Source organism: Bos indicus x Bos taurus, chromosome 20 (genome assembly GCF_003369695.1).
Source record: "Bos indicus x Bos taurus breed Angus x Brahman F1 hybrid chromosome 20, Bos_hybrid_MaternalHap_v2.0, whole genome shotgun sequence".
NCBI lineage: Eukaryota > Metazoa > Chordata > Mammalia > Artiodactyla > Bovidae > Bos > Bos indicus x Bos taurus.
This window is the reverse complement of record NC_040095.1, coordinates 38,021,906-38,083,385: the sequence shown is the minus strand read 5'-3', so window position 1 is coordinate 38,083,385 and position 61,480 is coordinate 38,021,906. Positions and strand designations below refer to the sequence as shown.

The window sequence follows — 61,480 nt, the reverse complement described above, 5'->3', positions numbered from 1 at the left end:
TCGGATGGCATCACCAACTCAATGGACATGAGTTTGAGCAAACTCCAGGAGTTGGTGATGGACTGGAAGGCCTGCAGTCCATGGAATTGCAAAGAGTCAGACACAACTGAGTGACTGAACTGAACTGAACTGATGGGAGAAGTGGGTACTTGGGAGAATTTTAATTAGACATATGACACAATAAATATCATATATGTCAGAGTTTATGAAGGAAACTTATAGCACTTTATATTTACCCCTATAGTCACCACACTGATTTGTTTTTGCCTATCTTGTCTGATGGGCTTCCCTGATGGCTAGTAGTAAAGAATCCACCTGCCAATGCAGGAGATGTAGGTCCAATCCCTGGGTCAGGAAGATCCCCTGGAGAAGAAAATGGCGATCCACTCCAGTATTCTTGCCTAGGAAATTCCATGGACAGAGGAGCTTAGAAGGCGACAGTCCATCGGATCACAGAAGAGTTGGACGCAACTGACTGCTGCTGCTGCTGCTGCTGCTGCTGAGTCACTTCAGTCGTGTCTGACTCTGTGCGACCCCATAGACAGCAGCCCACCTTGCTTCCCCGTCCCTGGGATTCTCCAGGCAAGAACACTGGAGTGGACTGCCATTTCCTTCTGCAATGCATGAGAATGAAAAGTGAAAGTGAAGTCGCTCAGTCGTGTCCGACCCTCAGCGACCCCCATGGACTGCAGCCTAAACAATTTGTCTGATGCCCCTATGTGCTTCTGAGTACCCTGACAGGACTGTGACTTACTTGGGGTTTATGTCTGCTGCTAAACACAGTGTCTAAAATCTAGAAGGCACTCAATCATAAATCTAGAAGACACTCAGTCATAAACACATTGAATGAATCAATGTTAGTGAATGATGTTATATTAGTCAAGGTAATTCCTCATCACCATTCGAGACAGAAGAAAGCCAGGTTAGGCAGAGGCAGGCACAGCACCCCTGAGAGAACAGCCCATCTGGGCAGCCACGTGCAAGGAGTCAGTTTTCTCTTCCACAGTTACCTCCCCAGCTGCACTCTTAACCACCATAACCACAGAAGTGAAGAAACAAGAGGGTGGGTAAGGAGGGGAAGAATTTTCCAAAGCTCCCTTTCTTTGATGAATATCTACATTTAATTTTGTTTGCTCGTTTATTTAGCATATTTTAGATTCATATTTGAAGTCTAACTCAGCTTCTAAATTTTAATAACTTGTGGCATTTGTGTGGGATTTGTATATAGCTTGCAATGAGGCAGTTGTTCAGACAGAGAAAGTATGATGCGTAAAACCTGGTGGGTCCAAGAGACCTATTAACACTGTTCAAGACCCTGGTAAAATGAGATACAAACAACTTGAAAAGCCACAGAGGTTTGAAAAATAAAGTTTCAATGCCTAACACTTGAGTTTTAATCTGGTGGATTCCTAAACCGTAAATCATGAGGGCCAATGCCTTTCTACTCTGGGTAAAGATTACTCATTAAGGAGGAGAAAAGAATTTTTCTCCTCCTTAATGAGTAATAAGGAGACTTTTATTTTTTTTAATAACGAATTAGTTGCTGCAAAGTTGCTGCACTAGTCATTAGATAAAATGCAAAATCATCAGAAAACACATTGGTATGAAGCTAAAAACACTGTTACCCACTGAAAACAGTGAAATATTACTTTATATCCTATGACATAGTTTAATTAGATAGGGGTTTAATACATGCTTCAGCAAAATACTGATGAATATGATACACTGTAAAATCTATTTTTTATATAAATTTATTTATTTTAATTGGAGGCTAATTACTTTACAATATTCTATTGGTTTTGCCATACATCAACATGCATCCGCCACGGGTGTACATGTGTTCCCCATCCTGAACCCCCCCTCCCTCCTCCCTCCCCGTACCATCCCTCTGGGTCATCCCAGTGCACCAGCCCCAAGCATCCTGTGTCATGCATCGAACCTGGACTGGTGATTCATTTTATATATGATATTATACATGTTTCAATGCCATTCTCCCAAATCATCCCCCCCTCTCCCTCTCCCACAGAGTCCAAAAGACTGTTCTATACATCTGTGTCTCTTTTGCTGTCTTGCATACAGGGTTATCATTACCATCTTTCTAAATTCCATATATATGCATTAGTATACTGTATTGGTGTTTTTCTTTCTGGCTTACTTCACTCTGTATAATAGGCTCCAGTTTCATCCACCTCATTAGAACTGATTCAAATGTATTCTTTTTAATGGCTGAGTAATACTCCATTGTGTATATGTACCACAGCTTTCTTATCCATTCATCTGCTGATGGACATCTAGGTTGCTTCCATGTCCTGGCCGAAGTGAACATTGGGGTACACGTGTCTCTTTCCCTTCTGGTTTCCTCGGTGTGTATGCCCAGTAGTGGGATTGCTGGGTCATAAGGCAGTTCTATTTCCAGTTTTTTAAGGAATCTCCACACTGTTCTCCATAGTGGCTGTACTAGTTTGCATTCCCACCAACAGTGTAAGAGGGCTCCCTTTTCTCCACACCCTCTCCAGCATTTGTTGACTTTTTTCTTATTTCTTGAGGTATGCCTCTATTGCTATGAACCTTCTCCTTAGCACTGCTTTTACAGTGTCCCGTAGGTTTTGGGTTGTTGTGTTTTCATTTTCATTCGTTTCTATGCATATTTTGATTTCTTTTTTGATTTCTTCTGTGATTTGTTGGTTATTCAGCAGCGTGTTGTTCAGTCTCCATATGTTGGCATTTTTAATAGTTTTTCTCCTGCAATTGAGATCTAATCTTACTATATTGTGGTCAGAAAAGATGCTTGGAATGATTTCAATTTTTTTTGAATTTATCAAGGCTAGATTTATGGCCCAGGATGTGATCTATCCTGGAGAAGGTTCTGTGCATGCTTGAGAAAAGGGTGAAATTCATTGTTTGGGGTTGAAATGTCCTATAGATATCAATTAGGTCTAACTGGCATATTGTATCATTTAAAGTTTGTGTTTCCTTGTTAATTTTCTGTTTAGTCAATCTATCCATAGGTGTGAGTGGGGTATTGAAGTCTCCCACTATTACTGTGTTATTATTAATTTCCCCTATCATACTTGTTAGCATTTGTCTTACATATTGTGGTGCTCCTATGTTGGGTGCATATATATTTATAATTTTATGTCTTCTTCTTGATCCTTTGATCCTACATAAATTGATCCTTTGATCATTATGTAGTGTCCTTCTTTGTCTATTTTCACAGCCTTTGTTTTAAAGTCTATTTTATCTGATATGAATATTGTTACTCCTGCTTTCTTTTGGTCTCTATTGTGTGGAATATCTTTTTCCTGCCCTTCACTTTCAGTCTGTATGTTGTCCTGTTTTGAGCTGGGTCTCCTGTAGACAACATATATAGGGGTCTTGTTTTTGTATCCATTCAGCCAGTCTTTGTCTTTTAGTTGGGGCATTCAACCCATTTACATTTAAGGTAATTATTGATAAGTATGATCCCGTTGCCATTTACTTTATTGTTTGGGGTTCGAGTTTATACACCCTTTTTGTGTTTCCTGTCTAGAGAAGATCCTTTCGTATTTGTTGGAGAACTGGTTTGGTGGTGCTGAATTCTCTTAGCTTTTGCTTGTCTGTAAAGCTTTTGATTTCTCCATCATATTTGAATGAGATCCTTGCTGGGTACAGTAATCTGGGCTGTAGGTTATTTTCTTTCATCACTTTAAGTGTGTCCTGCCATTCCCTCCTGGCTTGAAGAGTTTCTATTGAAAGATCAGCTGTTATCCTTATGGGAATTCCCTTGTGTGTTATTTGTTGTTTTTCCCTTGCTGCTTTTAATATTTGTTCTTTGTGTTTGATCTTTGTTAATTTGATTAATATGTGTCTTGGGGTGTTTTGCCTTGTGTTTATCCTGTTTTGGACTCTCTGGGTTTCTTGGGCTTGGGTGATTATTTCCTTCCCCATTTTAGGGAAGTTTTCACCTATTATCTCCTCAAGTATTTTCTCATGGTCTTTCTTTTTGTCTTCTTCTTCTGGGACTCCTATGATTTGAATGTTGGGGCATTTAACATTGTCCTGGAGGGCTCTGAGATTGTCCTCATTTCTTTTAATTTGTTTTTCTTTTTTCCTCTCTGATTCATTTATTTCTACCATTCTACTTCACTAATCCTATCTTCTGCCTCTGTTATTCTACTATTTTTTCCCTCCAGAGTGTTTTGGTCTCTTTTATTGTATTGTTCATTATATACTGACTCTTTTTCATTTCTTCTAGGTCTTTGTTAAACCTTTCTTGTATATTCTTAATCCTTGTCTCCAGGCTATTTATCTGTGATTCCATTTTGATTTCAAGGTTTTGGATCATTTTCACTATCATTATTCTGAATTCTTTATCAGGTAGATTCCCTATCTCTTCCTCTTTTATTTGGTTTGGTGGGCATTTATCCTGTTCCTTTACCTGCTGGGTATTCCTCTGTCTCTTCATCCTGTTTATATTGGTTTGTTTGGGGTGGCCTTTGTGTATTCTGGCAATTTGTGGGGTTCTCTTTATTGTGGAGTTTCCTCACTGTGGGTGGGGTTGTACCAGTGGCTTATCAAGGTTTCCTGGGTAGGGAAGCTTGTGTCAGTGTTCTGGTGGTTGGAGCTGGATTTCTTCTCTCTGAAGTGCAATGAAGTGTCCAGTAATGAGTTATGAGATGTCAATGTGTTTGGAGTGACTTTGGGCAGCCTGTATATTGAAGCTCAGGGCTATGTTCCTGTGTTGCTGGAGAATTTGTGTGGTATGTCTTGCTCTGGAACTTGTTGGCCCTTGGGTGGTGCTTGGTTTCAGTGTAGGGATGGAGGTGTTTGATGAGCTCCTATTGATTAATGTTCCCTGGAGTCAGGAGTTCTCTGGTGTTCTCAGGATTTGGACTTAAGCCTCCTGCTTCTGGTTTTCAGTCTTATTTTTACAGTAGCCTCAAGACTTCTCCATCTATACAGCATGATTGATAAAACATCTAGGTTAAAGATGAAGTTTCTCCACAGTGAGGGACACCCAGAGAGGTTCACAGAGTTACATGGAGAAGAGAAGAGGGAGGAGGGAGATAGAGGTGCCCCGAATGAGATGAGGTGGAATCAAAAGAGGAGAGAGCAAGCTAGCCAGTAATCACTTCCTTATGTGTGATCCCCAGTCTGGACCACTCAGAGATGTTCACAGAGTTATACAGAGAAGCGAAGAGGGAGGGAGGAGACAGAGGTGGCCAGGAGAATAAAGGGGGAATCAAAAGGAGAGAGACAGATCCAGCCAGTAATCAGTTTCCTAAGTGTTCTCCCCCATCTGGAACACACAAAGAGATTCACAGAGTTGGGTAGAGAAGAGAAGGGGGAGGGAGGAGATAGAGGCGACCTGGTGGAGAAAAAGGAGAATCCAAAGGGGGAAAGAGCAGTCAAGCCAGTAATCTCACTCCCAAGTAAAAACGGGTTCTGAAAATTGGGTTCTTAAAGGTACAAAATTGATAACAAATACCAAAAAGCAAAGATTAAAAATCTAGAGTACAGGTTGGATTTTCAAAAATCTTCTTTTAAAGAAAAGAAAAGAAAAAGTCACAAAAATTATTTAAAAAAAAAAAAATATATATATGAAGTTTGCTTAAAAAATAGGGTCTCTTTTTTTTTTTTTTTTTTGCCAAGTAACAGGAGGTTATAAAAATGAAAATTAAAGGAGTAATAGAGGACTTAAAATTTAAAAAAAATTTTTTAACATTTTTCATCTTTTTTTTGTTTTCTTTTGTTTTGTTTTTGTTTTTAATTTTATTTTATTTTTAAACTTTACAACATTGTATTGGTTTTGCCAAATATTGAAATGAATCCGCCACAGGTATACATGTGTTCCCCATCCTGAACGCTCTTCCCTCCTCCCTCCCCATACCATCCCTCTGGGTCGTCCCAGTGCACCAGCCCCAAGCATCCAGTATCGCGCATCGAACCTGGACTGGGGACTTGTTTCATATATGATATTATACATGTTTCAACGCAATTCTCCCAAATCATCCCACCCTCTCCCTCTCCCACAGAGTCCAAAAGACTGTTCTATACATCAGTGTCTCTTTTGCTGTCTCGTATACACGGTTATTGTTACCATCTTTCTAAATTCCATATATATGCGTTAGTATACTGTATTGGTGTTTTTCTTTCTGGCTTACTTCACTCTGTATAATAGGCTCCAGTTTCATCCACCTCATTAGAACTGATTCAAATGTATTCTTTTTAATGGCTGAGTAATACTCCATTGTGTATATGTACCACAGCTTTCTTATCCATTCATCTGCTGATGGACATACAGGTTGCTTCCATGTCCTGGCTATTATAAACAGTGCTGCGATGAACATTGGGGAACACGTGTCTCTTTCCCTTCTGGTTTCCTCTGTGTGTATGCCCAGCAGTGGGATTGCTGGATCATAAGGCAGTTCTATTTACAGTTTTTTAAGGAATCTCCACACTGTTCTCCATAGTGGCTGTACTAGTATGCATTCCCACCAACAGTGTAAGAGGGTTCCCATTTCTCCACACCCTCTCCAGCATTTATTGCTTGTAGATTTTTGGATCGCAGCCATTCTGACTGGTGTGAAATAGTACCTCATAGTGGTTTTGATTTGCATTTCTCTGATAATGAGTGATGTTGAGCATCTTTTGATGTGTTTGTTAGCCATCTGTATGTCTTCTTTGGAGAAATGTCTATTTAGTTCTTTGGCCCATTTTTTGATTGGGTCATTTATTTTTCTAGAATTGAGCTGCAGGAGGTGCTTGTATATTTTTGAGATTAGTTGTTTGTCAGTTGCTTCATTTGCTATTATTTTCTCCCATTCTGAAGGCTGTCTTTTCACCTTGCTTATAGTTTCCTTTGTTGTGCAGAAGATTTTAAGTTTAATTAGGTCCCATTTGTTTATTTTTGCTTTTATTTCTAATATTCTGGAAGGTGGATCATAGAGGATCCTGCTGCGATGTATGTCAGAGAGTGTTTTGCCTATGTTTTCCTCTAGGAGTTTTATAGTTTCTGGTCTTACATTTAGATCTTTAATCCATTTTGAGTTTATTTTTCTGCATGGTGTTAGAAAGTGGTCTAGTTTCATTCTTTTACAAGTGGTTGACCAGTTTTCCCAGCACCACTTGTTAAAGAGATTGTCTTTAATCCGTTGTATATTCTTGCCTCCTTTGTCAAAGATAAGGTGTCCATATGTGCATGGATTTATCTCTGGGCTTTCTATTTTGTTCCATTGATCTATATTTCTGTCTTTGTGCCAGTACCATACTGTCTTGATAACTGTGGCTTTGTAGTAGAGCCTGAAGTCAGGTAGGTTGATTCCTCCAGTTCCATTCTTGTTTCTCAAGATAGCTTTGGCTATTCGAGGTTTTTTGTATTTCCGTACAAATTGTGAAATTATTTGTTCTAGCTCTGTGAAGAATACCATTGGTAGCTTGATAGGGATTGCATTGAACCTATAAATTGCTTTGGGTAGTATACTCATTTTCACTATATTGATTCTTCCAATCCATGAACATGGTATATTTCTCCATATATTAGTGTCCTCTTTGATTTCTTTCACCAGTGTTTTATAGTTTTCTATATATAGGTCTTTAGTTTCTTTAGGTAGATATATTCCTAAGTATTTTATTCTTTTCGTTGCAATGGTGAATGGAATTGTTTCCTTAATTTCTCTTTCTGTTTTCTCATTATTAGTGTATAAGAATGCAAGGGATTTCTGTGTGTTGATTTTATATCCTGCAACTTTACTATAGTCATTGATTAGTTCTAGTAATTTTCTGGTGGAGTCTTTAGGGTTTTCTATGTAGAGGATCATGTCATCCGCAAATAGTGAGAGTTTTACTTCTTCTTTTCCAATTTGGATTCCTTTTATTTCTTTTTCTGCTCTGATTGCTGTGGCCAAAACTTCCAAAACTATGTTGAATAGTAATGGTGAAAGTGGGCACCCTTCTCTTGTTTCTGACTTTAGAGGAAATGCTTTCAATTTTTCACCATTGAGGATCGTGTTTGCTGTGGGTTTGTCATATATAGCTTTTATTATGTTGAGGTATGTTCCTTCTATTCCTGCTTTCTGGAGAGTTTTTATCATAAATGGATGTTGAATTTTGTCAAAGACTTTCTCTGCATCTATTGAGATAATCATATGGGTTTTATTTTTCAATTTGTTAATGTGGTGTATTACATTGATTGATTTGCAGATATTGAAGAATCCTTGTATCCCTGGGATAAAGCCCACTTGGTCATGGTGTATGATCTTTTTAATGTGTTGTTGGATTCTGATTGCTAGAATTTTGTTAAGGATTTTTCCATCTATGTTCATCAGTGATATTGGCCTGTAGTTTTCTTTTTTTGTGGGATCTTTGTCAGGTTTTGGTATTAGGGTGATGGTGGCCTCATAGAATGAGTTTGGAAGTTTACCTTCCTCTGCAATTTTCTGGAAGAGTTTGAGCAGGATAGGTGTTAGCTCTTCTCTAAATTTTTGGTAGAATTCAGCTGTGAAGCCATCTGGACCTGGGCTTTTGTTTGCTGGAAGATTTCTGGTTACAGGTTCAATTTCTGTGCTTGTGATGGATCTGTTAAGATTTTCTATTTCTTCCTGGTCGAGTTTTGGAAAGTTGTACTTTTCTAAGAATTTGTCCATTTCTTCCACGTTGTCCATGTTATTGGCATATAATTGCTGATAGTAGTCTCTTATGATCCTTTGTATTTCTGTGTTGTCTGTTATGATCTCTCCATTTTCATTTCTAATATTATTGATTTGATTTTTCTCCCTTTGTTTCTTGATGAGTCTGGCTAATGGTTTGTCAATTTCATTTATCCTTTCAAAGAACCAGCTTTTGGCTTTGTTGATTTTTGCTATGGTCTCTTTTGTTTCTTTTGCATTTATTTCTGCCCTAATTTTTAAGATTTCTTTCCTTCTACTAACGCTGGGGTTCTTCATTTCTTCCTTTTCTAGTTGCTTTAGGTGTAGAATTAGGTTATTTATTTGACTTTTTTCTTGTTTCTTGAGGTATGCCTGTATTGCTATGAACTTTCCCCTTAGGACTTCTTTTACAGTGTCCTACAGGTTTTGGGTTGTTGTGTTTTCATTTTCATTCGTTTCTATGCAAATTTTTATTTCTTTTTTGATTTCTTCTGTGATTTTTTGGTTATTCAGCAGCGTGTTGTTCAGCCTCCATATGTTGGAATTTTTAATAGTTTTTCTTCTGTAATTGAGATCTAATCTTACTGCATTGTGGTCAGAGAAGATGCTTGGAATGATTTCAGTTTTTTGAATTTACCAAGGCTAGATTTATGGTCCGGGATGTGATCTATCCTGGAGAAGGTTCCATGTGTGCTTGAGAAAAAGGTGAAATTCATTGTTTTGGGGTGAAATGTCCTATGGATATCAATTAGGTCTAACTGGTCTATTGTATCATTTAAAGTTTGTGTTTCCTTGTTAATTTTCTGTTTAGTTGATCTATCCATAGGTGTGAGTGGGGTATTAAAGTCTCCCACTATTATTGTGTTATTGTTAATTTCTCCCTTCATACTTGTTAGCATTTGTCTTACATATTGTGGTGCTCCTATGTTGGGTGCATATATATTTATAATTGTTATATCTTCTTCTTGGATTAATCCTTTGATCATTATGTAATGACCATCTTTGTCTCTTTTCACAGCCTTTGTTTTAAAGTCTATTTTATCTGATATGAGTATTGCTACTCCTGCTTTCTTTTGGTCCCTATTTGCATGGAAAATCTTTTTCCAGCCCTTCACTTTCAGTCTATATGTGTCCCCTGTTTTGAGGTGGGTCTCTTGTAGACAACATATGTAGGGGTCTTGTTTTTGTATCCATTCAGCCAGTCTTTGTCTTTTAGTTGGGGCATTCAACCCATTTATGTTTAAGGTAATTACTGATAAGTATGATCCTGTTGCCATTTACTTTATTGTTTTGGGTTCGAATTTATACACCATTTTTGTGTTTCCTGTCTAGAGAAGATCCTTTAGTATTTGTTGGAGAGTTGGTTTGGTGGTGCTGAATTCTCTCAGCTTGTGCTTGTCTGTAAAGCTTTTGATTTCTCCTTCATATTTGAATGAGATCCTTGCTGGGTACAATAATCTGGGTTGTAGGTTATTTTCTTTCATCACTTTAAGTATGTCTTGCCATTCCCTCCTGGCTTGAAGAGTTTCTATTGAAAGATCAGCTGTTATCCTTATGGGAATTCCCTTGTGTGTTATTTGTTGTTTTTCCCTTGCTGCTTTTAATATTTGTTCTTTGTGTTTGATCTTTGTTAATTTGATTAATATGCATCTTGGGGTGTTTTGCCTTGGGTTTATCCTGTTTGGGACTCTCTGGGTTTCTTGGACTTGAGTGATTATTTCCTTCCACATTTTAGGGAAGTTGTCATATCCCAAGTATGATAGACAAGCTGCTGAGATTCACTCGGTATAAGAGACCCTGAAAAGAGAGACAGCAGACATCTCAGGAATAACCCATGTGATCTGAGTTACACTCTTCCCCACCACATACCAGACTGAGGAACCATAGAACAGCTTAAGGTGGGAATTCCAAGAAAGACTTAAGTTACCTCCAGCCAGAACTGTATTTGAGACAGAACTGTGTTTGAGTGTCTCCTGTGAAGGTACGGGTCAACAGTGGACTGCCACAGGGGCAGGGGCTCTGGGTGCAGCAGACTTGGGTATGGCAGAAGACCTCTTGGAGGAGGTCGCAATTAATCCCAACATGGAGCCCCCAGAACTTACACAGGACTGGGGAAACAGACTCTTGGAGGGCACAAACAGAACTTTGTGCTCACCAGGACCCATGAGAAAGGAGCAATGACTCCAGAAGACACTGACCCAGACTTGCCTGTGAGTTTCTAGGAGTCTCCAGCAGAGGCATGGGTTGGCGGTGGCCTGCTGCAGGGTTGGGGGCACTGAGTGTAGCAGTACATGCATGCGATCTTTTGAAGGAGGTACCCATTATCTTCATTACCTCCTCCATAGTTTGGTTTCAGGTCAAATAACATGGAGGGAACACAGCCCCGCCCATCAACAGAAAATTAAAGATTTACTGAGTATGGCACCGCCCATCATAACAAGACTCAGTTTGCCCCTCAGTCTCTCCCATCAGGAAGCTTCCATAAGCCTCTTATCCTTCTCCATCAGAGGGCAGAGAGACGGAAAACCACAATCACAGAAAACTAATCAGTCTGAACACCTGGACCACAGCCTTGTCTAACTCAGTGAAACAATGAGCCATGCCATGTAGGGCCACCCAAGACAGACAGGTCATGGTGGAGAGTTCTGACAAAACGTGGTCCACTGGAGAAGGGAATATCAAACCACTTCAGTATTCTTGCCTTGACAACCCCATGAAAAGTATGAAAAGGCAAAAAGATAGAACTCTGAAAGATGAACTCCCGAGGTCAGTAGGTGCCCAATATGCTACTGGAGATCTGTGGAGAAATAACTTCAGAAAGAATGAAGAGATGGCGCCAAAGCAAAAACAACACCCAGTTGTGGATGTGACTGGTGGTGAAAGTAAAGTCCATGCTATAAAGACCAATATTGCATAGGAACCTAGAAAGTGAAGTCCATGAATCTAGGCAAATTGGAAGTCATCAAACAGGAAATGACAAGAGTGAACATTGACATTTTAGAAATCAGCAAACAAAAATGGACTGGAATGAGTGAATTTAACTCAGATGACCATTATATCTACTACTGTGGGCAAGAATCCCTTAGAAGAAATGGCATAGCCCTCATAGTCAACTAAAGAGTCTGAAATGCAGTACTTGGATGCAGTCTCAAAAACAACAGAATGATCTCTGTTCATTTCCAAGGCAGACCATTCACTATCACAGTAATCCAAGTCTATGCCCCGACCAGTAATTCTGAAGAAGCTGAACGGTTCTATGAAGACCTACAAGACCTTCTAGAACTAATACCCCCAAAAGATGTCATTTTCATTATAGGGGACTGGAATGCAAAAGTAGAAGTTAAGAAATACCTGGAGTAACAGGCAAATTTGGCTTAGAGTACAGAATGAAGCACGGCAAAGTCTAATAGAGTTTTGCCAAGAGAATGCACTGGTCATAGCAAACACCCTCTTCCAACAACACAAGAGAAGACTCTACACATGGACATCACCAGATGGTCAATACCAAAATCAGATTGATTATATTCTTTGCAGCCACAGAAGCTCTATACAGTCAGCAAAAACAAGACCGGGAGCTGACTGTGGCTCAGATCGTGAACTCCTTATTGCCAAATTCAGACTTTAACTGAAGAAAGTAGGGAAAACCACTAGACCATTAAGGTATGATCTAAATCAAATCCCTTATGATTGTACAGTGGAAGTGACAAATAGATTCAGGGGATTAGATCTGATAGACAGAGTGCCTGAAGAACTATGGACAGAGGTTCCTGACATTGTACAGGAGGCAGGGATCAAGACCATCCCCAAGAAAAAAAAAATGCAAAAAAGCAATATGGTTGTCTGAGGAGGCCTTACAAATAGCTGTGAAAAGAAGAGAAGCAAAAAACAAAGAAGAAAAGGAAAGATATATCCATTTGAATGCAGAGTTCCAAAGTATAACAAGAAGAGATACGAAAGTCTTCCTAAGTGATCAATGCAAAGAAATAGAGGAAAATAATAGAACAGGAAAGACTAGATATCTCTTCAAAAAAATTAGAGATACCAAGGGAACATTTCATGCAAACATGGGCAAAATAAAGGACAGAAATGGTATGGACCTAACAGAAGCAGAAGATATTAAAAAGAGGTGGCAAGAACACAGAGAACTTTACAAAAAAGATCATCATGACCCAGATAATCACTATGGTGTGATCACTCACCTAGAGCCAGACATCCTGGAATATGAAGTCAAGTGGGCCTTAGGAACCATCGCTACAAACAAAGCTAGTGGAGGTGATGCAATTCCAGTTGAGCTATTTCAAATTCTAAAAGATGATGCTGCAAAAGTGCTGCACTCAATATGTCAGCAAATTTGGAAAACTCAGCACTGGCCACAGGACCGGAAAAGGTCAGTTTCATTCCAATCCCAAAGAAGGGCAATGCCCAAGAGTGGTCAAACTACCACACAACTGCACTCATATCACATGCTAGCAAAGTAATGGTGAAAATTCTCCAAGCCAGGTTTCAACAGTATGTAGCCATGAAATTCCAGATGTTCAAGCTGGTTTTAGAAAAGGCAGAGGAACCAGAGATCAAATTGCCAACATCCATTGGATTATCAAAAAAAAGCAAGAGAGTTCCAAAAAAACATCTACTTCTGCTTTATTGACTATGCCAAAACCTTTGACCGTGTGTATCACAGCAAACTGTGGAAAATTCTTAAAGAGATGGGAATACCAGACTGCCTGACCTGCCTCTTGAGAAATCTGTATGCAGGTCAGGAAGCAACAATTAGAACTGGACATGGAACAACAGACTGGTTCCAAATAGGAGAAGGTGTACGTCAAGGCTGTATATTGTCACCCTGCTTATTTAACTTATATGCAGAGTACATCATGAGAAATGCTGGGCTGGATGAAGCACAAGCTGAAATCAAGATTGATGGGAGAAATATCAATAACCTCAGATACACAGATGACACCACCCTTATGGCAGAAAGTGAATAAGAACTAAAGAATCTTTTGATGAAAGTGAAAGAGGAGAGTGAAAAAGTTGCCTTAAAACTCAACATTCAGAAAACTAAGATCATGGCATCTGGTCCCATCACATCATGGGAAATAGATGGGGAAACAGTGTCAGACTTTATTTTTTTGGACTCCAAAATCACTGCAGATGGTGACTGCCACCAATAAATTAAAAGATGCTTCCTCCTTGGAAGAAAAGTTATGACTAACCTAGACAGCATATTAAAAAACAGAGACATTACTTTGCCAACAAAGTGCAATCTAGTCAAAACTATGGTTTTTTCAGTAGTCATGTATGGATGTGAGAGCTGGACATAAAGAAAGCTGAGCACTGAAGAACTGATGCCTTTGAATTGTGGCATTGGAGAAGATTCTTGAGAGTCCCGTGGACAGCAAAGAGATCCAACCAGTCCATCCTAAAGGAAATCAGTCCTCAATATTCATTGGAAGGACAGATGCTGAAACTGAAACTGCAATCCTTTGGCCACCTGATGGGTAGAACTGACTCATTTGAAAAGACCCTGATGCTGGGAAAGATTGAAGGTGGGAAGAGAAAGGGATGACAGAGGATGAGATGGTTGGATGGCATCAACAACTGAATGGACCAGATGGCATGAGTTTGGGTAAACTCTGGGAGTTGATGGACAGGGAGGCCTGGCATGCTGCAGTCCATGGGTTTGAAAAGAGTCGGACAAGACTGAGTGACTGAACTGAACTCCAGCTAGCTTGAATGGGGCAGTGAACCAAGTCTGAATGAATCTCTACTAGAGAAAATTACATTTCTTATACATCCGACTAGTAGACTATGATATAAAGATACATATATCCTTTACAAAAGAGGAATAGAAAAGGAAATAGCAAGTCAATCTTGCTAGAAGATTGAGGAAAGCTTTGCAAAATTTTAAGCTTTTGAATTGAACCTTTAAATATGAGACAGTTTAGCAAATAATGACTTAGCTTGTCACTTAGATTGCAACCCCACAGGATATAGTATAATCCACTTCTGGCACTAACTACCCAGAGTTAAAGCTATACTGTGCTTAGTCACTCAGTCATATCCAACTGTTTGTGACACCATGGACTGTAGCCCACCAGGCTCCTCTGTCCATGGGGATTCTCCAGGCAAGAACACTGGAGTGGGTTGTCATGCCCTTCTCTAGGGGATCTTCTCGACCCAGGGATTGAACCTAGGTCTCCCTCATTGCAAGAGGATTCTTTACCATCTGGGCCACCAGGAAGTTAAAGCAGGTCCCAGAAATTAAAGGGCACAATCTCCAACAAGAATGTTCTTCTTTCAGATATTTTCTCATTTCAGGGATCCCCAGGCTACTTCTACTTCTGTATTAGTCAAGATTCTCCAGAGAAACAGAACTAATTGTGTGTGTGTGTGTGTGTGTGTGTGTGTGTGTGTGTGTGTGTGTGTGGAGAGAGATATACAGATAAAGAGAGAGAGAGGATTTCTTTTGAAAAATTGGTTTGCATGATTGTGAGGACCAGCACTTCTGAAACCTGTAGGGTAAGCTGGCAGGCTGCCAGCAGATGGGAGTTGATATTGCATCTTGAGTCTGAATTCTGAAGGGCAGGCCAGGTCACCTGGAAACTCAGGCAGGGTTTCTATATTACAGTCTTGAATTTATAACCATTCAGTTAGAAATGAAGGTTCCCACAGCACCCTCAGATTCACCAATTCCCTAGAATGACTCACAGAACTCAGGAAAGCACTTTGCTTACAATTAGTTTTATTATTAAAGATACAAATCAGGAGAACCAGTCAGATGAAGATACACTGGGTGAGGTCTGAGGGGAAATTCAGGGAGGGACTCTTTGCTCTTCTCCTGGAATCAAAGTTTATCATCCCCCAGCGCATCAATTTTTTCACCAACCAGGAACTGCTACCGAACCTCAGTGTTCAAAGGTTTATACTGGGACTCTTTGGGTGGGCCTGCTTGATCAAATCACTGTCCACGGAACTAAATTCAATCTCCAGAACACTTCCTCTCCTCAGAGATTGGGATGCCCCAAAGTTTCCACTCTCTAATTATGTGTTAAGTCTTTCTGGTGACCAGCCCCTCTCCTGAAACTATCTAGGTGCTCACCCTTTGTCACCTCCTCCCCTTGAAGTATCAAATCATGTCATTTGGTTATTCTGATGAAATATCTCCAGATAAAATCATTATCTTCTGATTTAATTTTTCCCTCTAAGGTGAAACAATAAAGTATCTTATTTCTATTGTCAGTTCACTGGGGCTACAGTAAGTTACACTCCAAATAATAGAAATAGAATAGCCCTGAGAGCAACATAAAATGACTGTGGTATTTTATACACAATGAATTAGAACAGAAGTATATAAAAGCAGCCTAAAGAGAAAAAATCACCCGCAAGCAGGCAAGGCAGGCCGGATCCTGAGTTACTGCATTGACATGCTTCATTAACACATCCAAAGTGAAGTGTATGTCTTTCCTATGGGCTGTTAGTCAGCTATGACAAGTCAGAAAAAAGGCAAGTCAGAGAGGGCATCTTTGTTAGCCCCTCCATAGACTGGTCTCTGGAGGGTCTCACTAGAAAATAAATGCAATAAACTGTCGATCTAACTTCATTAAATATTTTAATCTTCATGCCCTATGTTCTGATTCCAGTGACTAAATAACTTCATGATTAGGTTTCCAATTAGAAGTCTGTCTCTAGGGCAAAATTTTTCTCATTTTCCAACATGAATAACTTGGTTCCAGTATGTGTGATGGGACATAGCTGCACCTACCCACAAAAATCCCTTACATAGATAATGTAGGGGAAAATGAGATGGAAAATTCCTAGGTCTTGTATCACAGGGGCAAATAAAGGATGAGTCACCTCGATGTTGTTAGGCCATGACTATCAAAACCTGGAATGGGGCCATGAGGTACAAATGACAGGACTTGCTGATTAGAAAATGATTACTTTATATGGGGGCACCATCCTTATGGCAGAAAGTGAAGAGGAACTAAAGAGCCTCTTGATGAAAGTGAAAAAGGAGAGTGAAAAAGCTAGCTTAAAACTCAACCTTCAAAAACCTAAGATCATGGCATCCGGTTGCATCACTTCATGGAAAATAGATGAGCAAACAATTGAAACAAAAACAGACTTCATTTTCTTGGGTTCCAAAATCACTGCAGATGGTAACTATAGCCATGAAATTAAAAGACACTTGCTCCTTGGAAGAAAAGCTATGACCAACCTAGACAGCCTATTAAAGAGCAGAGACATTACCTGGCCAACAAAGGTTTGTCTAGTCAAAACTATGGTTTTTCCAGTGGTCATGTATGGATGTGAGAGTTGGACTATAAAGAAAGCTGAGTGCTGAAGAACTGATGCTTTTGAACTGTGGTATTGGAGAAGACTCTTGAGAGTCCCTTGGACTGCAAGGATATTAAACCAGTCAATCCTAAAGGAAATCAGTTCTGAATGTTCATTGGAAGGACTGATGCTAAAGCTGAAACTCCAAAACTTTGGCCACCTGATGCGAAGAGCTGACTCATTTGAAAAGACCCTGATACTGGGAAAGATTGAAGGCAGGAGGAGAAGAGGACGACAGAGGATGAGATGGTTGGCTGGCATCATCAACTCACTGGATATGAGTTTGAGTAAGCTCTGGGAGTTGTTGATGGACAGGGAAGCCTGCAGTACTGCAGTCCATGGGTTCGCAAAGAATCAGACATGACTGAGCAACTGAACTGAACCTTATATGGTTATAGAGGTTGTTTTCTTCGTTGCCATTATGCCTAAGGATAGAGAGACCTCCATTCTACCTCCACCCTGGGAGATATCTTACTCCATGTTGGTTCCCAGACCATGAAGCATGCCTCCTTAAGGAAATGGAAGGCAATGAGGGTGCTATTTCAAAAGTCACTCAAAAATCTAGTTGTCCACCAGAATTTGTACTTTTCTGAAATTAGATATATTTTCACTGGTGGGACTGCCTGGGACTACACTTCCCAGCCTCCTTCGCATTTAGATGTAATTGCGTGACTCTTTGCCATCAAATGGAGTGCAAGCAGAAGTGACATGTGTCACTTCCAGACCAAAGCTTTTCAGAAAGCTCTTCAGCCTCCTCCATACCTCTTTCCCTTTAGCAGCATGGGTATCATTGATGATGAAACTCTAGAGAGCAAGAAAACCACAACACGGAGGACTCCTGCAACCCAAAATCCCTGCACGGAGGAGAGCTGATCACCGACTGTGAACAGCAGATACATACTACTTCAGGAATGAAAAATAATTATATATTTTATATTTGAGCTTTTGTATTTTGTTTTGTTATATTTTTAGTTAATTCTTATTGGAGTATAGTTGCTTTGCAAAGTTGTATTAGTTTCTGCTGTACAAAAAAGTGAATCTGGTATACATAGACATACATCCTCTCCTTTTTAGATTTTTTCCCATATATGTCATTACAGAATATTGAGTAGAGTTCCCTACAGCAATAGAGTAGGTCCTTATTAGCTATCTGTTTTAAATATAGTAGTGTGTGTATATCAAACCCAATCTCATATTTTATCCCTCCTCACTTCCCCCTTGGTAACCATAAGGTTTTTTTTTTTTTTTTCCCCTATATCAGTGACTGTATTTACTTCTTATAAATAAGTTCATCTGAGCTTTTGAAAATGTGTAGGTTTATTTATTGTAGCAGCTAAATATTTATTGTAGCAAATAACTATTTATTTGTTTATGTGGTAAGCTAACATACCACATAAATATCCTCTTGCACTTCTTTGTCATATCGAGAATAAACTGCTAAAGGCAACCTTGAACTGAGAGCAAAGCTATCATTCTCTAATCCTCAAACCCAGATGAGGTCTTCTGATCTGGTCTAAGCAAACATGAGAACTGCATTCTCCATAGTCGATGAAGGATTTGGATTCCAGTTTTAGCATCAGTTGCTATGAGCTTGCTCAGTGGAGGTCTCTCTTAAGAGGTAAACCTTGGTGGCCTGGCACCCTCCAATCTTTGAGGCTGGAAGGCTGCAGGACTAGGTCTTGGACTATGAGAAATTATCCAATTGAAATGCCACCCCACAAGTGCTACTTCTCTTCTACACATAACCGGGAAGCACTTGCTTTCTTTGGCACTTTCTTCAGATTTTCACACCTTTAAAGTCGTGAAAGAGGATGGCCCAGCAGTCAAAAACCATAAATTAGCTTGGCCAACAAAGTGGGAAAATAATAAGCCAAATGCACTGGAAGTAACCAAGCTGCTATCTCTTTACCCTCACTGCTGAAAGTTTTACCCAGAGACCAGAGGCATCAACATCACAGGGAAGCTTGTTAGAAAACCTGAATTTCAGTCCTCACCTCAGACTTCTGAATCTGAACTAGTGTATTAACAAGATCCAGGTGATGTGTAGGTTCATTAAGGCTTGAGAAGCCCAGCTTTAGCCTTCTGTCTCTTCTTCCACCTGCACTTCTTTTCCAAGATGAAGGACCTATGGGTATGCCCAGCTGTTTTTGTTCCCTGAGAAGCAGTCATTAGAGTCAGAAAAATGAGTCAGAAAATCTGACATCACATGCCTTGGGGAGTAGCCTAGAAGCATGAGTTCAAAAGATGAATTCTAGGGACTTCCTTGGTGGTCCAGTGGCTAAGATTCCATACTCCCAATGCAGGAGGCCTGGGTTCAATCCTTGGTCACGGAACTAGATCCCACATGCCATAACAGAGTTTGCATGCTGCAACAAATGTTGATGATCCCACATGCAGCAACTAAAACCCACCACAGCCAAATAAATAAATAAATATTTAACAATAACACCAAAAAAGATGAATTCCCAAAACAGTTTCAAAGTCCTCCCTCCCCAGTTTGCCCCAAAGTCCCAGAAAGCCTGCCTGGCTTCTAAAAGGCACTTCTCTTTCCCTTTTCATCTCTCTCAACCTAACAGGCTGATCCAGGAAGTGAGTCACTCCAGGAAGCTCCACCTTCAGTCAGGTGAGCCAGTTCAACTTACCTTCCTTTGGTCACAAGAGGTGTTTAGGTCCTCTTTTCATGCAAGTGTGGCAATTTGCTGAATTTAAATCCCCAATTAAAGTATTAAAATAGCCCCCCCAAAAGCCCTTGAATTTCAGAATAAAATAAATTTTATTTGTAAAGTAGTCACCAAGAGAAATACTAAGATGAGTAAGCTCAGGAAATTTTACACAGATGGATATTCCTCCAATTCTTTTATTATCACCTCCTACTACAGACTCCAAAGACGGCAGATAAAGTGAAGGTGTAGACAAGCAACTACATTTACATCTAGAAGAGGCACAACTATAACAAGGGCATTATTTCACTACGAAACTCCTCTCGGTCTCACTTCGCAGTTTTCTTTCTTCCTTCTTTCTTTCCTTTATTTCTGATTTGAAAGTATATCCTCAGGCATTTAAGGAAATGAACATGTTCCAGGTAAAGAAATAAGATGACTGAAGATCTATTGCTTTTAAACTTCCAGATCTCCCAGAAACTTCAGTTTATCAAAATCTACAGCATTGGACTTCTTTCAAACTCATTCCATTCTCTGAAAGTCCCTGATTTGCTAAAGAATTAATAGACAAAAGTCATAATCTCCAGGATTCTCTCATCATTAAAATGAAATAGGCATCGGTGTCAATAGAAGCACTAACACCAGCATAATAGTTCAAAAAGTCTTCTTTTGAAACCTGAGAGGGATAAAGGGCAAGGGGAAAGAAGGAAATGGTGTCAAAACATGTGGGTCATTGTAGAGCAGTTTACATCTCCCTGAAATCTTTTCTATTGAGTTTGCTTTGCAACTGGCCATCAGTCAAGAACAGGCAAATCAGGCAGGGGAGCCTGGCTTGCCTTTCCCCTCTGACCCTGAAATGGGGCGTCTGCAAGGGCCTGCCTGCCCACTGGCCAGCTATAGTTCCCCCATGACCATCATTTCTTGCATTAAGATAGAAATCACAACCATCATTTCTTGCAATAAGATAAATATCTCTAGAGCAGTGCTATCCAATTCAGTAGCCAAATACAGTGTTTTAAATCAATTGAAATTAAACATAATGAAAAATTCAGTTTCTCAGTCACACTAGTCATCTGTGACTAGTGGCTGACATCTCAGAGAATACAATACAGGACACTGCCATCATCACAGAAAGTTCTATGGGACAGTGCTCCTCCAGAATTTACTTCGTATGCTCTTACTGGTGGTTGTTATTAATACTTTAAGGTAGAGAAATTTATAGCATAAAAGAACAGGTGAAAAACTTTTTAGTGAGGGGGAGGCTAGACCAAACACTTAGATAGGGATAAAACTAGAGAGTGGAGTACTTCCCAGGATCTTTGAGTACCCAGGAGTATATGATGCCTAGGGCTCAGTAACAGGTGCAGGGGACTAGCCACAGGGGAGCTGCTAAAGGCAAACTTGTCCAGCCTCTCAATTTGGCGAGGATATGTGTTAGTGTTTCATGCTTGGCCCTGAGCTTCCTATAACAGGCAATAGAGTTAAGAGCAAAGAAACACAGAGTAGTAACCAACCTCTAGGTTCTGTCTCTCTCCCCAACCCTTAACCTCCCCTGTTCCTTAATACCAGCCCAGAGAGTAATAATATTCCCCATAGTCTTAGAAGCATCGCTCAGAGGATGGGCATTCTGGGAACTTGCTTGGCCCATTAGGTGGCAGTAATCCAACCCTGCAGGAAATGGAATATTAACATCACATTTTCAAACTCTCATTCTTGGCTGTAAAAAAAAAAATGGTGTTTATGGGTAACTGAGTTTTGTTCCTTTAAAAGCACAAGAGAGTACAACCTGAACAGGCCTCATCATTTTCAAAGAAATTTCATCACTGTAACTGAAACATTACTCAGGTAAATTTTTAAATACTTCAGAAGCACCATCAGGGAAGTAAACCTGAAGAAGCATGATACGTAACATGTTTGTTAGTAAAAAGAAATATATTCTGGAAATGCTTTAAAATGGAACTAGAAAAGCTAGATGAATTCTTTTAAGACTAGTTAATGCTTCAGACTTCCCCTAGTGGCTCAGAGGTAGAGAATCCACCTGTCAGTGAAGGAGAGGTGGGATCCATCCCTGGGTCGTGAAGATGCCCTAGAGGAGGAAACAGCAACCTGCTCCAGTACTCTTGCCTGGGAAATCCCATGGACAGAGGAATGTGGTGAGCTACAGTCCATGGGGTCACAAAAGAGTCAGATACAACTTAGCAACTAAACAACAATAACAGTTAATGTTTCAAGCCTTAAAACTGCAGAAATCCTACTAGATCAGAATCAAGTTAACAGCAGGGCACAGTCAGATAATGTAACAAAATGACACGGTTGGTATTGTAAATTAGGCCATGTCTAACTTTGCAGCTCAAAAAGTCTCAATCTCTGGTTCCTAGAAATGAAATCCTAACTATTGTTATGAAAGAGAAGTTCTTGCTTTCAGTGTCTACCTAGCCTACCTCTAGAAGCATGCACAGTTTTTGAAACAGAATACTTAAAATTTTATATCATAAGTATCTTGGGAAATCTGCTTTATAAAACATTATTTTGGAGCATAATTCTATTCAATTTCTATTTAAAAATCCTACCTGGAGAGGATTTACATATAGGAACACCTCACTATCTTTAAATATCTAAAAACAAAATAATTTGTTTTCCAGTTATGCAATGAAAGCATTGTCAACTAACTGTTGACCTGGGATTGTTTTATATGCAGGAACTGTTTATGACTGGCATAAATAATTACATTTGCATGCAAATATTAATAGATATCACCAAGCACCTGCAAAGCACATATGAATATAGGTGGGCTCAGCCTTCACCATCTTCTTCAGATTACTGATTTGTCCCACTTGTTTTAGTATAGATGAAACAAAAGTAAACTGTCACTCAAACCCTATCTAAATGAGCTCAATTATTGGAGCCTAAATTAACGGTGATTTACTATATTCACTTTGTAGTTTCAGAGATAACCTGAAGCAAATGGATAGTGAATGATTTTGCTAAATGAGATTTTAGGCATGACTAAGTATGAAATTTGTAGAATGGTATTTTATTTCCCAGTATTCTGGGAAACTAAAGGACCAATCTGGGTTTACCTGATGTAATGCCTGACATTTGATAATACCCTGCATTCACACAGCACTTTATCCCATCAAAGTGGAAGCACTCTGGCAGAACAGGCCACTTGGCATCTGTCATTTTGTCTCAACTGCAGGTCGTTGTCCTGCTCTAAGGCTCCCTCAGAGGACTGATGGCCTTCACCTCTGCATGGGGCCTGAGTGTTTCTAGGACATCAGCAACTCAGAACTCCCAAGTTTAAGATCAAGGTGTTCCCAGAATCAATACCAGTCCCGGAGTGCAAGTGTTAAGACAAGCAAAGAAATAGGTACCCGGGACTTCCCTGGTGGTCAGGGGTTAAGACTCTGCACTCCACTGCGGGGAGCAGGGGTTCCATCATTGGTCAGGGAACTAAGATCCCGCATGCCGCCCTGTGTAGCTGAAAATTTTTTTAAATAAAACAATAATAATCAAGAAATAGGTACCCAAGTCTTTGATAACAGGATTACAAACTACAGGCTCAGATTTTGATTCAAATTTCAGGTGCTTGAGCTCTGAGTCACAATTCAGTTCAGTCACTCAGTCATATCTGACTCTTTGTAAACCCATGGACTGCAGCATGCCAGGCCTCCCTGTCCATCAGCAACTCCTGGAGTTTACTCAAACTCATGTCCATTGAGTCGGTGATGCCATCCAACTATCTCATCCTCTGTTGTTCCCTTCTCCTCCCACCTTCAATCTTTCCCAGCATCAGGATCTTTTCCAATGAGTCAGTTCTTCACATCGGGTGGCCAAAGTATTGGAGTTTCAGCTTTAGCATCAGTCCTTCCAATGAATATTTAGGACTGATTTCCTTTAGGATGGACTGGTTGGATCTCCCTGCAGTCCAAGGGACTCTCAAGAGTCTTCCCCAATACCACAGTTCAAAAGCATCAGTTCTTCGGTGCTTGTAAATTTACTATGAGCAGAGTGAAATTGGAGATGAATGGCGGTTGCCTCACCAGCATAACATAAAGCTGGGTGCAATCCTTTCTGCATCTGAGCCGCTTACCTCCAGTCCACTGTTGGGAACAAAGACAGAGCCGGAGACCCGTGGTGCTCATGGGACCTTGGGTGAAACAGAAAATTCATCTACAGAGTTCAATGGCTGCTAGGACCTTTATGATACTCTAGAGCAAGAATGAATGAATTCCATTCATGAAGAAGAGGGAGAAGATTCAGAACAAAAGAAGACAGGTCATTATGTTTGGAGATGTCCTCTCCCTGGTTCGGTATACTTTTCTGGTGGAGGCGAGGTCCAACCTCAGCTGCTGGTTGATTGTTCACATTTTTCAGGGAGGGGTTCTCTCCTGAGGAGCACCTTCCACTCTGTTTTATGAGGGAAAATACTGGCTCTGGCGAAGCAGGTGTGAGAATGAAACAAGAAGATGGTGCTATTCTCAGAGAGGAAGAGCTGTTTCACCACAACCCCTCACCGCACCAACTGAGACAACAAGAAGGTCCCTTCTCACACAGCTCTGTTCTCAAAACCCCCGGCGATCATGTGTTTATGTGTCTGTCAACAGATTTCACCCATCATCTGCTTTGGAACACATAATTTTAGGAGATTTATCTATTGTGTTTTTATTATAACAAATAACTAGCTATCTCTATCAAGGTTTATGTCATTTTCATATAAGCAACTTGGAGAAGTAGACTATGCTTAGAAATACAACTTTCAAAGGATCAATTACATGAAAATAACATTATACGACAGTCTATCAAACCCTCGGCATGTTTGTTTCCCTTCAGTTGTAGGCATTTCTAACATTTAAAACTTGGCTATGTCTTTGAACCAAGCTCTTCATTTAAGAGAACAGGCTATAATTTCCATGAAAGCAAGTTTGCTGACTAATCTAAAAAACTGGAAGCTGTGAAGTTGTTTATTCTGTGCCCCAAAGAGATACCCATAAATCCAACAAGAGATAGTCCTTAGAGCATGTTAGTAGAATTACATGAAGAAAGAGTAGAAAGACACCCACACACCATCCAAGAACACATTTGGTTAATTTAATTTCCACTTGATTAAACATCAGCTGAAAAAATTGCATCTGTAAGAAGCCTGATGTGGGTGGAAGCATCCATCACCTGTCGTACTCTCCTGGTTCAATGAGGCAATCCACACCCGCTAAGAGAAGTGAAAGCCCAGTGACCTGCCTCCAAGAATAGAGGGGTATTTTCCTTGATTGTCTATATCCATCAGAGTTACAATGGAATCTCCAATATACCACTGTGTGAAGGGTCCCAACTGCCCTGCTTCAGAAGCTAGACAAGACAGAAAGGAGAATTTCAGTGCCCGCTTTTCCCTTCCTCTCTGATTTCTTAAAGACTGTGTGCAGTTAGACTGGTGTGAGAGCCAGTAGTTTTATTTGCATTTATTCTAGCACATTGCTTCCAGTTCCAGTTCAGTCACTCAGTCGTGTCTGACTCTTTGCAACCCCATGAACCGCAGCACACCAGGCCTCCCTGTCCATCATCAACTGCCAGAGTCTACCCAGACCCGTGTCCATTGAGTCGGTGATGTCATCCAACCATCTCATCCTCTGTCGTCCCCTTCTCCTCCTGTCCTCAATCTTTCCCAGCATCAGTGTCTTTTCAAATAAGTTAGTTCTTTGCATCAGGTGGTCAAAGTATTAGAGTTTCAGCTTCAACATCAGTCCTTCCAATGAACACCCAGGACTGATCTTATACCACCCCTTAAAAAAGCTCCAATACTTTGGCCACCTAATGCAAACAGCACAGTCATTGGAAAAGACCTGATGCTGGGAAAGATTGAAAGCAAAAGAAGAAGAGGGTAGCAGAGGATGAGATGGTTGGATAGTATCACTGACTCAATGGACATGAATCTGAGCAAACTCTGGGAGACCGTGAAGGACAAGGAAGCCTGGCGTGCTGCAGTCCATGGAATCACAAAGAGTCAGACACGACTTAATGACTGAACAACAACAAAAAATTGCTTATCCCCACAACCTAGAAAAGAACATGGTACGTGGCAGTGGCTCAAAAAATATTTTTTGATGGGATATCTCTTCACCCTAAAACCATGATGCATGCAGCCTACTTGGAGGGGGCCCAGCAAGCAGAGACATTACTTTGCCAACAAAGGTTCGTCTAGTCAAGGCTATGGTTTTTCCTGTGGTCACGTATGGATGTGAGAGTTGGACTGTGAAGAAGGCTGAGCACCGAAGAATTGATGCTTTTGAACTGTGGTGTTGGAGAAGACTCTTGACAGTCCCTTGGACTGCAAGGAGATCCAACCAGTCCATTCTGAAGGAGATCAGCCCTGGGTGTTCTTTGGAAGGAATGATGCTAAAGCTGAAACTCCAGTACTTTGGCCACCTCATGTGAAGAGTTGACTCATTGGAAAAGACTCTGATGCTGGGAGGGATTGGGGGCAGGAGGAGAAGGGGATGACAGAGGATGAGATGGCTGGATGGCATCACTGACTCGATGGACGTGAGTCTGAGTGAACTCTGGGAGTTGGTGATGGACAGGGAGGCCTGGCGTGCTGCAATTCATGGGGTCGCAAAGAGTCAGACACGACTGAGTGACTGATCTGATCTGATCTGATCTGATTACTGTATGAAATGTGACTCTGTACTTGGCCACCAAACCACAAAAGAACCATACCATACATTGTCCCCCAGAGCACCATCTGGGCCTGGGAAGAAATCCTATCAAGGTTGACATGACTTATCAGCCCCATTGACTGGCTGGAGGAGATCTGCCTCAGTCCATAATTCTACTTGTGCATCATGGGTTTCTCATTTGCCCTCTAACTGGAATTCAGTCAGGATGCCCTGCAGCTCTTGACAGCGTTTGAGTCAGGGTCTTCTCTGGCCTGGCCTGGGTTTGTTTGCCTTGGGAGGGATTAGAGGCCCAGATTCAGTGCAGATACTGGCGGCCTGTTCTCAGCAATCCTGATTCTCAGAATGTTTTCATACATTGTTCCTGCTTCATGAAAAGCTGCCAATTTCACCCTCTTCTCTTAGGCTTGCTTGTCTAATATCATATCTAGGGTCTAGGCCCAACCTGTCAGGTCCAGGTAAAGTGCTCTGAAGTGTTCTTCTGGAGACCCTTTTTGTCTTTTATCTTCTGACCCAAGTGGTCAGTTTATATTTGCTTTTAATTGCAAAGGGAGTAACATTTTAACTGTATAAGTTAACTAAAAAGAAAATATATACTGAAAAATATTAGCAAATGATTTTTAATGACTCTTCTCTGTTCTTCCCACTGCTACCAGAAGGAATAGATTTAAATAATAAGTGATTTCTGGCCTAGTCACAGGTTAAGGCTGACAACAGGAATGGAGTGACCCTGACCAACAGGCTATTAGATTTGTTTTCTGGAGGGTGGCGGGGTGGAGGGGAATGCAGATAGAATCCTCACTGTCAGCCAGAACCGAACCTATTAGAAGGGAGGTAACTGAATGTGACCAGCTGCACTGTGAGGCATGGATTATCAGAAATCTGATAGCAGTGCCCTGCACCCCAATTAGACAGGAAGCAAAGTACTACTGAGGAAGACAAAGCTGATAGCTGCAACCTAGTCCTTCTAGAATCACATGTTTATTCTATGGCCCCAGTTAAGCAGAGGCATGAGTCATTCCCAGAATCAAAGACACAAATTATCTAGAGCAGCAGGCTTGAAACCAGTGTGCCCAGGTAACCGGGGACCCCTTCCTTAGTCACAATATGCAAGGCACAGGCTGCAGAAAACATGAATATTTTTCTGTCCATTTCTTCATAACTTCTTCTGGTTTTCTACATCGTACCTACATGTTTCTTTATAATATTTGGTGCCTTTTGGACAGCCACTGTCTACATAAGCATTGATAATAAGTCCAATAGAAAACCAGATTTGTGCAATTAATTTGCAAAAAAAGCTAGCTTCCCATGATATAGAGTTGCTCTCACCCTCAAGAAAAAGGTCCTTTTTCCAGCCTTTCATCAGGGTAACTCAACAACAAAGAAGCGTGTCCTCTTTAACAACTGCTATAATTCTCACCCGGAAACTTTTGTTTTCACAATTTTTAAATCAATGTATATCCTGATCTCAAATTCCAAATTCACCAAGTAAACAAGTGAACTGATAAGAAAAATGGCAAGTGTGTTCTGACCCTAAATCCAGGGCCACTTGAATACATAAGCTCTTAAAGGGGACCAATACTCCAGTCTATGTCCCCAAACCGGGGGAGGAGTGCAGCCAGGGTCAGAATGACAAGAAGGACTGGGACTGTCTTCGAGTAACAAGGTCATCACCTCCAGCACCATAGCCAGAGGACTGGTCTCTGTGTTTTGATCTCTGGCCCAGGAACAGAAAACAGGCAGAGAGAGCTGTAGTTTCAATATCTACTCTCCAGCAGCAGGCTCTGCCTTTGCTTAGAAGCCTCTCCTGAGGAGATGCTCACACATCAACAACATGAAGCCAGAGCTTAGACCTGAGAGCAGGAGACTCCGAGCCACGAAGTGTCAGGATGGAAACTCTGCTTTGGGGTGTGCCCATGGTCCTCGTCTATGCCTCACTCTGTCTTTTTGTGCTGGTGGGAACTTCGCGTAATGGGCCCACAGCAGGGAGGGGAGAGAGGAACATTCCACCAGATCCCTGATATGATGTGCCCGCTCACGGGGTGAGATGTCCCACATAAATCCTGAGAGCACAGTCCAGTCACAGAATTTAACCACAGGAACTGCCCTGACTCTACTGCTCAAGGAAAAGGTGTCTAGTCTCACATCAGCCTTTAAAATGACCCCAAAATGTCATTTTAAATCTATTGGCCAAACTGAGGCTTACTGAAACCACAAGCAGAGAAACTCAAGTTTTGAAACTTAAAACTTTGAAACTTGAAACTCTATGAAAATAGAGGCAAACGTGGAGTCTTCTTCTGATCCCCAGATTGGTACTGAGACTCATGAAGATTTACCATCAGTCTTAAAAATAGATAAATTCTTCAATCCAGAAATGGACCATCTAATGGGAGGTGGAAAAACACTCTGGGTGCCTGGGTGGGATTATAATATTCAAAATTTTATTAATAGCCAAGGAAGAAATCTAATTTTTTTTAGCCTGGCTCTAGGAGACTTATGGACCTTATTTTAACTGATATATATTTTAGAACTAAGGAAACAGCCTCAGAGAAGTGACAGTTAAATACTTAATGCCTTTATTTCTTCTGTCCTAGAAAATGCAGTGTATGTAAACACCTAAGAAACCCTGGAATGAATATGAACTCAGTGCTGCTCCTGGTTTTGAGCTGATGTTTAATCATTTGGAGCCACATGGCAGCCATTACAGTCCCCTGTTCCCAGGTCATACATTCAGAGCTTCCAGGCGGTTCGCATCATGACGATGAAATACACATCAGTGTCAATGGACGCGCTCACCCCAGCATAGTAGTTCATGAACTCCTCAGGGGTCACCTGCAGTGTAAAAGTCAGGGGAAAAAAATAACACAAAGCTTTGCTTCTCACCATTTCAGTTGAGGCACATCTCTAGAACCTGTAAATGGGAGGGAAATTTCAGTCAAGTAGACTTCTTAGTGACACCACTGAAGAATAGATCTAGAAAAAGAGAAAAATGAGGTTGAGAATGGCCATGAGGGAGTGGCCAACAAGAATAAAGGAAGAAAGTCTCGAAAATTTCCAAACCAACCTAAATGGAAAGTGAGATGCAGGTCTCGTCTTCCTATAAGAGCAGAAGCCCATCTGTCCAGGTAAGTGAGACTGAAACTCAGAATAAGAAACATGTGTTCTTTAACTGTAGTGAATACCGTCTTTCTGGGACATGTCAGAAATACCACCCTCATGTTCTTGTGTCAAGACAAGGCATGCTTTTTACCTTTAAAAATGGAGCTCCATCGTACAGAAAAGGAAAGAGATTTCTTGTTAAATACTCCTTGGCTTCATGCTTTTTTAAGATACATGTGATTCATTTCAGGCACAGAGTTAAGTTCTAAAAGATCCCTCCACTCCATCCCCACTTGGGTTCTCTCTCTTTCCATGCCTGTTTCAACTAATATGTTTACTTATGCTAAGATTTTACTTTCCTTTCCTTTAAGAGAGAAGAAATGCAGTTACCAATGTATTTTTGAATAGGTCCATGTGACGAGTGCGCTCTAATTCAACTGTATTAGCAGACACAATTAGTTGACTCAGGGAAATAATTGTTTTTTGGTTTGATCTCTATGACCAGTGAATTTAGCCCCAAGTACAGGCCAGCTTATACGGGAGGACACAGACACAGTAATGATGGTTGTCTGGGAAAGTTATCACTTTTCCAGTTAGCCCTCAAATTTCAGTGTCCTGAGGGATTGAAAACACCACAAAAAGTGAAATCCATAAATAATTCAAAACCCCTTTCTAGTCCCTAACAGCAAACTCTTCTCTCACTAAGTCTCGGGGAACATTCTTATCTCTTCCAAGTGTTAGGTAGTTAGAATAGGAAACAGGAGTCCAGAATGGTGGTGGCTAAAAGACAAGGAAGGGAAAAGCCTGCAAAAACAGAACAAAGGAAGGTCAAGGAAGGTCCGAGGACCTGAGTGAGGACCTCAGGTAGAAGAAACAGCACTCCTGGCTAGCCCAATTTACATAGGGCAGGCCCAGAGGGGAGGAAAAAAAACAAAAAAAAAGGAGCCAAAGGACTCGCTCTCGCTTGTGCTGTCTCTTTCTCCCGCGCGCTGGCGTGCTCCTCCACTCTCTTCTCTTTGCGTCTTTGGGTCCGCATGCCCTCACGCCTCGAGGATGGATTCTCCTGCTATCTTCTAAATAAAATAGAGCTGTAACAATGATTTGTCTAAGAGCTATAACACGGTTTGTCCAAGACCTGAGAGCTGCAATGCATCGAGGGCTTTAATGTCCATCACTCTAAATCTTTGTTGTGATGAGACAGAACCAAGGAGCATACACACTCGCCCGACACAAGAATCATGAGTTGACTGACCCACTTGCATTTTGTGCTGAAATTATAAGGGAACAGAGAAAAAAGTCATAGGATCCATCCTTGTCTCCTTCTCTTCTTCCCTTCTCTCTCTTCCTCCTGCCTCTCTGCTCCCACCCCACCCCATAAAAGAGTAAAAAGCAGTAGGAAGAAAGACGTTGAATGGAGCTAGTAACTGAGCTGTGCCTATCAATGCCTGGAAGTAGAAATAAAGAATACATGTACAAGAGCTTTTGTTAAAAATTATAGAGTACCATTAATGTGCTCCTTTCTTGAGTTTTTTTATTTCTGGCCTGCTTTGCATTCCCCAGTTCTCCAGCTTTCAGCTCCATCTGGAGTTCCTTTATAGCAACAGCTCTTTGTTCATTTAAAATGTGACTCAATTTAGAAAAGTCTGAATCATGCATCAGGTTTAAGAAATATTTTCATTACTCCCTGGAATATCCCTGGAAAGTCCTTGGCACATCTGGGCGATAATAAGTGCTCAATAAATACTATTTAGATTTATGATTATGCTAAGTGAAGTTTCTGTGCATAATATGTGCATGTGTGCATGCTAAGTCACTTCAGTCATGTCCAATTCTTTGTGACCCTGTAACTGTAGCCCACCAGGCTTCTCTTTCCATGGGATTCTCCAGGCAAGAATACCGGAGTGAGTAGATTGCCGTTTCCTCCTCCAGGGTGTGCATAATATATTTAGTCATTAAACCAGGCACTTCTGAATCTTTGAGAGGAAAGATCTCGAATACCAATGTGAATAAGAGTCATTTGGGACACTTGTTAAAACTATAAATCCTTGTGTTCCACCTGCCCCCCTCCCTTAAAAACAATCAAATTCTGCAGTTCTTCAGGGCTGCCAGCAACCTGCATGAATAATTCATTCCCTGAATGATGAGCACTCAGAGAGCTGGGGGTTTATGCAGAGTCTGTGAAATTCAGGTGACATCAAATGCTATAACCGCTAAAAACCCCAATAACCCTTACTTTGAGTATTTGAGAACCTACTGTGGCTTGTGAAGATAAATGTCAGAAGAAACGGGGTGGGAACTTGAAATCAGCTGAATCACAACAACTGGCTATTCTGACTTGGGTTAGAGAAAAGGGCAGCTGAGGTTTCCCCTGGCAAAGGGGAGGAACCACCTGCAGAAGAGGGGTAGATACAGGCTGGGACCCTGCATCAAGATGGGCTAATTTGGGGAAATGACAGTTGACTATTTTTCCACTGCCATCTCAGAGATCAAAGGCCAGCCTCAGGGGAAGAAAACACAGTTCTGCTGTTTCTGTCCCCAAGCATCTGACTGCCCAACAGAATCTAGGCTCCTTTTAAAAATCTACTTCTGCAATCACTTCAGGCTAAAATGGAGGATATTTCTCTGCCCCTGGCAGGAAAATGTCAGCAGAAATGACATAAAGACCTCCCTCCCCTTGGTCATAGGGCTCACCATGAAGTTTCACAGAAAAAAAAAAAAAAAATGGGGAGGGAGGGGCGGGGAATTCCCTTTAGGACAGGAAGGCTCGTTTCCTCTCCCTATCTCCAGCATCTCCGCTTCCAGCCCACTGCCACATCAAGCCTTCCTGTGTGGCAAAAAGGTCAGGAGTCACTGTCCCCGGGGTCCTGCTGCCCCAGCCACACAGGGAACTCCCTTCCCCATCACCTTAAACCTTCAGGGCATTTCAGAGCAGAGCTGATCCTGGGTCAAAAATCCCATTTCTGGATGTTGATAAAAGACAAACAACATTCTGTCTTGGACTTCCCTGGTGGCTCAGATGGTAAAGAAAGAAAGAAAGATTAGTCACTTAATCATGTCCAGCTGTTTGTGACCCCATGGACTGTAGCCTGCAAGGCTCCTCTTTCCATGGGATTCTTCAGGCAAGAATACTGGAGTGGAGTGGATTGCCATTCCCTACTCCAGCAGATGGCAAAGACTATGCCTGCAATGCAGAAAATCCGGATTCCAACCCTGGGTTGGGAAGATCCCCTGGAGAAGTGAATGGCACCAACTCTAATATTCTTGCCTGGAGAATCCCAAGGACAAAGGAGCCTAGTGGGTTACAGCCCATGGATTCGCAAAGAGTCAGACATGACGAATGGCTACCACTTCAGTTTTCTTTCATTCTGTCAGGGGAGTGTGTAATTTCCTCGGGTCTGTCTCGTCACAACAAAAATTTGAAGCAACAGACGTCAAAGCCTTCGGTGCATCACAGCTCCCGGACAGTGTTATAGCTCCATGTTACAGCTCAGTTTTATTTAGAAAATAAAGAAAAATATATCCTCAAGGTGTGAGAGCATGCCAACCCAAAAGACGCGAAGAGGAGAGAGAGAGAGAGTGCACGCACACATGCATGCGTGCAGGAGAGAGAGACCCTCGGCCCTTTGGCTCCTCTTTTTATATGTTTTTTTCCTCCCCTTGGGCCTGCCTTATGTAAATTGGGCTAGCCAGGAGCACTGTTTGTTCTACCTGAGGTCCTCACTCCGGTCCTCAGACCTTCCTTTGTTCTATTTTCGTGGGCTTTTCCCTTTCTTGTCTTTTACCCACTGCCATTCTGGACTCCTGTTTCCTATTCTAGCCACCTAACAATTCCATCTCAGTTTAAATACAGTTATGGAAACAGTATTCCTTATCCTACCAGGCAACATGTTTTGTCACTTGAAGACACGAGTTCTTGGAAATGGGTGGTTGCTTTTGTCCTTAAGTTCACTGGAGTTTAGAAATGTAAGTTCATCTCAAAGCCCACCAAAGATTAAATCAGAGTAAATTCTGTTATCTGGCTTTCCCTTAATTGATGCTTCCCTGAAATGACATTTTCATGTAGCGAAGTGTGATGACAAACAATGCTCAGGGGGATGTGTGAAAAGGCAGGCAGCATCCCGAGATGCCCTGTGAACCATGTTCCCCAAAATTGAATTATGGTCTCATTTTGAAGTTGGATATGTATTAGCATGAAGTTTGTTGAAATTAGGCTAGCTGTGTATGGCAAATATGGCAATCAAGAAACAGAACCTTTAACCAAAATGCCACAGTCTTCAGATGATGGATATTTAGCTGTATGTGGCTCCCCTACAAATATATGTGTGCACACACACACATTTTTACTACTTTTGTTCTAAGCTTTCTAGATAGTCACCAAGGAAACATTTTACTTTGATTTATTTTATATATATATATATATATATATATATATATATATGGTATAAGTCTTTTTAAGGCTTGGGGCCCATTTCCCATTTATAATTACAGAAAGAAATTTCACTAGATTAAGCTCTTTCACTCACCACTCCATCTTTGTCATAGGGTGAGTCAAAGTTATCCAGAAATTTCCGGAACACTTGCTCCTCCGTCCATTCACCATTCTGGTACTTTGGATGGTGTTTTGCATTGTACACCTCTCGAAGGTCTTCAATTGTTATCACACCATCTCCAGTCTTGTCTAGCTTTCGAAAAGCTTGCATAATCACCTCTTTTCTGGCTCTGGACATTGGAGGCTAGAAACATTGGAAAAAAGCCACATACACAAGTCGATGAGCTTTCCTTGTATCATCTGCAGTGAAATATTTGATTCCTCTCAATGATGTGCAATTGCAATCATTTGTGTGCCTTTAAATGATGTGCATTGTGACTGCTCCAGAAAATCCCTAAGCCTGTATTGTCTCCTGCCCATCTCCTCCATGGTGTGCTATCAGCTTCCAAACACCAAGTCTTATGATAGCCAGTTCAAACCACGTGAAAGCCAAACCCAGTGGATACAGTGATTCATGGGACCACTTACTCTTAATGTGAGAAGAAACTCATTGAAGTCTATTGTTCCGTTTCCATCTTTATCGAACCTCCGGAAAAGCTCTTCTGCCTCCTCCTTTTCCATGACCACAGCATAATCATTTAACCCTTTCACAAATTCTTTGAAATCAAGGGTTCGGTTGTTATTGTCATCCATAATTCGAAACACTCTGAAGATAATATACACATATAAAAAGGAAGAAAAAAACACAAAGAACAAGATATAAGAATAAAAATTCAAGGAGAAAGCCACTCTCAAGGTTTTTTGAAGTAAAGACAAAAGTCTTAGGTTCTTCTCTGGTGAGCTTCTTCCCAGCCCCTCAGAAAAGAAGACAAATGTTTAAAAATATACTGTCTTCTCTAATTATATGACATTCTGAAAATGCCAGAACTGTAAACATGGTAAAAAAAAAAAAAAATGCAGGGAAGGGGAGACAGATTGGGGAAAGCCCAGAGATTCTGGGCAGTGATATTTCTCTGTATGACACTAGAGTGGAAGATACATGACGTGCATTTGCTAAAGCCCATAGAACCTCACAGCACTAAGAGTGAGCCGTAATGCATACATTTTAAAAAACTGTTTAGCACATCAGGGAATCCCAGGAAGGAATACAGATTGTGCTGAGAGAATTTAACTGTTTTATAAAAGTTTGAGACCATCTCACTGAAGGGGGATGGAAAGATGAAAGTGCTGACTTAAGTAACTCTGGAAATGAGTAGAGTTCCTAAGACTGAAGACAAAATGAGTTACACATAACCTCTGTACTCCAGTTGATAAAGATATTTCTCATGGAGATACAAGTTGACAATTTCCATGTTGCTATATGGGTACCCTGGATCCGAACAATTAAAGGGATGATGGGAGCTAAGCTTCTCACTGTTGGAGTGGGGATTTATAGATAAGCTAGGACAGGGGGCTAGAATGATCTGATCAATAAGGATTGAGTTGGAGATATCAGTAGGAACTCACGTTTAGCTTAATATAAACACAGATGAATACATATAAAATATTTACAGATATGTTTATAGAGAGAGGGGTTAGCCTATACACCTATATCTTCTTGTTCTGTCAGTTAAGAGAATCTAGAAGTAACACCTCAGTCAGAACAAAAACATCTAGAGTCTAGATCTTGGTTTAAAGTACAATTCTCCAATAAAAGGAAGTGAGCTTCTTGGAGAAATGTCTGATTCTAGAACTGGGGCAGAAAAATATGCAAGATAAGCTTGGAGCATCTTACACCAAAAAGTAAAGAAGTGCTCAAAGAATCTCTGCACTGATGGAAATACATCAAACGGATACAGAAGCCAGCCAAAAGACCTCCCAAGGCCAAAACAAACAATTTGAATAATAAAAATGTGTTGGGTTATAAACCAAAGTATAAAATACATATCCATGAGTTAATAATGGTTTAAATAAATGCTTGAATAAGTAGATAAATGTGGGAGAAAAGATAAATTTCTCTTGCTGAATTTCAAATAAATTATGTTCATACTCTGTCCTGAAGGAGGAAACTAGCTCCCCAGGCCCTAAGTGGGGCTCTACATAGGAACTTCCCTTTGAAGAGTCCAATATGGAGAGGCAGAGGGGAAAGCAAGTTTACAGAGGAGAAACCAGGCACTGTCTCAGCCAGGAGACCAAGATCAAGGCCAATGGTGATAAGCCATTCTGATAGTTGGAGAAGGAAATGGCAACCCACTCCAGTACTCTTGCCTGGGAAATCTCATGGAGAGGAGCCTGGAGGGCTACAGTCCATGGGGTCACAAAGAGTCAGACACAACTGAGAGACTAAACCACCATCAGCCTCATGTTGAAAGTACACATGCATCCTTGATTTGATGTGACGAGAATCTCATTTTACTTCTGTGGCCCCCAAAGAAACATAATCCCAGTCTAACAATAAGAAGAAAAGGGGCTAAGGGGCAGCCAACCCTTGATGAGAAATGTAGGGAAGGGCAAAACCAGTTAAGGGGAGGAGGCAGAGGGCACATTCATGCAGAAGGCCAAGGAGGAGACAGTGTCTTTTCACAGTAGACTAGTTCACGATGGAAGGGCTGGTAGGGGCGTGGGGTGGAGGTGGCATAGATGGCAGGAGAGATGCAACTGAGGGGGGCAGGGAGTAGACGAGACAGTGGTTGTCACGAAGGGTCTACACTAAGGACAAGATTGTGGCCCCAGCACGAAGGTGGAGGATGGATTGATACAATGTTGAAAGGAAGTGGGCTGGTCTTCCCATTGGACCGTGACAGCCTGGCCACCAGGAACCATTTGCCCCCATCCTGAGCTTCTGACAGACCTGGGCTTGGTCCAAGAGCGGGGGACTGTTGAAAGTGACATTCCAGTGCTCAGTAACCTGTTGGAAATGAAACCTCATGGCCACCAGGTGGGAGGTTGGAGATCCCCAGCATGGCATTCTGTATGTCTCTAACACACAACTTCTCACACCAGGAAGACACCCGTCCTTGTGACTCTTGGTGTCCTGAGTTCTCCATGAACCCTGGAGAAGCCTTGCTCACCCATGAAAGCCCTGAGAGAGCACGATGCCCCACCCATGGCAGTCACTGGGTTTAGTCTTTGGAAATAGGTAACAGGACCCAGGACTCACCCTTAGGAGGCTTACAATCTCTTTCGACTCAGGTTTCCCAGGCCTGAGGACTAATCCCAGGATCAGAGGGTGGGGAACAGGAGCTGTTCTCCCGTGAAACTGAGGGAATCCCTGGGTGGCAGGTGATTCCTGTGTCCCTGGAAGTGATGGAGACACAAAATCTGCAACTGCCTCTAAATCCCTATTGCTCCCTCCCTATTCTAATTCACTACCCCTCTTTTGGGGGAACTTTCAAATTTTACTCATGCCAAATGATTGATCCTAAGCTCAGTGAATACTTTAATAGTACATCCACTGCTTTCTCTGGACATACAGAGTCATTTCTCAGCCTCTCCTGAACACTACTGAGAGCTTGAGGTCAGCAGAGGCAAACTGTTACATTTAGCATGGGTAAACAAGGTCCTACTGTAGACCAAAGGGAACTGTATGCAAGTCTCCTGGGATAATTCAGCCCTTATTGTCACCGCTTTAGGGACTGTCTCTCTCATTACCCTACTTGCTGCTGTTCAGTCGCTCAGTCATGTCTGACTCTTTGCAACCCCGTGGACTGCAGCATGCCAGGCTCCTTTGTCCTTCACTGTCTCCCAGAGTTTGCTCAGACTCATGTCAGTTGAGTCAATGATGCCATACAACCATTTCATCCTCTGTCACCCACTTCTAGGTGTCTCTAATATCTGGGAGTGCTTCTCCCTTCACTTTGATTTGTCCCAGTAGCTGCATTTAAGAACCAAATATTGTCACAAGGGACCTCAGAGATCAATGCTTCCAAACTCTGCATTTTACAAAGGAGGAGCTGAGATCCAGGAGGAAGTGACTTGCCCGAGGGCCCATGGCTGGTCTCAGCCTCACTTGGCCACACTCTGCCTTTCTCCTTCATCTCCCTGCAGCCCACAGCCCAGGTCCTACCTGCCAAGCCCTTTGATGCCCGCTGAGCCCCTGGCCAGGCACTGCAGGCGAAGCCTCTCGATGGGGTCAGTGGCCACGGTGAGCTTCTTCTTGGCCTGGATCGCCATCTCTCGGTCGTGGCGTGCGGTCCCTGCCATCTGAGAGGGAATACACACTGGTCAGTGGGGCTCATGCCTCCCTGCATGCCTCTGGCTCAGTAGGGGGACCACAGCCTCGCTGAGAAGGACATTCACAGCACACTCTCCCACCCACTTCCTGAGAACCATCTCAAACATCCCAGAATTTCCAGATTTCAGCTGCAACAACCATGTCCTGGCACATTTATTACTGGCTTACTAGTCCTGAGAACATCAGATCCCCGCAGCCTGGACAACAGTTTTAAATATACAGCCACCCCTGTTGATGATACACTTTCACCTCTCAGAAGCTCTCTTCCCATCACACAAAAATAAATCTCATTTCTCCAAACACTTTTTGAGCCAGTCTTACCTGCTTTATTCTTTTATCTAGAATTTTCCATATTCCCTTTGACTGCAGATTTAATATTCTCCTTTTTGGTCTAAAGATTAATTTTTGATGCTTCTATCTTCATGGAGATTTTCAGTATTGGGCTTTGATGATTCCTACGAGTAATGAGTATGTTTTCCTGGGTTGACTGGGCTTCCCTGGTGGATCAGTGGTAAAGAACCTGCCTGCCAATGCAGGAGACATGGGATCAATCTCTGGATCAGGAAGATCCCCTGGAGAAGGGAATGACAACCCACTCCAGTATTTTAACCTGGGAAATTCCATGGACAGAGGAGCCTGGTGGGCTACAGTCTGTGGGTCACAAAGATTCGGACATGACTGAATGACTAAGTACACATGAATGCCTGGATTGACTGGTTAGTGTCCATTAACACCTAAGTAGTTTCTCAGGACAGAAAAAGGTAAATAGACTCTCTCTCTTGAAGAATAGCTGTATCTTTTTTCTACAGTTTGCCTTTTGTGTTTTAAACATTCAGAAACAGGAGAGAGGGTGGCTGTAAGGAAGCACTCCACTTTTCAAGGTCCATGAGCAACGTACTGACTGTACTGACCCTGCAGCCAGGCATTGAGAATCCTCACAACTGTGGAAAAGCCACGGAGCTGGAGCCTGGAGACCCAGGTTCTAAGCCTGACTGCAACCCACTCCTGGTGAGATCGGAGCAAATCTCAGGGCCTCCGATTCCTCCTCCTCTGTTAAATGAAAAGATTAGACTAAATGATCTTTAAATTCCAGCTCTGCTCCAAGAAACACTAATCTTCCTAGGAGCCCACTGACCCAGTTAATTGGGGAGATTCTAGAAATTTCTTTTTCAGGGTGAGCTGTGAATAAAAGGAACAAGAGAACTTGATGGATATGCAAAAAAAATAATATTCACGGTGCAGAAAATACTGGTGTTAACAAGGGTACTGCCCTTGACTCAAAGGCTCCCCTCTGCCCCCACCCCCCCCCAGGTGCTGGCACTTCCTCCTTTCATCAGCAGTGATGACAATCTTGCCCTCAAGGGCTGTTCCCTCCAATACAACCCAGAAGGTCTCCCCACAAAGTTCTCAACCCGAAGGTTTGTATGTAGGGGACGAGTTGTATATGAAATATCCAGTAGAGGCAAATCCATGGACAGAACACAGATGGGTTGCTGTCAAGGCCTGGGAGGGGGGCCGTGGGAGTGACTGTTTCATGGGACAGGCTTTCCTTTTGCAGTGCTGGCATTTGATATAGGTGATGGCTGCACAACAGGGAGATTCAACCGTACATTTTTAAATGCCTGATTTTATCAGGTGTGGATTTCACCTCATTGTTTTAATACCCTATGAGCTAATTACTCCTATGATTCATATTTCACAGATAAAGAAACTGACAAGCACAAAAATCAAGCAACTTGCCCAGCTCCCACCATCATCGTGGCTCACGGAAATTCACACACCATCAGGACTGCAGAACCCTGAAAAGTCGTCCAATGCCACCCCTTCCTCTGGCAACTTGGAAACTGGAGCTTGTTGGTTAAGCAACCTGCCCCCAAATCCCGGCCAACAGGGAAAATTGGGGCTTCAGACCAAGCAGGGCTCCACCACCTTTTTGAATACTGCAAAAGCATTTTAAAGTACAATTTGATGGCCCCCCAGGCAGAGGAGAGCAGGGTAGAGTCTGGGAAAACACCCCACCTGATCTGTCTTTGCAAAAGTCCCTACCCAGTGACCTCACAAACAGTTACCTCCAGAATCTAAGCTGATATATCCAGGAAAAAATGACATTCTCTCCTGCCATCCAGCCTACTATGGTACTTCAAATGCCTGTGTTAACTACCCTTTTTAATCATTTAATGACCCAGTTCATCAACAAGTAGCTAATGTTTATCATGTGATAGTTTCAAAAAGTGAAAGTGTTCGTTGCTGAGTCTATCCAACTCTTGCTCACCAGGCTACTCTGTCCATGGGATTTCCCAGGCAAGAATACTGGAGAGGGTTGCCATTTCCCTCTCCAAAGGCTCTTCCTGACCCAGGAATCAAACCCAGGTCTGCTGCATTGCATGTGGACTCTTCACTCTCTGAACCACCAGGGAGGCACCACTGGAGCAAATTACTCCAAGAAGCAAGCCCTTGATTGAATAGCTTAGAATCGTGAACTTCGAGTACTGAACTCCTCTAGTTAGCAAGGCAGGAAACAAAATTTGCTAAGAACTGAGGGCTTTGGGAAAAGGCAGGATGAGTAGAGTTTGGGTGAAGACCATACTCAAGCTTCTGAAATTTGCATGAAGGTACCAGGGCAGGAGTCTGTTCCCAAACGTATGTCACCGGCATCACAGCACTGAACAAGCGTCCCTGACTCCAGACGTCCCTCTCTCAGCCTGGAGAAGCCCGCGTGGGGACAACAGAGCCCCATCCAGCCGGGCCTAAGGGGCTGCCCTCCGAAGCGCGTGGCTGCAGCGCCACCTTGTGTTGGCACTGCGTCTGCGCAGGTTGCTGGGTGAGGCGCCAGTTCTGTCCATTCCTTCAACAAACATCTAATAAGCTCTGGGCACTGGGCTAGGGGTCCAGCGGAAGTGGGAAGACAGCTGAACCAAGGGAACTCAGGAGATGCGGCTAAGCAGCCTTGGAGTGGGGCTTTCTCAGGATTTTTCAGAGGAGGTGAGGGTGGTAATCACCCAGGCGAGAGTCGTGGGAATGCGAAAAGCGAGAGAGCAGTTGTCTATTTCCCAAGTGCGAAGGCCAGAGTGAGGGGAAAAAACAAGAAGAAGAAGAAGAAACTATTATAACTAGAGAAACAAAAGTATTTTAGTCTGATCGAAGACTAGGGGTGTCTGTAGTGGCGGGGGTGAGAAAGAGCCGTGGAGATCAGGCAGGGATTTGGGAAGGGGAAATTGGGAGAAAGATAAAACTGCGCAGGTGGGCAGGCATCAGATCCCCTAAAGCCTCGGACACCATGGTAGTGAGTCTGGAGTCTGTCCTGAGAGGGGCAGGAGGCCACAAGTCTTTCAAGTGAGGAAGTGGCTGTTTGTACCAAAGACCCCTCTGGATAAAGTGTGGGGAATGGACAGGAAGGTGGAACAAGCTGACTGTGGGAGGTGAAGCCAGGCTGGCAACAACCAGATGAGAGCTCATGCTGCCAGGAAGGCGGTGTTGGCGGTGGGGGCAGAGAAGATAGAGAGATCCATCCGAGATGGAGAATAAGGGCCCAGGGGCTGAGGAGGGAGAGGGTCCCAGGCCCCACTCAGAGCTCTCCCTTGTAGCTTCGCATCCCAAGCCTCATGGGGCAGGCCTGGATATCTGGGGCACAGGATGAGCCTCAGCAACACGTGAACTGTGAACTTCCAGATGTTCAAGATGGTTTTAGAAAAGGCAGAGGAACCAGAGATCAAATTGCCAACATCCGATGGATCATTGAAAAAGCAAAAGAGTTCCAGAAAAACATTTATTTCTGCTTTATTGACTATGCCAAAGCCATTGACTGTGTGGATCACAATAAACTGTGGAAAATTCTGAAAGAGATAGGAATACCAGACCACCTGACCTTCCTCTTGAGAAACCTATATGCAGGTCAGGAAGCAACAGTTAGAACTGGACATGGAACAACAGACTGGTCCCAAATAGGAAAAGGAGTACGTCAAGGCTGTATATTGTCACCCTGCTTATCTAACTCATGTGCAGAGTACACATTGAGAAATGCTGGGCTGGATGAAGCACAAGCTGGGATCAAGATTGCCAGGAGAAATATCAATAATCTCAGATATGCAGATGACACCACCCTTATGGCAGAAAGTGAAGAAGAACTAAAGAGCCTCTTGATGAATGTGAAAGAGGAGAGTGAAAAAGTTGGCTTAAAGCTCAACATTCAGAAAACTAAGATCATGGCATCCGATCCCATCACTTCATGGCAGATAGATGGGGAAACAGTGGAAACAGTGGCTGACTTTGTTTTTCTGGGCTCCAAAATCACTGCAGATGGTGATTACAGCCATGAAATTAAAAGATGCCTACTCCTTGGAAGGACAGTTATGACCAACCTAGACAGCATATTCAAAAGCAGAGACATTACTTTGCCAACAAAGGTCCATCAAGTCAAGGCTATGGTTTTTCCAGTAGTCATGTATGGATGTGAGAGTTGGACTATAACAAAAGCTGAGTACAGAAGATTTGATGCTTTTGAACTGTGGTGTTGGAGAAGACTCTTGAGAGTCCCTTGGACTGCAAGGAGATCCAACCAGTCCATCCTAGAGGAGATCAGTCCTGGGTGTTCATTGGAAGGACTGATGTTGAAGCTGAAACTCCAATACTCTGGCCACGTGATACAAAGAGCTGACTCATTGGAAAAGACCTTGATGCTGGGAAAGATTGAGGGCAGGAGGAGAAGGGGTCAACAGAGGATGAGATGGTTGGATGGCATCATCGACTCGATGGACATGGGTTTGGGTGGACTCCGGGAGTTGGTGATGGACAGGGAGGCCTGGCGTGCTGCAGTTCATGAGGTCACAGAGTCGGACACGACTGAGCAACTGAACTGAACTGATGAGTGGAGGCACCAGCAGCAAAGCCAGAAGGGACTGGCGATGGTCACCATATCTCCTGACATTGGAACAGGTTAAAGGCTCCGTCATCCCACCGTCCTGAGATGCAGCTGCCTGCCACAAGCTAAGTAAGCTCCCTGCCTGCATTCTGGGAACCGTTGTGGAACAGGTTACGGAAAGCTGAACATGTATGGAGGTCTGTCTCTTCATAATTCTCAGCAAGGTTCATGGAATCTCTCTTGCTGAATTCAGAGAAAAACTTGAAGAGAATCTTTAGGGAAGAGAAATGCTCAAGTTCAGGGTTGGTCTTTATTGGGTTGTCTTTGGCGCCATCTAGTGGCATTGCAACCTCCCTCCCTGTACCAGCTCTTTTGTCTCTTTCTCTCTCTCTTTCTCTTCCCCTCCCTCCCTCTTTCTTTCCCCGTCGCCCCCCACTCCGCCCCCCCCCCCCACAACCGCTCTTTCTCATGCCGGGTTGTCTGTACAGCTAATAACCAACAACACAGGTGGATCTAGTTACAACAGACAATGTTTGAAGACAATAATTGGGGAAAATTGAACCATCTCTGCTGACTCCATTCAGAAAACGAAGATCATGGCATCTGGTCCCACCACTTCATGGGAAATAGATGGGGAAACAGTGGAAACAGTGTCAGACTTTATTTTTCTAGGCTCCAAAATCACTACAAATGGTGACTGCAGCCATGAAATTAAAAGACGCTTACTCCTTGGAAGGAAAGTTATGGCCAACCTAGATAGCATATTCAAAAGCAGAGACATTACTTTGCCAACAAAGGTCTGTCTAGTCAAGGCTATGGTTTTTCCAGTGGTCATGTATGGATGTGAGAGTTGGACTGTGAAGAAAGCTGAGCGCCGAAGAATTGATGCTTTTGAAATGTGGTGTCGGAGAAGACTCTTGAGAGTCCCTTGGACCGCAAGGAGATCCAACCAGTCCATTCTAAAGGAGATCAGTCCTGGGTGTTCTTTGGAAGAAATGATGCTAAAGCTGAAACTCCAGTACTTTGGCCACCTCATGCGAAGAGTTGACTCATTGGAAAAGACTCTGATGCTGGGAGGGATTCGGGGCAGGAGGAGAATGGGACGACAGAGGATGAGATGAAACCATAGCATCGCTGACTCGATGGACATGAGTCTGAGTGAACTCCGGGAGTTGGTGATGGACAGGGAGGCCTGGTGTGCTGCGATTCATGGGGTCGCAGAGTCGGACACGACTGAGCGACTGATCTGATCTGATCTGATCTGCTGACTCCAATCTATTCAATTTACTGGTCATTACTACGTGGTAGATGGCAAAAATAACAGTGGTTCCTGAGGACGTTTCCCCATAAAAACTACTTCTCTAGACTAAATATTAGATCCCAGTGTGCAGAGCCTAGCAAGTGGCTAGCATGTCCCCGTTCTGAGACTGAAAGACTTGAAATTTGAAAAGAGTCGTGGTTTCTGCAGTAAAGACTGGGAAATCCCCAGAAAAAGTATAATGACAGGTGGGTGTCTGTGTTGTTGACATTGTGAGAGTTCCCTTGTCTAATCCATCTGAGCTTTATTCAACTAAAAAGACCTTTAACATCTCTAGCTATGCGAGCTGCTGCTAAGTCACTTCAGTTGTGTCCAACTCTGTGTGACCCCATAGACGGCAGCCCACCAGGCTCCCCTGTCCCTGGGATTCTCCAGGCAAGAACACTGGAGTGGGTTGCCATTTCATTCTCCAATGCATGAAAGTGGAGAGTGAAAGTGAAGTCGCTCAGTCGTGTCCGACTTTTAGCAACTCCATGGACTGCAGCCTACCAGCCTCCTCCATCCATGGGATTTTCCAGGCAAGAGTACTGGAGTGGGGTGCCATTGCCGTCTCCACTAGCTATGTGAGGGACTATGCTAATTCTGCAGGTGATGTTATAGAGCTGTGGTTCCAAAGAAACATGATCCTGCCTCCCAGGGGACATTTGACGATGTTTGGAGACATTATTGGTTGTCACAACAGGGGTGAGGGATGTTACTAGTGAGTAGAGGCCAGAGATGTCACTGAGTGTATTGAGGAGAGCCCTTGACAATGAAGAATTCTCCAGCCCAAAATGTCAGTCGTGCTCAGGTGGAGAAGCCTCACTGTAGAGAAAGACCTGGGACCAGCAGGGGTGTTGAGACCACCACTGAAAAATAGACATTCCCTCCCTCCACCCCAAACACAGTATCTCTAGGTGTGAGTGCTGGGAATCTGCATTGTCATGTTTCCAGGTGGTCTTTGCTAACACACACCCAAGTTTGAGAAGCTCAGCTGTTAGCGACCAGGTCACTCTTTAGTGGCAGGAGCAAGACCTTGAGGGGAAAGGCTGGGGGCAAGGTTATAACCTAGCACAGTGGAGGATGCAAGCATGAAGCAAGGCCAGGTGTACTGACCATTATAACCAGGCCAGAGACCAAGCCCTTGCTCAAAGCTTTGCACACATCAGCACACTGCCTCCCATGGAGGATTCTAGTGAGTAGAAGTCCCTCACCTGAGAATGTGCCACGAGACAGAGGCAGGGTCGAGGCTGATGTCCACTTCTGTCACAGCCACTGTGGACAACAGTTAGGGCAAGGTGCTGAGAAATTGCTTTGGGAATTCAGAGAAAGACCATGAAATGAGATGAGTGGGAGGCAAGGCTTCAAGGAAAAGATTCCTTGGAGAACTGCAAGATTTCCCGGTGGAGGAGGACAGCAAACGGCAGTGCAGAGCAAAGCAGGACACTTGTGGGTCCTAAAGAAGACCCCTCTGTCTCACCGCAGGGTCCTTCCTTGGGTTTTCAGTGCTAGAGTATCAATACTAAAGGTTCCATGTAATTTCCTTCTGGTCAAGATGAACAATTTTTCTTAGTCTCTTCGTTTTGAAGTGGCTCCCCTGGTGGCTCAGACAATAAAGAATCCACCTCCAACACAGAAAACTGGGGTCTGAACTCTGGGTTGGGAAGATCCCCTGGAGAAGGGCATGACAACCCACTCCAGTATTCTTGCCTGGAAAATCCCTGTGGACAGAGGAGCCAGGCAGGCTACAGTCCATGGGGTTGCAAAGAGTTGGACACGACAGCGACTAACTCATTTTGGAGCCTTAGTGTTATTTATTTGTTAGTTTGCTTATTTTAGTAAAATGATGTGTGAGGTGGTTTTTCCCGCACAAATTATTTTTTAAATTATTTCTACAGTGTATTAATATATGAAACAACTGGTTTTGTTTGGATTGCCAACCCCCATATAAGATTTAATTTATTATGGTATTTAATCTTACCTGTAATGATATAAGTACACTGTGGAAATAAAATGTCATTTAAGTCTGGCTTCTTACCAAATTTTCTCTGCACAAAAATACATTTTCTCAAGATGTTTAAGATTCAGTGTTTCAGTTATTGTCAATATGCAGGTTTCCCTAAAGCCCATATCTGATAACTCATAGTCTTTTATTCTTTCTACTGACCTTTGGAATGTGAATTAATTCCTTATTTTAACATTTGTGATATGGCACAGTTTAAGAAAAAGTATTTCACAAATATTATTGTTATAAAGTGTTTATTTCACACATCTTCTTGAAATTTCATTTTATAATCATTCAATCAGGGTTAAGATTAGGGCTAGGTGAGTTACATGCCTAGGGCACAATGTTTAAGGAGGCCCTCAAATCTCAGGATTGTACAGATGTCAACCCTGAATTTGCCCAGGGCTGAAAGTAAGTATCTCCTTAAATATTTTGCCCCAGGGACCTACCTCAACTCACCCTAGTCCTGGTCTTGAATGCAGCATATATTTATTGAACATCTATTGTGTGGTGCACAACAGCTGTGAATGAGACAACCAAGGTCTCTTCCAGGAGTTTACATTCTTCAGGGTAGGTTTAACTTTGTTGAGTTTGAATCACAGTTGATTTTCTGGAATAGCCAACTGGTTGATTCCAATCTCCTTTCTCTGCTTATTTTGCTTTCAGTTAGGTGGCCATGACTCTCTGGCAGAGACTCAACTGGAAGTGCTGAGGGCTGTGGGAGAAATCTCCCATATCTTTTGCCTCCTCCTGCCTTAAACAAGAATGTGACATCAGGAGCTGTGGCAGCCTTTCTGTAATTGTGAAGAAAAGGCCAAGGGAATCACAAAGATATCAACCTAGAACCCAAGCATCACTGAGCTACCAAACTGGTATAGCCAACTACTGGACTCCACCCTCCCATCATGTGAAAAATATAGCTTCTATTTGCTTAATCCAATGCTGATCAGGTCCTCTGTTACTTGAAGCCAAAAGTATTCCTAACTGATATATCTGGCAAAAGCTTATTCCTGCAGTGTTTGAACTGACCCTAGATTTCAAATTTTACCTGGCTAAAATAACTAGCAATCCAGTAGGAGAGCGTTGGCTCCTCTGAGAACTGGGAGAAAACATAAAGTAAAATTTTTCTCTCAGAAGAATTTCATCAACACTTAGCAGCTGCTTCAGCATTTTTGGCTATCAAGGAGAGTTGGGGGAAACTGCTTAGCATGATAGTCAAGGATTCGTGTAACTACTACTGTTCATGGGGTTCTCTGGTTGGATGGCATCACCAACTCAATGGACATGAGTTTGAGTGAACTCCGGGAGATAGTGAAGAATGGAGAAGCCTGGCATGCTGCAGTCCATGGGTCACAAAAAGTCAGACACAACTTAGCGAATGAACAGCAACCACAAGTAACTAACACAATGTAATATGAGCCCAGGTTTGATAGGCACAGAGGCACCAGGGGTAAGGGGTCCTTGTCATAATGAGCATCCCCTGGGAATCTCCAGAGGCAGGAGCTGTCTTAACAGCACTCCCCTGGTTCCTTCTCCAACTCACTCTTCCCCTCCACTCTGTCTTGAGCCTCTGGGGTTTTACCAGGAAATTGCTTGCAATCTATTCTAGTCAGGCAACCTGCCAGATCTTAAAGAAGCAGAGTAAGAAAATATCTAAACTACCCAAAGGTAAAAGCAAGACTTTGGCTGGATTTGTGTACAAAATGCGAGTGAATCAAGGTAAACTGGAAGTGGTCAAATAGGAGATGGCAAGAGTGAACGTCGACATTTTAGGAATTAGTGAACTAAAATGGAGAGGAATGGGCGAATTTAACTCAGATGACCATTATATCTACTACTGTGGGCAAGAATCCTTTAGAAGAAATGGAGTAGCCCTCACAGTCAACAAAAGAGTCCAAAATGCAATACTTGGGTGCAGTCTCAAAAATGACAGAAAGATCTCTGTTCGTTTCCAAGGCAAACTGTTCAATATCATAGTAATTCCAGTCTATGCCCTGACCAGTAATGCCGAAGAAGCTGAAGTTGAATGGTTCTATGAAGACCTACAACACCTTCTAGAACTAATATCCAAAAAAGATGTATTTTTCATTATAGGGGACTGGAATGCAAAAGTAGGAAGTCAGGAGATACTTTGGAGCAACAGGCAAATTTGCCCTTGGAGTACAAAATGAAGCAGGCAAAGACTAACAGAGTTTTGCCAAGAGAATGCACTGGTCACAGCAAACACCCTCTCCCAACAACACAAGAGACAACTCTACACATGGACATCACAGATGGTGCAGCCTTCTTTGCAGCCAAAGACGGAGAAGCTCTATACAGTCAGCAAAAACAAGACTGGGAGCTGACTGTGGATCAGATCATGAACTCCTTATTGCCAAATTCAGACTTAAATTGAAGAAAGTAGGGAAAACCACTAGACCATTCAGGTATGACCCAAATAAAATCCCTTAAATTATACAGTGGAAGTGAGAAATAGATTCAAGGGATTGGATCTGATAGAGTGCCTGAAGAACTATGGATAGAGGTTCACGACATTGTACAGGAGGAAGGGATCAAGACCATCCCCAAGGAAAAGAAATGCTAAAAGGCAAAATGGTTGTTTGAGGAGGCCTTACAAAAAGCTGAGAAAAGAAGAGAAGTGAAAGGCAAAGGAGAAAAGGAAAGATATGCACATTTGAATGCAGAGTTTCAAAGAATAGCAAAAAGAGATAAGAAAGCATTCCTCAATGATCAATGCAAAGTAGAGGAAAACAATAGAATGGAAAAGACTAGAGATCTCTTCAAGAAAAGTAGAGATACCAAGGAAATATTTCATGCAAAGATGGGTACAATAAAGGACAGAAGTTGTATGGACCTAAGAGAAGCAGAAGATATTAAGAAGAGGTGGCAAGAATACACAGAAGAACTATACAAAAAAGATATTCATGACCCAGATAATCACAATGGTGTGATCACTCAACTAGAGCCAGACATCCTGGAATGCAAAGTCAAGTGGGCCTTAGGAAGCATTGCTACAAACAAAGCTAGTGGAGGTGATGGAATTCCAGCTGAGCTATTTGAAAATATTAAAAGATGATGCTGTGAAAGTGCTGCACTCAATATGCCAGCAAATTTGAAAAAGACCAGTGGCCACAGGACTGGAAAAGGTCAGTTTTCATTCCAATCCCAAAGAAGGGAAATGCCAAAGAATGTTCAAACTGCTGCACTATTGCACTCATCTCACGCTCTAGCAAAGCAATGCTCAAAATTCTCCAAGTCAGGCTTCAACAGTATGTGAACTGTGAACTTCTCAATGTTCAAGCTGGATTTAGAAAATCCAGAGGAACAAGAAATCAAATTGCCAACATCCATTGGACCATTGAAAAAGCAAGACAGTTCCAGAAAAACATCTCTCTCTTTAGTCGCTAAGTTATGTCCAACTCTTGTGACCCCATGGACTGTAGCCTGCCAGGCCCTTCTGTCCATGGGATTCTCCAGGCACGAATACTGGAGTGGGTTACCATTTCCTTCTCCAGGGGATCTTCCCGACCCAGGAATCAAACCCAGCTTTCCTGCGTTGCAGGCAGATTCTTTACCAACTAAGCTAGGAGGCAAGCCCAAAACTTTCACTACGCCAAAGCCTTTGACTGTGTGGATCACAACAGACTGGAAAATTCTTAAAGAGATGGGAGTACCAGACCACCTTATCTGCCTCCTGAGAAATCTGTATGCAGGTCAAGCAGCAACAGTTAGAACTAGACATAGAACAACAGACTGGTTCCAAATTGGGAAAAACAGTACATCAAAGCTGTATACTGCCACATGCTTATTTAACTTATATGCATACTACATCATGCAAAATGTCAGGCTGGATGAAGCACAAGCTAGAATCAAGATTGCTGGGAGAAATATCAATAACCTCAGATATGCAGATGACACCACTCTTATGGCAGAAAGCAAAGAAGAACTAAAGAGCCTCTTGATGAAAGTGAAAGAGTAGAGTGAAAAAGCTGGCTTAAAACTCAACATTCAGAACACTAAGATCATGGCATCTGGTCTCATCATGTCATGGCAAACAGATGGAAAATAATGGAAACAGTGAGTCATTTTATTTGGGGGGGGTGGGGGAAGGTGTTCCAAAATCACTGCAGATGGTGACTGCAGCCATGAAACTAAAAAACACTTGCTCCTTGGAAGAAAAGCTATGACCAACCTAGACAGCATATTAAAAAGCCAAGACATTACCAACAAAGGTCCGTCTAGTCAAGGTTATGGTTTTTCCAGTAGTTGTGTATGGATGTGAGAGTTGGACTATAAAGAAAGCTGAGCGCTGAATAATTGATGCTTTTGAACTGTGGTGTTGTAGAAGACTCTTAAGAGTCCCTTGGAATGCAAAGAGATCCAACCAGTCCATGCTAAAGGAAATCAATCTTGAATATTCATTGGAAGTACTGATTCTGAAGCTGAAACTCCAATACTTTGACCAACTGATGCGAAGAACTGACTCACTGGAAAAAAAAAAAAAACCCTGATGTTTGGAAATATTGAAGCAGCTGGGGAGGGATCAGATAGTTGGATGGCATCACTGGCTCAATGGATATGAGTTTGAGCAAACTCTGGGAGCTGGTGATGGACAGGGAAGCCTGCCATGCTGCAGTCCATGGGGTTGCAAAGATTAGAACTTGACTGAGCGACTGAACTGAACTGAAATAAACATTTCTTCCAAACTCCCTGGTTTTAATGAAGACACCCTAAGAACCAGCCATGTAACTTCTAAATATCCCATTTTTCAGGTGCCGTAAGACCTTGGCCACGGTGATTTCAAACCCACTGCAAAGACCAAGCCCAAGTGTACGTTTTCCTCCACTTTTCAGTTCAGTTCAGTTCAGTCGCTCAGTCGTGTCCGACTCTTTGTGACCCCATGAATCGCAGCACGCCAGGCCTCCCTGTCCAACACCAACTCCCGGAGTTCACTCAAACTCACGTCCATCGAGTCACTGATGCCATCCAGCCATCTCATCCTCTGTCGTCCCCTTCTCCTCCTGCCCCCAATCCCTCCCAGCATCAGAGTCTTTTCCAATGAGTCAACTCTTTGCATGAGGTGGCCAAAGTACTGGAGTTTCAGCTTTAGCATCATTTCTTCCAAAGAAATCCCAGGGCTGATCTCCTTCAGAATGGACTGGTTGGATCTCCTTGCAGTCCAAGGGACTCTCAAGAGTCTTCTCCAACACCACAGTTGAAAGGCATCAATTCTTTGGCGCTCAGCCTTCTTCACGGTCCAACTCTCTGTAAAGCATCAGCTGTGTCACCACTTGCTTTTTTGCAATATTAGTCACCAAAATCACCTACTTAATAATTATTTTACATTTACTTAAAATGCTCTTTTTGGAATCATTTGTCTATTTAATGTTTATTTTATAGCCACTTTATTTGCAACCTATGTGCTCTTAATTGATACTTCTAGAAAGCCAAAAAAGTGTTAATGGATAGAAATTCAATATCAGAATGCCACCTTCAGTGTAAGGATTGTGCCCAGCTACTCATAACAGAAACAGCTTGATTTTTTCTAAAAATGGTAGAGGTAGACTTTTATTTCATATCAAAGAAGTCTGGAGGCAGTTTGAGTAGTCATCAAGGTCCAGAAAAACCACTACCTTTTACCTTACCATGGTTGTTTTTCCTCAGAGATGCCTAAAGTTACAAAATAAGTACAGCAGTGCCAGCCATTACATCACCCTCCAGGTAAGCAGAAAGAGACAGATGTGAAGGCAAGAAGAATGCACTTCCCAGATCAATCAGCCTTTTATAAAATGATTCCCAGAAGACTCTACCCAACTTCTTTCATTTAAATCTCATTGGTCACTTCTGCAAAAGAGGCTGGTTCTGTGGTCTCAATGTTTGTGTCCCCCCCAAATTCATATGATGAAATCCTAATTCCCAAAGATGATAGTATTAGGAGTTGGGGCCTTTGGGAGGTGCTTAGGTTTTGAGAGCAAATTAGTACCTTGTAAAAGATCCCCTGCAGAGACCCGTCACCCTTTCTGCCACAAGTGAGAAGCCATCCTTGTACCAGTTAAAGGGCCTTGACCCTTTAACCATGCTGGGTGCTTGACCTTAGACTTTCCAGCCTCCAAGACTATGAGAAATGACTATCTGTTATTCATAAACTGCCCAGTCTGTAGTATTTTTTTACAGCAGCCCAGATGAACTAAGACAGCTGGAAAACCTAATGTTAAGCTGGAGACTTTGCCATGCTCCAGGTCCTGTTTACAAAGAAGAGGAAGAGACTGGTAGAGATATTAGAGTCCCTCCAGAAAGTAACAGTGTAAGAACTTCTAAATCAGTTTATTTCACAATCTCACCTGCAGCCTGAGGTTTCTGGAGGCAGATGGGGCCATAAGACCACCCTGATGGAAGACACTAAGCCAAGTCCTGGGAGCAAAAGTTAGCACCTTGGTGATTTCTCACTCCTCAAACTCAGTTGTTCCAAAATGAATAAGGTCATCTTAACACATGCTGTTATCAAGCATACTCTGAGTTTAGGCAAATATAGCCTAAAATGAACTAGGCCTGAGGACATCAAATCACAGCCCATGGGCAGAATTTGCTCCTCTGCCTAGTTTGGTAAATAAAGTTTTATTACAAAATAGCCACATATGTTTGCTTATGTGTTACCTGTGGCTGTTTTCAACCCACAACTGCCAAGCTGAATAGCTGCTACAGAGACCTTCTGGCCTACAAAGCTTTGACTATTCAGCATCTGATCCTATACAGTAGTAGGGTTTCTTAGGTGGCTCAGTGGTAAAGAATCAGGAGAAGCAGATATGGGTTCAATCCCTGGGTGGGGAAGATCCCCTGGAGGAGGAAGTGGCAACCCACTCCAGTATTCTTGCCTGGAGAATCCCAAGGACAGAGGAGTCTGGCTGGCTACAATCCATAGGGTCACAAAGAGTTGGACACAACTTGGTGACTGATAGAGAAATAGGGTGCATCCCCTAGCGACCTCACAAAGGAAATATCATACTAGAAGAGAGGTCATTTATTGAGGACGGGCTCTGTCAGGCTCTCTGCTGCAAGTGTTTTTACGTACATTAAAAAAACTATTCCTATTTCCCAGGTCACACTAGTGGTAAAGAACCTGCCTCCTAATGCAGGAGACATAGGAGACACAAGTCTGATCCCTAGGTCAGGAAGATCCCCTGGAGGAGGGCATGGCAACCCACTCCCGTATTCTTGCCTGGAGAATGGCAGGGATGGAGAAGCTGAGCAGGCTACAGTCCATAGGGTCCCAAAGAGTCAGATACAACTGAAGCGACTTAGCATGCATGCACATTTCTATTTCACAAAATAAAGACATAGATACAAAGAGATTGAGTAAGTTCAGACATAAGTAGCAGAACCAAAGTTCTGAATGGGGTCTTCTGCACCTGCCACTTCCCCAGGGGGCTTTTGTAAATTACCCACATTTCAGAAAATATTCCTTTTTTAAACAGGGAGCCACTGTAGTCATCATAAATCATTCATATATTAAACCTGAGACGAGCTTATTAGCAATATTGCAGCCAAAGCACACTTAGTGAGGACAACTGGCCTTGGAAGTTCCTGGAGCACTTTCGCCTGTCCCTTCTTTTGTGTGAAGAGCTCTTGTTGAGGTCAAGGACAACTGCAGAGGTTATACACACAAAACAGAGCTTCCAAAGAAAGTAAGAGCATTCTGTAAAATTTAGTTTTAGTTGGAGGATAGTTGCTTTACAGGAGCTTCCCTGGTAGCTCAGTCAGTAAAGAATCTGCCTGCAATGTGGGAAACCCAGGTTCGATTCCTGGATTGAAAAGATCCTCTAGAGAAGGAAATGGCAACCCACTCAAGTATTCTTGCCTAGAGAAGTCCATAGGCAGAGGAGCCTGGTGGGCTATGGTCCACGGGTTCGCAGAGTCAAACACACCTGAGCGACTAACACACACACACACACACACACACACACAATTGCTTGACAATTCTGTGTTGGTTTCTGCCTTACAGCCACGTGAATCAGCCGTAAGTACTGCCCTGCTCACACAAATGACACTGTATACTTTGAAGTATTGGGGAAATCTTAATTCTATTTGGCTTCAGGTTTTGAAAATATGTAGGAGCACTGGAGGGAAAACAGGGTCCTGGGTGGCAATGGAATCATGCCTGGAGGTGTGCAAGAACATCATGGATGGTGGGAACGTTCACGGACATTAGTGTCCCATGGAGGCAGCCGTGGCCTTTCTGCACCCACAGTGATCATTCCTGTAACACCGTCTTCTCCCAAATGCCAGTGTTTGTTTCTGGAACAGAGAAAACTGCTTCTACGCACCTTGCTATTTTTTAATATACAAAACTGAGACCAGAATGAAGATCAAAAATTTGTAAGGAAAATTCAGTAGGGTAAAGTCTGTTGAATGTATTAATTAAAGAGATGAAAGAGAAAGCTGATACCAGAAACTAAACACTCAGCTCTTTGCACCTGCGCACCCATCACAACTGCAAGTTACCAGGCGAGGCATGTCCCTTGAGACCAAGAGCTCCTCCCGTGCAGAGGCACCAGACTTTCCTCGATCCCTTATTCCACTATCAATCTCCTAAATCTCCTCAGCCTCTGGATTATCTTTCACTGAAAGTGAAAGTGTTAGTCACTCAGTTGTGTCTGACTCTGCGACCCCAAGGACTGTAGCCTGCCAGGTCCCTCTGTCCATGGGATTCTCCAGGCAAGAATACTGGAATGGGTTGACATGCCCTCTTCCAGGGGATCTTCCCAACCCAGGGATCATACCCAGGTCTCCTGCACTGCAGGCAGATTCTTTACCATGAGTCACCAGGGACGCTGAGCTCAATATTCTGTTTGCCCAGCCCCTCCCCTGCCCCATTCTCCATCCACATCTGTGCTACAGGAGGTTGACCTCTATGAACTGCATTAACCAGATTTCTTTGCTTTAAGGCTTCAGGTGAATTCAGCTCACAGGAGGCACCAGCAGGGAGATCAGAGGGCAAGCGGAGAAAGTGTTAGTGGCTCAGTCATGTTCAACTCTTTTCGACCTCTTACACCCAACAGCTTAAACCTCTCACTCCCCCATCCTCAGACTCCCCCTCCCTCTCTATATCTGTAACCAACTGCTCCCTTTCATTCATGAATCTGCAGTGGTCCCTCAGCTCTAGACTCCCTCCAGCTCTCACCCTTCAAAGCCAAACTACTTGGAAGAGACTCTGTTTTTAACTTTCTCGTGCCCCATTCCTACTTCAGTCCACTGCAGTCTGGTCTTCACTCTGTCACTCCAGAGAACATACACTCAGGAAGTCATTACCAGCCTGACTGCCAACTTCAACAGTCACCCTATTTCACTCCTCCCAGCAAGACCTTTTTCAATCCTTCTTGAAACTCTTCTCTCAATGTCTATGAATCTAACTTCCTATCTGCCTTCCTCTCGGGTCTGATCTCTTTGGTGTCTCCCTTGTCTTTAAAAGCTACTATTTTCCAGGATTCAATGATTTATCCTCTTCTCACTCTCATATATCCTGCAGCAATCTCAGCCTCATCCACTGTTTATTACAACTCATCCCATATCTTTATTCCAACTTGTTCACTCTCCTCAGCCTCAGAGCCAGATCTCAAATTTCCACACAAAACATGCACTTTAATAACCTACAAACATTGCGAGTTTAATGTACCAGAACCAAATTTATTATCTTTGCCTCCTTATTATTCCTTGCCTCAGGAAATGGCAACACCATTTTCCAGGTCATTAACTGAACATCATCCTAGGCTCCTTTTAACCCTCTGCCTTGAATTAGCAGCCAATTCCCTAAAATATCACCATTTTGACACCTCCGGAATCTGTTCCTTCCCCTGCCTCCATTGCCATGGATACCACTTTAGCCCAGGACCTGGTCTTCTCCTATTTCCATTGTGGAAATTTCCCCTCAACTGGTTCCCAGCCTCCAATCTTGTCCTTCCAATCTATCATTCAGATGACTGGCCGAGTGTTCTTCATAACATGGAAATCCGAACTGCATACTCAAGTCTAAGATCCTTTGGTTGCTCCCCACTGTGTACAGGTAAAGAGCAAACATCTTAGCATTTGATGTGTACATTGGCCCTGCCTATCTCTCCAGTCTTTTTTCTACTAATCTCCATCCCTTCACAATCTATTCTACATCCATACTCACTCATACTCCACAAACACATCATGGTGTTCTGGACCTCTGTGCCTTTGTACATGAACTCCCATTTTCAGGAACACCCTCCATCCCTTGTTGGTCTAGGGAAATCCTACTCTTCCTTGTAGAACCACTATGGTGAAGCCTCATATAACCACTGTCTTCAGAGCGAAACAGCCTGCATCTTCCTTGGTATAATCTGTGCAAAGCCCACAGACATCCACACTGCACTATGACATAACTTCTCTTTCAGGACTGCCTCTCCTGCTAGGTCCTTAAAGGCATAGACCTTTAAGTTTCCTGTTATCATATTATCAACACTTAACAGAATACTACAGACTACTACTGGAGTTCATCATTAGTATTATTAGATAATTACTATTTGAATAGAAATACAAATGAATGTTCACAATTTAAATCTCACTATTTAAAATACACAATGACAAAATTAAAGGATTTCTGTAGTTGTAAGATTTTGAGGAAAAAATAAGAGATTTAAAAACAAGAGAGAATTCCATCTACTTAGTATGTTTTAACTATGCCCCAGACTGGAGGCCAGGGGGGTGGACACCTGGATAAATGGCATTACCATTTGCTAAGGTTCTTTTCAACTTCGTGACCAATCCAATCAACTCTTTAGTAAAATTTTTAACATACTGTGTCAGTTTAATAAGAATTCTGATTCTTATCTGATTCTAAGTGGTCAGTTCAGCAGGCAAGGTGTCACAGAAATAACATAACAGAATGTTAGACAAACCAAAGTCTAAAGCAAAGCTCAATCTTTTCATTGTTTTTAACTTGGAGATATTTAACCTTCCTGAAGCTGTTTTATCAATGGTCATACAGGCTCCTTACAGCAATTTACCCAAACACTTCACACTCAAGCACCCAGGACCTAGTGACTGCTCACTGATGGTTGTTTCCTTCTCCTTTACTGAAGGAAATTGATTTTCTACATGCTTATCCAAGCACCCCACACAAAGATGACAAAAACCTCTCCCAGTACCAGGCCATTTCCATGCTAGACCGCCAGCCAAGAATGCTCATAAACATTTTGATTTTCTTTTTAGAAAGTCACATCTACTGTCTTCTTTCCTTTTTAGCTAAAGTGAAACAAAAGTGATCAAATCAATATAGTGTTAATGGAAAAAAAAACTTTGATTTACCTTAAATGCTAATCTGTTGCCACCAGTTGCTTTGAACTGAAACTATGGACGCTCTCTCTTGCAACTGGGAAGACTGGTCCCCTCCCATCCCCCTTTGCCCCTCCCTTTTACCTTCCATCCTCACCCCTCCTGATCTGCCTTCTTCCTGCCAATTGGATATCTTGGAATCACTACTGCAAACTTACAGTCTCATTGGCTCAGCTCATTGTCAATCGTGATCCCGGCCCTACCTTTTCTTGAGTTTACACTTCTGTTGCCTAGGAAATGCAGTGACTGTCAAAGCCTGAGCTGTTTACCCTAGGAGAGAAGCCAGCCGGAAGTTGACTGGCAATTGTTTGGTTTCTAAAAGGGCATAAAACTTGCCTCCTAGGTTTTATAAGATAATGTTAAAGCAAATTCTCGTCCTTCTTTAGGCAAATCTTGCCTGCCCTTCTGTTGTCTCCAGATGACTTGCTGCTAGAGTGTCTAATTATCAGGTGAGACTTAAAATCATAACACAAGGGAGCAGGCAGGTATAATTACAGGTGGTTCAAAGTTCTCCCACCTTCTCACAGACACACAGAGAAGATGTCATTTCCCACTGTTTCAATCCCTGGTGGTTTTTTTTTTTTTCTTTCTCCTCTTTTTTTCCACTTCTCATCTCTTTTTATACTTAATCCCTAACTGTAAGTTTGCCAGAGGAGAAGTGGCCCTGTTTAGAAAAAGAACTCCTGACTTACGTTCTCTCTCATTGTATCTATGGCATCTCTCCTCCCTTCATCATCTCTGCCACTTTTCTTGCTTCCATAATGAAATGACACAAAGAATGGAAGACTAGAACCATGAAGATCTGTTCTTATCTTACATTATATGTATTCTCAGGCAACTGTGGCCATTAATTTCTACAATCTCTAGAGTAGGCTCTAAATCTACATTGTCAATTTCTCAGAATTACCCTGGAGGTCAAGGGGGTGTGTTCTCTGTGGATTTTAATGGAGATTTGTCTTGGTTGAGGGGATTTCCAGCAGAGTGTAAATTGAAGGGCCAAAAAAAAAAAAAAAAAGCCACTTGTTTGAAAATAAGTCCTTTTCTCTTTTGGGGGGTTGGATGCTGAGGGCCTCTGCCTATGGTTCATGACTCTGATCAAGCACTAAGCTGGTGCTGACACTGACAGGGATTAGATGTGCTCCCCACCTCCACTGCAGGCTTGTTCTGAGTGTCTTCTCCACACACCACTAGCCATTTTCATCCAGAAATGCCCCTTCTTGCAGCAGCTGACCTCATGGAATCAAGCTGTCTGTTTAACTTTCACTAAGTGAAATTGGGCTTCCCTGGTGGCTCAAATGGTAAAGAATCTGCCTGCAATGCAGGAGACCCAGGTTCAATCCCCAGGTTGGGAAGCTCCCCCTGGAGGAGGGCATGGCAACCCACTCCAATATCCTTGCCTGGAGAATTCCATGAACATAGAGGCATGGCAGGCTACAGTCCATGGGGTTGCAAAGAGTCGGACACGACTGAGCGACTAACACAACAAAGTGAAATTACTGCGAAATTACTAAGCCAAACTAATAAGCTCTTAGGGAGTAATCACTTAGAGAAGATGCACCACCAATGACAGATACATCTGCTTTTTAATTAAACAGTAAGATAATGGGAAACTGAGAGCCAGTAGAGGGCCAGGAAAGTCTGGATCATCTTTGCACATTCCAAGGTGCTCAGCACGGTACACTGTACAGAGATGAACTCAGTCAGTGCTAGTTGAATCAAATTGTTGACCTGGATTAAATGCATTCATATGAAGGCTATTTAAAATATCTGCTTTTCAGAAGAAGTTAAGTCCTGTACTAAGTAGGAGTTTGTGTAAGACCACATACATTTCATTTACTTCCTTTCACTTGAATAACTGGTTGACAATTAAATAAATAATGTAATCACCTTGCAATAACTTGCAATTAGGGTGTGATAAACCAAACAAAGAAAGGTTGACATACATTAAGACAGTATGGCACTGCCACAAAGACAGAAATATAGATCAATGGAACAAAATAGAAAGCCCAGAGATAAATCCACGCACCTATGGACACCTTATCTTTGACAAAGGTGGCAAGACTATACAATGGAGAAAAGATAATCTCTTGAACAAGTGGTGCTGGGAAAACTGATCAACCACTTGTAAAAAAAAAAAATGAAACTAGGATACTTTCTAACACCATACACAAAAATAAACTCAAAATGGATTAAAGATCTCAACGTAAGACCAGAAACTATAGAACTCCTAGAGGAAAACATAGGCAAAACACTCTGACATAAATCACAGCAGGATCCTCTATGACCCACCTCCCAGGGTAATGGAAATAAAAGCAAAAATAAACAAATGGAACCTTATTAAAATTAAAAGCTTTTGCACAACGAAGGAAACTATAAGCAATGTGAAAAGGCAACCTTCAGAATGGAAGAAAATAATAGCAAATGAAGCAACTGACAAAGAATTAATCTAAAAAATATACAAGCAACTCCTACAGCTCAATTCCAGAAAAATAAATGACCCAATCAAAAAATGGGCCAAAGAACTAAATAGGCATTTCTCCAAAGAAGACATTCAGATGGCTAACAAACATGTGAAAAGATGCTCAACATCACTCATTATCAGAGAAATGCAAATCAAAACCACAATGAGGTAACATCTCATGCCAGTCAGTATGGCTGCTATCCAAAAGTCTACAAACAAAAAATTCTGGAGAGGGTGTGGAGAAAAGGGAACCCTCTTAACATTGTTGGTGGGAATACAAACTAGTACAGCCACTATGGAGAACAGGGTGGATATTCCTTAAAAAACTGGAAATAGAACTGCCTTATGACCCAGCAATTCCACTGCTGGGCATACACACTGAGGAAACCAGAATTGAAAGAGACGCGTGTACCCCAATGTTCATCGAAGCACTGATTATAATAGCTAGGACATAGAAGCAACCTAGATGTCCATCGGCAGATGAATGGATAAGAAAGCTGTGGTACATATACACAATGGAGTATTACTCAGCCATTAAAAAGAATACATTTGAATCAGTTCTAATGAGGTGGATGAAACTGGAGCCTATTATACAGAGTGAAGTAAGTCAGAAAGAAAAACACCAATACAGCATATTAATACATATAAATGGAATTTAGAAAGATGGTAACAATAACCTTATATGCGAGACAGCAAAAGAGATACAGACTTTTGGACTCTGTAAAGAACAGACTTTTGGACTCTGTGGGAGAAGGCAAGTGTGGGATGATTTGAGAGAACAACATTGAAACACGTATATTACCATATGTGAAACAGATTGCCAGTCCAGGTTCGATGCATGAGACAGGGTATTCAGGACCGGTCCACTGGGATGACCCTGAGGGATGGGATGGGGAAGGAGGTGGGAGGGGGGGTTCAGGATGGGAGACACATGTAAACCCATGGCTGATTCATGTCACTGTATGGCAAGAAAACACTACAATATTGTAAAGTAATTTGCCTCCAATTAAAATAATTTTTTTAAAAAGAGAGGTTGACATAAGGGAAAATCACATCTACAGAGCATTGGTATACATTGATACACAAAAGTATCAGTATGAGATCACAGCCGGTGGTGATGCAAAAACAGGTAAGCACAACAACAATGAAAGGAAACATACATGACATCTTGACCTTCATCTCAGAATCTTAAAATGAACCTCCAAAAATAGGTATTTAATGCATAAATCCTTAGTTCATATAATGTTTAATGTCCATTAAAGCTCAAAATTAAATATTTTGCTGTGCTTATAATTTCTCCAATGTGTAATTCTATGTCATAATTATGGAAGAACCCAGGAAACCACTCATAAAATAGACATGGATTAGGTCTGAGTATGTGAACTTGACCCCTAATCTGACCAAGGCTTTTACA

The 61,480-nt window shown here is 42.3% G+C and overlaps 1 protein-coding gene across 5 annotated transcripts; it reads right to left on the bottom strand.

Moving 5' to 3' along the window:
• Positions 1 to 10,355: 10,355 nt before the first annotated feature.
• CAPSL (calcyphosine like) lies at positions 10,356 to 57,686 on the bottom strand. Of its 5 annotated transcripts, none has more exons than XM_027520207.1 (6): positions 57,579 to 57,686; positions 37,926 to 38,062; positions 34,409 to 34,586; positions 33,915 to 34,124; positions 29,176 to 29,265; positions 19,806 to 20,300 (listed from the first exon to the last, which is right to left on the bottom strand). In XM_027520207.1, the coding sequence occupies exons 2-5, from the start codon at positions 38,060 to 38,062 to the stop codon at positions 29,224 to 29,226; spliced, it is 567 nt and encodes a 188-aa protein (XP_027376008.1). In that variant the 5' UTR covers positions 57,579 to 57,686; the 3' UTR covers positions 19,806 to 20,300; positions 29,176 to 29,223. The 5 variants fall into 5 exon arrangements, with proteins under 5 accessions (XP_027376007.1, XP_027376005.1, XP_027376008.1 ...); XM_027520203.1 differs by lacking the exon at positions 29,176 to 29,265 and adding an exon at positions 29,021 to 29,124 and having other exon boundaries at positions 20,211 to 20,300; XM_027520206.1 differs by lacking the exons at positions 19,806 to 20,300; positions 29,176 to 29,265 and adding an exon at positions 10,356 to 10,424.
• Between the last annotated feature and the right edge of the window lie 3,794 nt (positions 57,687 to 61,480).

Coding starts and splice junctions, on each gene's coding strand:
- CAPSL (XM_027520204.1), bottom strand. CDS start 38,062: ATGGCAGGGACCGCACGCCACGACCGAGAGATGGCGATCCAGGCCAAG. Junction 34,587..37,925: donor GGCATCAAAGGGCTTGGCAG/GTAGGACCTGGG, acceptor TATTATCTTCAG/AGTGTTTCGAATTATGGATG. Junction 20,301..33,914: donor CCTATGACAAAGATGGAGTG/GTGAGTGAAAGA, acceptor TATCCCTCTCAG/GTTTCAAAAGAAGACTTTTT.